We start from the raw sequence: 72089 nt of genomic DNA on the forward strand, positions 1-72089 counted from the left end.
GGAATATCAATAACTGTGGCGCTTCTCTTCCTGACGAACTTAACGTATTCTATGCAAGATTCGAACAGAAGAGGAGCGTCCTGCTCCATCCGGATGAACCGGACCTGGTGGCATCGAGATTCATCGTCACTGAGGAGGACGTTAGAAGGGCCTTCCTGAAGATAAATCCAAGGAAGGCGACGGGCCCAGATGGCGTCCCAGGACGGGTTCTCTGAGCCTGTGCAAGCGAGCTAGCTGCAGTGTTTGCTGACATCTTCAACTGCTACTTGCTTCAGTCTAAGGTCCCTTCATGTTTTAAGAAGGCAACGATAATCCCAGTGCCGAAGAAGAGCAAGGTGGCATACCTGAATGACTATCGACCTGTGGCTCTGACATCAATTGCTATGAAGTGTTTCGAGAGATTGATTATGGCACACATCAGCCACAGCCTACTGGTCAACCTCGATGCTTTGCAATTTGCCTACCGAAGCAACAGGTCAACGGCATCTCTCTGGCCCTACATTCCTCCTTAGAACACCTGGAGAATAAAGACGCATACGTAAGGCTCCTTTTCATTGACTACAGCTGTGCCTTTAATACCTTCATTCCAAATAAACTGAATCGTAAGTTCTGGAACCTGGGCCTTAGCACTCAGATCTGCAGCTGGATCTTCAACTTCCTCACAGACAGGACCCAGGCTGTAAAAAGAGGGGACAAGCTCTCCTCTACAATCACTCTGAGCACCGGTGCCCCACAAGGCTGTGTACTCAGCCCCCTGCTGTACTCACTGTACACCCATGATTGTGTAGCTAAGTTTCCATCAAACTCAATATATAAGTTTGCTGATGACACAACAATTGTCGGCCGTAGCTCAGGTAATGATGAGTTAGAGTACAGAGAGGAAATTAAGAACTGGTGGCATGGTGCGAAGACATTAACCTATCCTTCAACATCAGTAAGACGAAGGAATTGGTTGTTGACTTCAGAAGGCATAGCGAACCGCACGACCCAATTTACATTGGTGGTGCACAAGTGGAACAGGTCAAAAGCTTTAAGTTCCTCGGGGTCAATATCACAAATGCCCTGACTTGGTCCAACCAAGCAGAGTTCACTGTCAAGAAGGCCCACCAGCGCCTTTACTTCCTGAGAAAACTAAAGAAATTTGGCCTGTCCCCTAAAACCCTCACTAATTTTTATAGATGCACTGTAGAAAGCATTCTTCTAGGGTGCATCATAACCTGGAATGGAAGTTGTCCTGTCCAAGACCGAAAGAAGCTGCAGAAGATCGTGAACACGGTACAGCACATCACACAAACCAATCTTCCGTCCTTGGACTCACTTTACACCGCACGCTGTCGGAGCAGTGCTGCCAGGATAATCAAGGACACGACCCACCAGCCAACACACTTTTCGTCCCTCTTCCCTCCAGGAGAAGGCTCAGGAGCTTGAAGACTCGTACGGCCAGATTTGGGAACAGCTTCTTTCCAACTGTGATAAGACTGCTGAATGGATCCTGACCCGAATCTGGGCCGTACCCTCCAAACATCCAGACCTGCCTCTTGGTTTTTTTTTGCACTACCTTACTTTCCATTTTTCTATTTTCTATTTATGATTTATAATTTAAATTTTAATATTTACTAATTTTTACTATTTTTAATGTTTTTAATATCTTTAATATTTAATATTTGTAATCCAGGGAGTGGGAAGCGCAGAATCAAATATCGCTGTGATGATTGTACATTCTAGTATCAATTGTTTGGCGACAATAAAGTATAAAGTATAAAGTATTTATATCTACATATTGAGATGCATTCTATATTGTTGGTGTTTATAGCTAAGCAGAAAGAAGTGCTTTGTATTTAATACTTCTGTAATATTTAAGTAATATCATAAAAATATCATTTGATTAAGCATTCTTTGCATATATAATTAATTACGGGTAATATGTAAAAGTATGTGAATGGCATACGTTATCACGCCACCCCATCGATCGTGCGTGTTTTGCTAGAAGTAAGACTAAGAACATACATGATTTATCTGGATCCATGTTTTTCTTTCATTTTGTTTTATGTTTTGGAGTTACAAAGCATAAGAAAGGTGATTGGGCTTGATTGGCACTTTAGATGAAATTCAGTTTCACCTGTGCAGTGCATGATCCAACCAGATTCCTGAAGGACCTTTAAGAGGTGGCAGAGTGTTAAATTTTAACCTACAATATACGTTTGTAATTATAAGGTGATATCACTGCCTTAATCTAGGAAAAGAAAACATGTTTCCACAAACACCATTGAAATGACCAGGACTAAATTTTGGACAGGACATCTGGTAGTTCTGATGCAGGGGTTTGAACCTTCAACAATTTGTTCCAGCTGACAGAAATCTCTGCAAATGGAAGAGGTGAATTTGTCACAGGGTTGAAGGTTTAACATTTCATCCAAAGGTGGGCGGCTTTACTCGTGTAGTATTTGCTCAGACCTGCATCAAGAGATGTGGGAAATGAGTCAGAAATCAGTCGCCCATGGAGTGGCTGAATGCTGGCTGGTCAGAGGATTGTTTTGAAGCAGGAGTACTCATGAATGACTTGGAATATAAAAAATATTTCTCCAAAGTAGGGAAGTATTCACACCACAGCACATGGCACAGCTATTCAAATTTACAGTTAGACTTGTTGTAGATGGAATATTTGCAAGCCTGTAGTGTGATTGCATGGTACTCACTAGATGAACACATATACACACACACACACACACACACACACACACACACACACACACACACACACATGCACAGACACACACACAGATGTGGAGAACAACATGTCGATCCTTAAGTTGGTTTCACATTGACACTGGAGGGTGTTGCACACAGTTGTTTATTGATTCTATTGTGTTACTTGGATTTTCTGTGTATGCCTGCAAGAAAATGAATCTCATGTTTGTAAATGACCAAATACATTTGCAACATTCTATGATACTTTGTCTCTAATGTCAACATCAGGGAGCTATTGTTGTCATAAACAGGCAGCAGAAATGAGTAACAACTTCAGTAATCGAGGCTGGTCCTAATAGTAGTTTCTGGAATGTTCTGTTCATTCAAGCCAGAAATTTGATTTTCTCAACATATTCTGTGGAACAAGAATTTAGACCATAAGACCATAAGGCAAAGGAGCTGAATTAGGCCATCTGGCCAATCAAGTCTGCTCTGCCATTCAATCATGGCTGATCCTTTTTTCTACCTCCTCCTCAACCCCAGTTCCCAGCCTTCTCCATGTAACCTTTGACGCCATGTCCAATCAAGAACCTATCAATCTCTGCCTTAAGTACACCCAGTGCTTCTCCGTGGATTGTCACCTTGTCGTGGTGGTGAAGCTTGTGTGGTCCTGTGATCCTGAGAGCAATGCCATCTGGAGCTATGCTCCTGGTAGGGTCACCCATGGGGTAAGGTCGAGGGTGAGGTACCTGACAAAGAACAATCCAACCAAGACCTCAACGGTGGAACAGGTGGACGAAGTTACTTCAAACTCAACGGCTGTGAAGGTGGGTGAAGGCTGTAACAAATCCATCAGCTCCAATCATCGTGGTTTCCATGCCATTGGAATCAGTTGGTTGATTTGTGAAGTATCGTGTGCTTCTTGGAGTGCAACATCAAGTACACGTTAAACAAATACACGCACAGGCGTCTTCACTCTGTGGGCCACTTCTTCAGAACGATGACCATCATCCTTGCCCTCGAGGGTAGCCACGACAACAACGACGACGACGGCACCCAATGACCTGGCCTCCACAGCTGAATATGGCAACAAATTCAACAAATTTACCACCCTTTGGCTAAAGAAATTTCTTTGCATGTCTGTTTTGAAAGGGCGCCCCTCTATGCTGAGGCTGTGCCCCCTTGTCCTAGACTCTACACCATGAGAAACATTCTTTCCAAATCTGGCCCAATGAGTCTCATTGCAGAGGTTACTTTAGTAAAATATGGTAGGTGTTATGGGAGGAGGAATTTCACCTGCCTCATTTGTCAGCTGGTCAGATTTATCAACTAAAACAGAGCACAGGAAAGGTATGAGGCAGCCAAATCCTTACCCATCTTTCATTCTTCAGTCCTGACTAAGGGTTCCGGCCAGAAACATCGACTCATCGTTTCTAACTGATGCTGCCCGACCTGCTGAGTTCATCTAGCGTACTGAAAATGTTGCTTTGATCACAGCATCTGCAGATTATTTTGTGTTTAAGGTATGAGGCAGTGTGGGTCTTTTCAACTGTGAAATAAATTACTCTGGTGCAACTGGTCGAGCAGCTCCCTCCCAGATCCAGATCCAGTGACCCGACTTCCATCTTAACTTTGGGTGTTATCTGTCTGGAGTTTGCATGTTCTGTCTGACCGTATGGCTTTCCTCCAGGTCTCTGGTTTCCCTTCACGTGTTGCTTTTGGGATACTTGGTCACTGTAACTTGCTCCTAGAGTCAGTGAGAGACTGGAGAATCATATGAGCTGATGGGAATTATTTGGGGGAATTTGACCAACAGGATAATGCTGGGAGCCAGCATAGAGTTAATGGGACCAAACGTCTCCTCCCAAGTTCTCAGAAAATTTGAAAAAATAATGGCTGCAGTAGACTCAGAGGAAAAGGCTGCCCTCCGTCTCCCAACTGACATGACCCCAACCCTTCCTTCAGGGATCTTGGACCCTGTCAGGATTTCCTGGTGCATCTACATTATTGAATATTAGAGCTCTAAGCTATGATTGCAAGTTCAAATGGGACACTGTTGTAAACAAGTTAATGGGCCAGCTTGATGCGTGCCAAGCCTTTCACAACATAAGATCTGACAGCTCACTGCCAGATTTCCCATTTCATGTTGGTGCTCAAAATGGAAGTGTTATGAACATCACTGAAGCAGCCGTTCTAACAACGCACAATATTTCGGATCCGTAAGTGAAAGCAAGTTAATAAGGATGGAGAGAAAGCATCTTCCTTTTTTTTAAACTTAAAAGAGCTAATGGACAAACAATCACGAGGTAGAGTGCTTGGCTGGGTAGGGTCACTGAAGTTCATTGGTACTGCCGAGGCTCTGGGGACCTGGATGTCTTTAATTTAGAGGATCATATTCATGGAGTCATGCACAGGCTGGTTGCAGATCAGAACTCATCCTGTTTCCCTGCATTTGGACAATATCCCTCTCAGGGCAGCACAGTAGCTGGTTAGCACAACGCTTTACCGTACCAGCAATCTGGGTTCAACTCCCAGCGCTGCCAGTAAGCGTTCTGTACGTTCTCCCCATGGTTGCGTAGGATTTCTCTGCGAGCTCTGCTTTCTTCCCGAAGTCATACCAGCTGGGAGGTTAATTGGTCATTGTAAATTGTCCGGTGATTAGGCTGGGGTTAAACCAGGGATATTGCTGGGCAGTGCAGTTGGAAGGGCCGGAAGAGCCTATTCCGCTCTGTATCTCAACGATTTCTCACAAATGCTGAAATCAAACCCACATCCAACACCTTTTATCTAACACTCTCTCCATTCCCTGAGTGAAGACTTTCCCACTCATGTTTCCCTTAAACAATTCACCTTTCACCCCTGATATGACCTCTATTTCTATTCACACCTACAGCCTGCTTGAAAAACTCGATCTATATGCTCCTCATAATTTTGTATAACTCTATCAAACCTCCCCTCATTCTCCTACGCTCTAGAAAATAACATCCTAACCTATTCGACCTTTCCAAACACTCACGTCCTGAAGTCCCAGCAACATTAACATAGAAACATAGAAAGCCTACAGCATAATATTGACCTTTCAGCCCACAATGCCGTACTGAACATGTATTTACTTTAGAAATTACCTGGGATTACCCATAGCCTTCTATTTTTCGAAGCTTCACGTACCTATCCAGGAGTCTCTTAAAAGACCCTATTGTTTCCACCTCCACCACTATCGGCGACAGCCCATTCCACGCACTGACCACTCTTTGCGTAAAAAACTTACCCTTGACATCTCCTCGGTACCAACTTCCAAGCACCTTAAAACTGTGCCCTCTCATGTTAGCCATTTCAGCCCTGGGAAAAAGCCTTTGATTATCCACATGATCAATGCCTCTCATCATCTTACACACCTCTATCAGATCACCTCTCATCCTCCAAGAAGAAAAGTCGGAGTTCATTCAACCTATTCTCATAAGGCATGCTCCCTAATCCAGGCAACATCCTTGTAATTCTCCTCAGCACCCTTTTTATGGTTTCCACATCCTTCCTGTAGTGAGTCGACCAGAACTGAGCACAGTACTCCACGTGGGGCCTGACTAGGGTCCTATATAACCGTAACATTACCTCTTGGCTCTAACATGGACTTGGACACTGCCAAGAGTCTTACCATTAATGCTATATTCTGCCATCATATTTGACCTACCAGAATGAACCACTTCACACTTATCTGGGTTGAACTCCAACTGCCACTTCTCAGCCTAGTTTTGTATCCTATCAATGTCTGCTGTAACTTCTGACAACTCTCCACACTGTCCACAACATCTCTAACCTTTGAGTCATCAGCAAATTTATTAACCCATCCCTCCACTCCCTCATCTAGGTCATTCATAAAAATCACAAAGAGTAAGGATCTCAGAACAGATCCCTGAGGCACACCACTGGTCGCCGACCTCCATGCAGAATATGACCTCACATCCTCAATTCAGTCAGGCTTGTAAGGCACGACCTGCCTTTGACAAAGCCATGCTGATTATTCCTAATCATGTTATGCTTCTCCAAATGTTCATAAATCCTGCCTCTCAGGATCTTCTCCATCAACTTACCAACCACTGAAGTAAGACTCACTGGTCTATCATTCTTGTAAATTTTCTTTGTAATCTTTCGACCTTATTTATATCTTTCTCCCAACTGAGGTAACCTCAACCCTTCCTTCAGGGATCTTGGACCCTGTCAGGATTTCCTGGTGCATCTACATTATTGAATATTAGAGCTCTAAGCTGTGATTGCAAGTTCAAATGGGACACTGTTGTAAACAAGTTAATGGGCCATCTTGATGCGTGCCAAGCCTTTCACAACATAAGATCTGACAGCTCACTGCCAGATTTCCCATTTCATGTTGATGTTCAAAATGGAAGTGTTATGAACATCACTGAAGCAGCCGTTCTAACAACGCACAATATTTCAGATCCATAAATGAAAGCAAGTTAATAAGGATGGAGAGAAGGCACCTTCCTTTTTTTTAACTTAAAAAAGCTAATGGACAAACAATCACGAGGTAGAGTGCTTGGCTGGGTAGGGTCACTAAAGTTCATTGGTACTGCCGCAGCTATGGGGACCCGGATGTCTTTAATTTAGAGGATATTCATGGAGTCATGCACAGGCTGGTTGCAGATCAGAACTCGTCCCATTTCCCTGCATTTGGACAATATCCCTCTCAGGGCAGCACAGTAGCTGGTTAGCACTATGCTTCACCGTACCAGCAATCTGGGTTCAATTCCCAGCGCTGCCAGTAAGCATTCTGTACGTTCTCCCCGTGGCTGCGTGGGATTTCTCTGCGAGCTCTGCTTTCTTCCCACAGTCCAAAGTCATACCAGCTGGGAGGTTAATTGGTCATTGTAAATTGTCCTGTGATTAGGCTGGGGTTAAACCAGGGGGATTGCTGGGCAGTGCAGTTCAATGGGGGGGGGGGGGGGAGAGCCTATTCCGCTCTGTATCTCAACAAATAAATAAATAAATAAATAAATCTTTCCTATCCCTGTATGTGTTCAAATTTCTTTTGAACATTGTAACTGGATACTTACTTTGGCAGTTTGTTGCACACATCCACCATTCTCTCTGAAAAAAGATACCCCACAGTGCCCCTTTAATTCTTTCCCCTCTCACAAATCTATGTCGTCTAGTTTTAGAATCTCCCCTCAAGTCTCAATTATTGTTGTCATCATGGCTATCTCTTGAGATCGAGGATGATGGTCTTCATTCTGTTGACCTACTTATGGGTTCACAAGTGGCTTATGAGTCCAATCTTGGCTTTGAAAGTTCTTCCGCATTCAGGACAGGTAGTTCCAGATGGCAGATCCGGCTTTGGTTGTTGCAGCCTCTCTTTCCATTTTCTTCTCTTTTCTTCTAATTCTGCACATCTGTTGGCTTCGAAAGTTGCTGTTCCTTCTCGGATGATGGCTTGCCAGAGTTTCCTGTCCTTGGCATTGGTTTCCCAATTGTTGATGTCGATATTTCATTTCTTCAATTATCAACCAGAGGTTTGAACATACAATCGAGAGATGGTCCTATGAAGTACCGAGAGGTTGCTGCACTCTCAGAGATTCTAGTTTCAAATGAGGTTAAGCCAAAGTTCTGGCAATCTCTTCAGCTGCCCCAGACTCCAGCAGCCTAGATTCATAGTCATAGAGCAGGTCCTTAAGCCCATGTAGACTTACTGAACTACTAATCTGCCTAGACCTATCAATCAGCAACCGGACCACAGCTCTCCTTACTCCCCCCATCTACGTACCTATCCAATTTCTCTCAAACGTTCAAATCAAACCCACATCCACCACCCTTGGTCTAACACTCTCTCCACCCTCTGAGTGAATAAGTTTCCCCTTATGTTTCCCTTAAACATTTCACTTTTCACTTTTGACCCATGACCTCTATTTCCACTCACACCTAACAGCCTGCCTGCATATACCCTATCTATATGCTCTTCATGATTTTGTATACCACTATCAAATCTCCCCTCATTCTCTTTTTTTTAAAAAAAATTTTAAAAACGCTCTAGGGAATAACATCCTAACCTATTCAACCTTTCCAAAAGGGTGGCTGGTGGCGCAATGGGATCAGTGCCAGACTCCGGAGCGAAGGTTCCTGAGTTCGAATCCAAATCGGGACATCTCCCGTGCACGCTTTCCATCCGTGCCGGGTTGAGCATTGAGCTAGCCACCCGTCCTTGTAAAAAATACAAGGGTCAAGTCAGGAATGCTCATATCGTGACCTGGTTAACCTGAAAGGAGACCAATCCTGACACCACGTGCCAGACAAGAATGGCTGACTGACTGGTGTGACACACTTAAAAAAAACCTTTCCAAAAACTCAGGTCCTGAAGTCCCAGCAGCATTCTTGTAAATTTTCTCCGCACTCTTTCAATCTTATTTATATCTTTCTTGTGGGTAGTTGACCAGACCTGCACACAATACTCCAAATTAGGCCTCACGAGTATCTTATACAACTTCGATATAACATCCCAACTCCTGTACTCAGTACTTTGATTTATGAAGGCCAATATGTCAAAAGCTCTCTCTATGACCTTACCTACCTGTGATGCCACTGCCATGGAATTATGGATTTGTATACCCAGATCCCTCTGTTCTGCTGCATTCCTCAGTGCCCTACCATTCACCATATAAGCCCCACCCTGGTTGGTCCTTCCAAAGTGCAACACCTCACACTTGTCTGCATTACATTCCATCTGTTATTTTTCAGCCCAGTTTTTCAGATGGTCCGGATCCTTCTGCAAGCTCTGATACTCCTCCTTGCTGTCCACTACACTCCCATCTTGGTGCCATCTGCAAATTTGTTGTTCCATTCGACCACATTATCATCCATATCATTGATATAGATGACAAACAACAATGGGACCCAGCACCGATCCTTGTGGCACGCCATTAGCCGCCGGCCTCCAGTCATAGAGGCAACCATCTACTACCACTCTGTGGGTTCTCCCACAAATCCAATATCTAATCCAATTTACTTCCTCATTTTGTATGCCAAGTGACTGAAACTTCTTGACCAAACTCCCATATGGGACCTTGTGAAAGCCCTTGCTAAAGTCCATGTAGACAACATCCACTGCCTTGCCTTCATTAACTTTCCTAGTAACATCCTCAAAAATCTCTGTAAGATTGGTTAGATGCGACCTACCATATGCTAAGCCATGTTGACTATCCCTAATCAGTCCCTGTTTATCCAAATACTTATATATATGGTTCCTTAGAATGCCTTCCAATGAACTTACCCACTACTGATTCCAGGCTCACTGGCCTATATTTACCCAGGTTATTGTTAGAACCCTTCTTAAACAACTGAATAACATTAGTATCCTCCAGTCCTACGGCACCTCACCCATGGCTAAGGACTTTTTAAATACCTCTGCTGAGTCCCTGCAATGTCTGTACTAGCCTCCCAGAAGGCTTGAGGGAATACCTTGTCAGATCCTAAGGATTTATCCACCCTACCAATCCTGATCGTGGTGTCTGTGTCTAGTTTGCATGTTCTTCCTGTGTCATGCTACTCGAATGCTTAACTCACGTATCCCCAAACAGGTCCTTTACTCCCAGTCGAAGGAAGGTCAGCGAGCCCCTAATGGACAAAGGAAACTCTTCAAAGATAACGTCAAGATCGGCCTGAAGAAATTCAACATTACATCTAAAATCTGGGAAGAAGTTGCAGACAATAAGTGCAGCAGGAGGAAATCTGTTCAAGAGGGAGCTGCGTTACATGACAACACCCTTCATTGTGCTGCAGAGACCAAGTAGCAGCTGCAGGAGGAGAGGCTGAACCACTCACTACAGTCACCCCTTACTCGTGTCCACACTGCACCAGAACATGTGGATCCCGGAACGGCCACTACAGTCACCCGAGAACCCAGCAATAGACAATCTCTTAGGAGAACATCATTGAGTGATTGCACTATATGTATCTTCCTGTGACCATGTGGGTGTCTACCCGGTGCTCCAGTTTGTCCCCATATCCGAATGACAGTGGATAGATTAATTCCTTCCTGTTAATTAACCGGTTGTTAACACCACCAGCCGGTGGTTTAGTAGCAGCGGACTTCGAGGTGAATCGTCCTGAGTTCGAATCCGGCTGGTTCCATTTGTGCTAGCAACTTGGCCTTGTAAAAAGTAGTCAAATGCTACGGCAACAGCAAAAATGCCACTTGATGAACCACAAGGCATAAAAAGGAATAGCAACAACAATTACCTCTTAGTATTTATGAGTGGCAAAGAAAATCAAACATGTTGCTGGGTTGTGAGAGGGAACGAGTAGCCAGGATAGGAAATGGGGAAAGGGGCTGTTGGGGTTGCTCAGGTGGGAACAAGAGTGAACCTGAAGTAGTAAATGATCTCCTCTGTTGTAACGGAAGTGTTTTAGTGGCTTATAATATTATGAGAGGCACAAATACAGGAGACAGTCAATTTCTATTATCCAGGATCGAAATAGCTAATACCAGAGGGCTTGCATTTAATGTAAGAGTGTTAATTTCCATGCAGATGAACAAGACAAGTTTTCTTTATGCAGAGAGTGGTGCCCAGAACGTACTGCCAGCAGTGGTAGCGGAGGCAAATTGATAGAAGTGTTTAAGAGATTCTTAGTTAGGCACATGAATGTGAAGAGAATGGAGAGATAGGGGCATTGTATATTGTATAGGCAGAGGGGATTAGTTTAGTTAGGCACTTCATTACTAGTTTAATTAGTTGGCACAACTTTGTGGGCCAAAAGGCCTGTTCGTCCACTGTACTGTTCAATGTTCAGACTACCATGGCAGTGGGGCATCGTTGCCCTCTTACCTCCTGTTTGTATCATCAGTTCAGAATTGCTGATCCTGTGTCTGACCAATTTATTGTAAATGCTTGACATCCCTGGACCAGGAGGTCAACACAGCACAGATTTCTGACTCAGCATTTATAACTGGAAAGTGGAAGTCCTTCTGAAAGATGGTGTGACGCCGGTCCCAGGACACGAGAAAGAATGCCTGCCTGCTTCATGAGTTACCCACCAGTGCTTATAGAATCACACAATGATGCAGCACACAGCAAAGAGGAGCAAAACAACCATTAACTTGGTGATGCTGCTGATCTTACCCTGTAGTTCTGCAACTTTTTAAAAGTGACACAAATGCATTTCTACCATCCAGATAAGCAACATACTTTAGATCATAACCACCAACACTTTAAAAATCATCATTTCCTTTCTATTCTCTTGCCAGTTATTATAAATCTGGTTTCCAACTCTCCTGCCATTAGGAACACCTTCTCCTGTTTTACTTCATCATATTCCACACAATTCTGAATATTGTTGATGAACTTTCCTCTAATTTTAATTCTCTGGCCTGCCCACGTACATAGTGCCCTCCATATTGATTGTCTAGTTTGGCGCCTACTCCAGGGACCCAAACCCTTATCTCTAACTCGTATTCAGCACAGCCAGGCACTGATACCTGCTCCCACCCCTCCCCAGCTCCTTCAGCCTCTAAGCTGCCCTTCAAGCAGATTATAGAACGCCAGGATCTCCACACTGGGGACTTTGTACCTCTGATGTCGGGACCATACTCTCCACTGCTATGGGACAAAGAGTACTTCAGGGAGGAACCTGTGGCATCAGAACCAGGCTTGAGCAACTGGCGTGTGCAGAGAGGATGTGTCTCAGTTTGTCCAGCAAGAGTAGATTTTTGTTTTATCATTCACAGCTGCACAAACTATTTGCTTTAGTCTGGACACACTTGAAGGGTAAGGGAGAGGCAGGCCTCTGAAGGCCAGGGTCAGGGTACAGACTGAGTGTTCATCAATAAAGTATAATGATATTATTGTTTTTTAGAAACAGATAGCCTGTGTGTTAGAAGACAAGACATTAGATTATCTAAAGCTATAAAATCAGTAAATATTAATTGCTAGTACAGTACTTCAGTTATGCCACAGAGCAGAGATGGGACAATACAGTGATGTAGCACTCTCACACTCCACCAGCCCAGGTTCAATCCTGACATTGGGTACTGTCTGTGTGGAGTTTGCAAACTCCCCCTGGGACTGCGTGGACTTTTCCAGTGTGTTAGTCTCCTCCTGTCTCCTAAAGACAGGCAGGTCAGTGGTCTAATTAGCTGCTGTTAATCAATAGATACAGTTAATGTCAGAGAAATGTATACAATATACATCCTGAAATTCTTTTTCTTTGCAAACATCCACAAAAACAGGGGAGTGCCCCAAAGAATGACCCTGGTGTGTTCATGAGGGATAGAAACTGGGAGGAATTAATGGGAATGTGGGGAGAGCAAGTCTCAGGGGAGTAATTGGGGGTAGGGACTGATAAGGAAGCTCTGAGGGCCAGCATAGACTCAAAGAGACGAATGGCCTTCTGTGCTGTGTGAAAATACGAAACAGTGAGAAGTTCCAAAGTGTTCTCAGTAATTGAATCAGACGACATTTGGTGGTAAACAATATAAGGAGATTTCAGGGCTCATCATGAGAGTCATCAGCTGAAAGGGCAGAAGTGGAAAGGTGGAAACTTCAAAACAGAGAGAGCAAATATGGAGATTAAGTTCAACATTATTCCTCCACATGGTTGGTGGCCGGGTGACAAAATCCAGCTGTGGTTGACGTATGAATCCTTTCTAAATGTCAAAGGTTCTTGGAACTGAAATTCTGTTTGAAAAGGCCTTAAACATCAGGGCCTGAGAACTATTGTAACTTTCACAACCTGCTCTCGTGGCTTTCCTTACACTGGTTTGTGTCCGATGAAACGCAATTTCTGCAGTTAGCCTGCACTTCCTTTTGGGAGTCTGCAGTGTCTAATACTTGGAACATCTTACATACGGTAATTCTCAACCAGGCCTCAGGTGGTGGATACTAAAGCCTGCTTCCAAACTAGTTTACTGCCGCCTAAAGTCTTTGAATTACTTCATTGCCTCTGGCAAGCAAGGAAAGTAAATCTGAAAAGTAAACACTGTTTTAAAATTATTTTTAACGCAAGGAGTGTTGTGAACAAAGCGGATGAGCTTAGAGCGTGGATCAGTACTTGGAGATATGATGTTGTGGCAATTGCAGAGACTTGGATGGCTCAGGGACAGGAATGGTTACTTCAAGTGTTGGGTTTTAGATGTTTCAAAAAGGACAGGGAGGGAGGCAAAAGAGGTGGGGGTGTGGCACTGTTGATCAAAGGTAATGTCACGGCTGCAGGAAAAGGTGGACACCATGGAGGGATTGTCCACTGAGTCTCTGTGGGTAGACGTTAGGAACAGGAAGGGGTCAATAACTTTACTGGGTGTTTTTTATAGGCCGCCCAATAGTAACAGGGATATCGAGAAGCAGATAAGGAAACAGATCCTGGAAAGGTGCAATAATAACAGAGTTGTCGTGGTGGGAGATTTTAATTTTCCAAATATCGATTGGCATCTCCCTAGAGCAAGGGGTTTAGATGGGATGGAGTTTGTTAGGTGTGTTCAGGAAGGTTTCTTGACATAATTTGTGGATAAGCCTACAAGAGGTGAGACTATATTTGATTTGGAATTGGGAAGTGAACCTGGTCAGGTGTCAGATCTCTCAGTGGGAGAGCATTTTGGAGATAGTGATCATAATTCTATCTCCTTTACAATAGCATTGGAGAGAGTTAGGAACAGACAAGTTAGAAAAGCGTTTAATTGGAGTAAGGGAAATTATGAGGCTATCAGGCAGGAAATTGAAAGTTTAAATTGGAAACAGATGTTCTCAGGGAAAAGTACGGAAGAAATGTGGCAAATGTTCAGAGGATATTTCTGTGGAATTCTGCATAGGTACGTTCCAAGGAGACAGGGAAGTTATGGTAGGGTACAGGAACTGTGGGGTACAAAGGCTGTAATAAATCTAGTCAAGAGGAAAAGAAAAGCTTACAAAGGTTCAGAAGGCTAGGTAATGATAGAGATCTAGAAGATGATAAGGCTAACAGGAAGGAGCTAGAGAAGGAAATTAGGAGAGCTAGAAGGGGCCATGAGAAGTCCTTGGTGGGCAGGATTAAGGAAAACCCCAAGGCATTCTACAAGTATTTGAAGAGCAAGAGGATAAGATCTGAAAGAATAGGACCTATCAAGTGTGACAGTGGGAAAGTGTGTATGGAACCGGAGGAAATAGCAGAGGTACTTAATGAATATAGGCATCCGTTAGTCTTGTGAGACCATGGATTTGCGCCATGGAAGGTTTCCAGGGCGCAGGTCTGGGCAAGGTTGTATGGAAGACCGGCAGTTGCCCATGCTGCAAGTCTCCGCTTTCCACGCCACCGATGCTGTCCAAGGGAAGGGCACTAGGGCCAATACAACTTGGCACCGGTGTTGACGCTGAGCAACGTGTGGTTAAATGCCTTGCTCAAGGACACAACACGCTGCCTCAGCTAAGGCTTGAACTAGCGACCTTCAGAACACAAAGCCGACGCCTCAACCACTTGGCCACGCACTAACACTTAATGAATACTTTACTTCAGTATTCACTATGGAACAGGATCTTGGTGATTGTAGTGATGACTTGCAACAGACTGAAAAGCTTGAGCATGTAGATATTAAGAAAGAGGATGTGCTGGAGCTTTTGGAAAGCATCAAATTGGATAAGTGGCCAGGACCTGATGAGATGTACCCCAGGCTACTGTGGGAGGTGAGGGAGGAGATTGTTGAGCCTCTGGCAATGATCTTTGCATCATCAATTGGGACAGGAGAGGTTCCAGAGGATTGGAGGGTTGCGAATGTTGTTCCTTTATCAAGAAAGGGAGCAGAAGTAGCCCAGGAAATTATAGACCAGTGAGTCTTACCTCAATGGTTGGTAAGTTGATGGAGAAGATCCTGAGAGGCAGGACTTATGAACAATTGGAGAGGTATAATATGATTAGGAATAGTCCGCATGCCTTTGTCAAGGGCAGGTCATGCCTTACGAGCCTGATTGAATTTTTTGAGGATGTGACTAAATACATTGATGAAGGAAGAGTAGTAGATGTAGTGTATATGGATTTCAGCAAGGCATTTGATAAGGTACCCCATGCAAGGCTTATTGAGAAAGTAAGGAGGCATGGGGTCCAAGGGAACATTACTTTGTGGATCCAGAATTGGCTTGCCCACAGAAGGCAAAGAGTGGTTGTAGACGGGTCATATTCTGCATGGAGGTCGGTGACCAGTGGTGTGCCTCAGGGATCTGTTCTCGGACCCTTACTCTTCGTGATTTTTATAAATGACCTAGATGAGGAAGTGGAGGGAGTAAGTTTGCTGACGACACAAAGGTTGGAGGTGTTGTGGATAGTGTGGAGGGCTGTCAGAGGTTACAGCGGGACATTGACAGGATGCAAAACAGGGCTGAGAAGTGGCAGATGGAGTTCAACCCAGATAAGTGTGAAGTGGTTCATTTTGGTAGGTCAAATATGATGGCAGAATATAGTATTAATGGTAAGACTCTTGGCAGTGTCGAGGATCAGAGGGATCTTGGAGTTCGAGTCCACAGGACGCTCAAAGCAGCTGTGTAGCTTGAGTCTGTGGTTAAGAAGGCGTACGGTGTATTGGCCCTCATCAACTGTGGAATTGAAATTAGGAGCAAAGAGGTAATGTTGTAGCTATATAGGACCCTGGTCAGACCCCACTTGTAATACTGTGCTCATTTCTGGTTGCCTCACTACAGGAAGGACGTGGAAACCATAGAAAGGGTGCAAAGGAGATTTACAAGGATGTTGCCTGGATTGGGGCGCATGCCTTATGAGAATAGGTTGAGTGAACTCAGCTTTTTCTCCTTGGAGCAACGGAGGATGAGAGGTAACATGACAGAGGTGTATAAGATGGTGAGAGGCATTGATCGTGTGGATAGTCAAAGGCTTTTTCCCAGGGCTGAAATGGTTGCCACAAGAGGACACAGGTTTAAGGTGCTGGGGAGTAGGTACAGAGGAGATATCAGGGCTACGTTTTTTACTCAGAGAGTGGTGAGTGTGTGGAATGGGCTGCCAGCAGCAGTAGTGGAGGTAGATACAATCGAGTCTTTTAAGAGACTTTTGGATAGGTACATTGAACTTAGAAGGATAGAGGGCTATGGGAAAGCCTAGTAATTTCTAAGGTAGGGACATGTTCAGCACAACATTGTGGGCTGAAGGGCCTGTATTGTGCTGTAGGTTTTCTATATTCTAAAATATATTAAAAATAACGGAAAAAACAACTTCAAGTATCAGAGACGCGGGAGACTGTAGATACAGTAATCTGGAACAAAAGTAAAACTGACAGAGGAACTGAATGGTTCAAGCAGTATCAGTGGAGGGAAATGGACATTCAACAAGACTCTTCCTTTGTGCTGGATGATAAAGGATCAGAAATTAACTTAAAACTTAGGATAGTACAAAATTAAGAAGGACAAACCACTTGCAATACAAGACAGAATAGTTAATTTAAATCCACCACTTTTTGATCTAGCACATGGATTGTGGAGAGTTCCAGAGGTATTACATATGGGATCTGGGTTTAATCCTGCTCCCAGCCACTGTCTGTGTGGAGTTTGCATGCTCACCCTGCGATTGAGTTGGTTTGCCCCGCGTGCTCCTGTTTGCTCCCACATTCGCAATATGTTGGGGTGGCTGGGTGAAATGCCTTCTGCAAGTTACATCGTTACATCTAGTGTGTGAGTGAGGAGTAGACTCTAGGAGCAATAGATAAGAGTGTGGGGAGAATAGTAGACGGGGATTAATGGGTGACTGACAGTCAGCATAGGCTCAGTCAGCTGAAGGGCTTGTTTATACATCACGCCATCCCTCTATCACTCTATAAGTGAATTTGTTCACTTGTTCAGGGGCCAGGAAAGGGCTAACCTTCTTGTGGATTTAGGCCTGGACACCTATGAAATGCCAACGAAATAACTGTCGCTCCACAGAACTATCCACGTCCTATTTAATCATCCGATTGAGATGGGACGGATCCTCTTTAATCCTGCACCCTTATGGAAGTTATAAATTAGGCAAGTGATTGGAGAATTAATCAGTGCTTACGTTATTGAATTAACAAAGTTATTGAACCGCTTGAATTGGTTTTCGCTGTGCCCTGCCAGACTGATTAATGTCGCTTTGTTGATGGACATTATCAGGTCAAGCTTTGAAAACAGGGTGCAGGCTCATTTTGAGAACTCAGACATTAGAGTGAACACCATGAAAGTAGGAGTAGAGAGCCTGTGGGAGCTTTGTTCAGTGAGGATATTGTGTACCAGCCAATGGCTGTGAAAGGCAGGGATCTTTACCATCGGCCACAGAGCATCAGTCTGCTAAAACAAGCCATCCATAATGTTGGAGCAGCAGCTCGGTGACCTGATTCAAGGGATCTGCAGAGTCCTGACGGTGAAGCAGATGAAGGAGACTGCATTGTAAATGAGATCTACACTATGGGAAGCGTGGGAGAAGAAGCAATGATTTCAAGGACACAGTCAAGGGCAGCACACTCTCACAGGAGTTCTGTCTGGAGGGAGTTTCTTAGCCAGGGAGAGGGAGGTGGTAATAGGCACAGCCAAACTGTAACCCATAAACACCTTCTCACGACACGGCAGGCACAACCTCTGAAAAGAAATGTTGAAGGAACAGGAATACCAGAGGCAAGGCAGGCAAAGATCGGATGCAGTCCTTGAAGACACTGCAGGCGAAGAGAAGGGAAAATCAGTGAAAGTAAAGTGGAAGGTTTATAAACTCAGGAACACAATTCTGCCTGACCTGTGTTCTACACAAGCTTGGGAAGTGATGAGGTGTGGCAGAAACAGACGAGCCAAAGGCAGAAAGACAGGAGCAGCAGAGAGGGCTTTCAAGAAACCAGTCATGCTGTGTGTGAGGGGGATGATATATACACTGTGACATCTTTGCTTAGAACCATGGAATTCCCCCTGCGATAAACATCTCAATTGCTCCAGAGCTGTGAAAGGAGTGGTTCATTCCTTTAGCTTAAATAGCCATCAAGTTTCCAGTAGTTTCCAGCTGAGATCATTCTGGCCTTGCCTCTGTGCCAAGTTGGTGTCCTTGTTAATGATTTAGTTAAAACAAAGTAGCACAGCCACTGCCCAAGAAGAGCTTGAGCAATGGATTGAAATGTACTGACTGTCCACAGCAATAACTATCCACTACAACTCCTCCATGGCCAGGGCACTCCCAAGTTCCCAAATATTGTAACATAGGCTCAGAGACAACCTGGGGCACCTGATCTCTGGCACTGCCCCTGGGCATGTTGCTCAGTCCGTGATGAGGGACTGAATACACTTCACATATGCCCCCTCTGATTTAGACTGACCACAGCTGGCATTCAGTGGTCAGTGCAGACAGGAAGGATGATGGTGGGGGTGCTGAACTAGTTCACACAAACCTCAGGAACTGCAGTCTACCGTGGCTCATGACTGGCTGATGAAAGGTCATTGGTCTGAAGATTATCATTCCTGTCTCCACACTTCTCTGCTTTTACTGCAGGTTTCCAGCATCTGCAGCCTTTTGCTTTTGAATGGCTCAAATACTGGTTCTGGATTGAATTACATACCATGGAGGAAATCAATAAACAGTGGACGCAGGTCAGAATATGCAAAGAAAGCTCATACTAACCTGCATATTCTACATTAGAAACATAGAAACATAGAAACATAGAAAATAGGTGCAGGAGTAGGCCATTCGGCCCTTCGAGCCTGCACCGCCATTTATTATGATCATGGCTGATCATCCAACTCAGAACCCAGCCTTCCCTCCATACCCCGTGACCCCTGTAGCCACAAGGGCCATATCTAACTTCCTTTTAAACATAGCTAATGAACTGGCCTCAACAGTTTGCTGTGGCAGAGAATTCCACAGATTCACCACTCTCTGTGTGAAGAAGTTTTTCCTAACCTCGGTCCTAAAAGGCTTCCCCTCTATCCTCAAACTGTGACCCCTCGTTCTAGACCTCCCCAACATCGGGAACAATCTTCCCGCATCTAGCCTGTCCAATCCCTTTAGGATCTTATACGTTTCAATCAGATCCCCCCTCAATCTTCTAAATTCCAACGAGTACAAGCCCAGTTCATCCAGTCTTTCTTCATATGAAAGACCTGCCATCCCAGGAATCAATCTGGTGAACCTTCTTTGTACTCCCTCTATGGCAAGGATGTCTTTCCTCAGATTAGGGGACCAAAACTGCACACAATACTCCAGGTGTGGTCTCACCAAGGCCTTGTACAACTGCAGTAGTACCTCCCTGCTCCTGTACTCGAATCCTCTCGCTATAAATGCCAGCATACCGTTCGCCTTTTTCACCGCCTGCTGTACCTGCATGCCCACTTTCAATGACTGGTGTATAATGACACCCAGGTCTCGTTGCACCTCCCCTTTTCCTAATCGGCCACCATTCAGATAATAATCTGTTTTCCTATTTTTGCCACCAAAGTGGATAACTTCACATTTATCCACATTAAATTGCATCTGCCATGAGTTTGCCCACTCACCCAACCTATCCAAGTCACCCTGCATCCTCTTAGCATCCTCCTCACTGCCACCCAGCTTCGTGTCATCCGCAAACTTGGAGATGCTGCATTTAATTCCCTCATCCAAGTCATTAATATATATTGTAAACAACTGGGGTCCCAGCACTGAGCCTTGCGGTACCCCACTAGTCACCGCCTGCCATTCTGAAAAGGTCCCGTTTATTCCCACTCTTTGCTTCCTGTCTGCTAACCAATTCTCCACCCACACCAATACCTTACCCCCAATACCATGTGCTTTAAGTTTGCACACTAATCTCCTGTGTGGGACCTTGTCAAAAGCCTTTTGAAAATCCAAATATACCACATCCACTGGTTCTCCCCTATCCACTCTACTAGTTACATCCTCAAAAAATTCTATGAGATTCGTCAGACATGATTTTCCTTTCACAAATCCATGCTGACTTTGTCCGATCATTTCACCGCTTTCCAAATGTGCTGTTATCACATCCTTGATAACTGACTCCAGCAGTTTCCCCACCACCGACGTTAGGCTAACCGGCCTATAATTCCCCGGTTTCTCTCTCCCTCCTTTTTTAAAAAGTGGGGTTACATTAGCCACCCTCCAATCCTCAGGAACTAGTCCAGAATCTAACGAGTTTTGAAAAATTATCACTAATGCATCCACTATTTCTTGGGCCACTTCCTTAAGCACTCTGGGATGCAGACCATCTGGCCCTGGGGATTTATCTGCCTTCAATCCCTTCAATTTACCTAACACCACTTCCCTACTAACATGTATTTCGCTCAGTTCCTCCATCTCACTGGACCCTCTGTCCCTTTCTATTTCTGGAAGATTATTTATGTCCTCCTTAGTGAAGACAGAACCAAAGTAATTATTCAATTGGTCTGCCATGTCCTTGCTCCCCATAATCAATTCACCTGTTTCTGTTTCCAGGGGACCTACATTTGTCTTTATCAGTCTTTTCCTTTTTACATATCTATAAAAGCTTTTACAGTCCGTTTTTATGTTCTCTGCCAGTTTTCTCTCATAATCTTTTTTCCCCTTCCTAATTAAGCCCTTTGTCCTCCTCTGCTGAACTCTGAATTTCTCGCAGTCCTCAGGTGAGCCACTTTCTCTGGCTAATTTGTATGCTACTTCTTTGGAATTGATACTATCCCTAATTTCTCTTGTCAGCCACGGGTGCACTACCTTCCTTGATTTATTCTTTTGCCAAACTGGGATGAACAATTGTTGTAGTTCATCCATGCAACCTTTAAATGCCTGCCATTGCATATCCACCGTCAATCCTTGAAGTGTCATTTGCCAGTCTATCTTAGCTAATTCATGTCTCATACCTTCAAAGTTACCCCTCTTTAAGTTCAGAACCTTTGTTTCTGAATTAACTACGTCACTCTCCATGTTAATGAAGAATTCCACCATATTATGGTCACTCTTACCCAAGGGGCCTCTCACGACAAGATCGCTAATTAACCCTTCCTCATTGCTCAAAACCCAGTCCAGAATAGCCTGCTCTCTAGTCGGTTCCTCGACATGTTGGTTCAAAAAACCATCCCGCATACATTCCAAGAAATCCTCTTCCTCAGCACCTTTACCAATTTGGTTCACCCAGTCTACATGTAGATTGAAGTCACCCATTATAACTGCTGTTCCTTTATTGCACACATTTCTAATTTCCTGTTTAATACCATCTCCGACCTCACTACTACTGTTAGGTGGCCTGTACACAACTCCCAGCAGCGTCTTCTGCCCCTTAGTGTTACGCAGCTCTACCCATATCGATTCCACATCTTCCCGGCTTATGTCCTTCCTTTCTATTGCGTTAATCTCTTTTTTAACCAGCAACGCCACCCCACCTCCCCTTCCTTCGTGTCTATCCCTCCTGAATATTGAATATCCCTGAACGTTGAGCTCCCATCCCTGGTCACCCTGGAGCCATGTCTCTGTGATCCCAACTATATCATAATCATTAATAACAATCTGCACTTTCAATTCATCCACCTTATTACGATTGCTCTCTGTTTTACCATGATAGACATAATTAGAGATTTAACAATACCACCTATTCTCCCACTCACTCAGATTTCAGGACAGATTGGCATGACTCATTTGACCACTTTGAAATTGGCCAGAATTTCCCTTTGGCTCTGCCCTCCTTCTTGTTACACCTCCTGGGGCAGGGCTCTGCTCCTTTGCTGGATGACTATGGCGAGAGAGATGGAAGCTGGGGATGGCATCCGCTGTGGATAAGTTGGGATGGACAATGAGGACGGTGAACCATCATCACAGTCACAGCTGACATGTTTGGTGTCTGTGATAGTGGCCAGAGATCAGATGTGGCGAGCTTGATTCAGTGGAGTTAGTGAATAGGAGGCTGTAGTTGGAGCAGTGGCTTGCAGGGACTGAACGGCAAGGGCGGATTATTTCAGGAGAGGGGTCATCGCATCACACAGCAGAGGAACATATCTGTTGGCCTACGAAATCCGTGCTGACCATCAACCACCTACTTACACTAATCCCATTTCATTCTCCCTACGTTCCATCAAACCTCCCCTAGCATGCCAAGTAACCTACCGACCTGCACATCTTTGGAACGTGGAAGGAAACCAGACCCAGAAGATCCAGGGGGACAGAAGGAGAATGTGCACACTCCACACGGGGGAACTACTGATACCATACATCACCAAGGACTCCGAGAAAAGGGGCAGGTGGTCTACATTTTAATGGCAGAGCGATCACAGAGCAGCGAATGGTTGCTGCACTAGAAAGTGAGTCTCCTGAGAGAGTCTCAAAATGGGGAAGCTGAGGCAACATGCAGAAGCTAAAAGAGGAAGCAAGTGTGTGCTTGAGCTGTGCTAAGATTACTGACCCAAACTGTCTAACACGCATGAAGTAACATCCCGGATATGGCTGTGAAATCATGCAGCTTCATGAGGGGGCAACCCTTCCTCCTGAAGCTCAACACCTGAGGCATTGATGAAATCCGACAACATAGAGGCATTGACCTCATTTAAGCCTGCAGGCTCAGGTCCTGAAAATGGTTCAGACGACTGGGGAAGATGGACGAACTGGGATAGTTCCCTCCGTGGCGTTGAAGGTTGAGAGGTGACCCAGCAGAAGTATACGAGAGGCATAGGTAGGGTAGATAGTAGGAAGTTTTTACCATGGATGGAAATAGCAAGTACTAGTAAGCAAAGAATGTGAGAGGGGGAAGGTTTAAAAAAGAACCACAAGGCATGTTTTGTCACACTGAGTGGTAGGCGTCAGGAATGCAGTGTGGGGGAGAAGATAAGACATCAACTTTCAAGAGACATGCAGACAGATACATGAACAGGCAGGGAATAGAGGCATACAGATGTTGTCCAATCTGCTGAAATTCCCCGAGCAATTTCTTTTTGGCTGGGCATTGGCTTCTATTGGCACCATGGTCAACGTGGACATGGTGAGCAAATGGCCTGTTCCTGTGTACTGCTGTTTCCCTCTTTCTATGAAAAGCTCCTACTGGGCACTGAGTCACAGAGATGCGAGTGTGGGACTTCCACTGGGGAGGAGAAGGGTAAGGAGGATAAAGTGGTTGTGGCTTCCAATAGGAAAGCGGTAGAGGCGGAAGGAAACATGGGGTTTCCAGCAGAGAGAGGGAGAAGGGATTGAATCCACCAGCATCTGCACCCATTAGCCCTTCCACTATTGACCGTAACCTGCTCTTCCTTACACACAGACCAGCCTGTGACATCAAATGGCTAGGGATTTAGTTGTGGTGTAACAGCACTTTGCTTTCACCATGGTTGGCAGAATCAGTGGCAGTCAGTGTGAGTGAGGAAGCAGTGGCCATGTGCAATGCAAGAGCTGGATCAACCAGAGGTAGCCACTCACTGTATAACACGTAGCTGAAAGAGTAGGCCATTCAGTTCCTCAAGACTTCTGCACCACTCAATGGCTGATCTTTAACTCCCCCACCAAAGGAAATATCCTCTCCACACCCATTCTGTCTAGGCCTTGTAACGTTTGATAGGTTTCAGTGAGATCTCCTCTCATTCTTCTAAATTCCAGTGAGTACAGGACAAGAGCCATCAAACACTCCTCATATGATGACCCTTTCATTTCCAGAATCATTCTCTTGAACCTCCTCTGAACCCTCTTCAATGTCAACACATCCTTTCTCAGAAAACTGCTCAAAATACTCCAAGTGAGGCCTCACCAGGGCTGTTTAAAGCCTCAATATTACATCCTTGCTTTTACATTCGAGTCCTCTCGAAGTGAATGCTAACATTGCATTTGCCTTCTTCACCACCAATTCAACCTGCAAGTTAACCTTCAGGGAATCCTGTATGGCTCCTAAGTCCCTTTGCTCCTCAGATTTTTGGATTATCTCCCCATTTAGAAAATAATCTGTCCCTTTATTCCTTCTACCAAAGTGCATTGATGCTATTGGTTAGTTTACCTTCATGTTTCATCTTATCCCTCCTTAGGACTTTTTAGTTGCCTTCCTCTGGTTTTCTAAAGTTTCCAGTGCTCTAACTTCCCACTAATTTCTGCTCTATTGCATGCCCCCTCTTTTGTCTTTGAAACCCCTTGTCAGCCACGGTTGCATCATCCTCCTTGTAGAACAGTGGTCCCCAACGTCTGAGCCGCGAAGCGTGCGGGGGTGCAGCGATAGCCAGAGTGCAGCCAGCACATTTTTAAGAATCAATTGCCTCTGATCTGGGGTGACATTTACGTGCCGGGCGGCACCTAATTAATTAGCTTGTTTATTTCAGCTTTTTTCTTAAAGATGTGCTGGGTGCGCTCCGGCTACCGCTGCACCCCTGCCCGCTTCGTGGCCCAGTATCAGTCCGCAGCCCGGGGGTTGGGGACTACTGCTATAGAATACTTCTTCTTCTTTGGGACATATCTATGCTGCGCCTTCCAAATTGCTCCCAGAAACTTCAGCTTTTTTGTTCTGCTGTGCTCCTCACTGGCGTCCCCTTGCATCCTAATGCCATGGGTCAAACTGAAATCGACTTGGCAACCCTGCATAGTAATGCACTGCCTGCATTGCACATCCGCAGGAACCTCTTCTGTCTTGGACGACTGAAACTTTGGAGTGCTTGGCCTGCTGTTTCCAATCAGGTGCTCAGTTGATCTCCATCAACCACCAATGTCATCCAGACTTTGTACCTTGCGACCAACGAGTTCAGTTGTAATGGACGTCATACCAGTGGGGCATCACAGAGTTACCAGCTTGTCACTGGTAAATGCAAGCAACAAGGCATATTTCCTGCTTAGTCCAGCACAGGCCCACAAAACCAACGTATTCATGCACTTCACCTGTGAGTCTGTCAGGTCATCTGCTGTATCTGGTTCTCCTGGTGTGGCCTCCTGTATATTGGTGAGACCTGACGTAGATTGGGAGACTGCTTCACCGAGCACCTGCACTCTGTTCACCAGAAAAAGCCGAATCTCCCGGTAGCCACCCATTTCAATTCCACTTCCCATTCCCATTCCGACATGCCAGACCACAGCCTCCTCTATTGCCACGATGAGGCCACATCCAGGTTGGAGGAGCAACACCTTATATTCCGTCTAGGTAGCCTCCAACTGATGGCATAAACATCAATTTCTCGGACTTCCAATAATTGGCACCCACCCCCTCACCATTCTCCATTCCTATTTCCCTCTGTCAACTTATCTCCTTCCCTGTCCATCACTTCCCTCTGATGCTCCTCCCACTTCCCTTTCTTCCACGCTCTTCTGTCCTCTCTTGCCAGATTCCCCCTTCTCTAGTCCTTTATCTCATTCATCAACCAATCTCCCAGCTCTTTATTTTACCCCCTCCTCTCTCCCAGTTTCACCTATCACCAACCTCTTTGTACTTCTTCCTCTCCTCCCCTCCCCGGAATAAGAAGTCTTATTCTGACTTCTCCCTTTCTTTTCCAGTCCTGTTGAAGGGTCTCAGCCCAAAAAGTCGATTGTTTACTGTTTTCCACAGATGCTGCCTGGCCTGCTGAGTTCCCCAGCATTCTGTGTGTGTTGCTTTGGATTTCCAGCAGCTACAGGTTTTCTCATGTTTGTGATGCTACTACTTCTCCTGAGAAGTCTCTTCGAGGGATGCCTGCCCTGAAGAAGATTAAATCTTCCCTTTGATGGGAGTTCAGTGAAACCCTCTCTCACTGCTCCCCCCCTGTGATCTCTGTTACCCTCTGACTCTTTGACCACGTACCTACCCAGACCTACTACTATAGCCAGGTAGCCTTCCTGGGAACATGTCTTCATCACCATCTTGTACGACTTAGTTTCCAAATCCATTGTCAGGGACTCAGTTCAGACCGACTGAACACCCTATGTGCTCACATTCAATTGATTGCTTCTCCTGCCGCATTCTAAGGGCCACACCTTCTGCCACGAGGAGATACCTGGTGGTCTTGTCCCAGTCGCTTCACTTCCACAGCACCAGGATTCTCTCTCCTCCACCTGCAATGGACTTGTCAGATTCTTTATCCTCCACTGGACCTGTGCTTTCATTCACCATTTCTTCGCCTTTCTCGTGTCCAGCAAGGATCAAAAGATTGCCCGTCTGCACAGACCGCAGAACCCATCATCTCCAAAGCCAGCGGCCATGGATGTCCCCAGACCATAATCCCTGCTGCTGACTTCGATACAAATGGATGCCCCCAGATTATGAATCCCTCCGAATCGATCCCTGGCCCAGATGACTCTGGACATCCTCATAGCGATGACATCAACAACACCGGCTCCAGCGATCTCGAGTGGATTCAGAACCCCATTTCTACTCCAACTACCCCAGACACCTTCAGACTGGCTTTTGAGCAACCTCTAACTCTGACTCCAGCCTAGACCTTGACCGACAACATGCCCTGGCCAAGACTTTAGGCTCTGCCGCTGGAACTCCCTGTCTTGCCTTCCCCTATCACTACACTGTGCCTTGTCTCTCAGGCCCCACCTTCAGCTGTTGGGTCTCTGGAGCCTCCATCTTCCTCCCAGTCCACCTTCCCTGAACACCCCAACCCTCCCCTCTCCTCAAACACTAACAGCCCTCTTCCCCCCTCTGATCCCAACTCCCATCCATGCTGGATCTTCACAATTCCCTCCGACCTTGCCTCTCTGAGGCAGAGCATTCTGTCCTCAAAGCTTCAAAGGTCCAATTTAATGTCAGAGAAATGTATACAATATAGATCCTGAAATGCTTTTACTTCACAGACATCCACGACAACAGAGGAGTGTCCCAAAGAACGAACCACAGTTAAATGTCAGAACCCCAAAGTCTCCCCCAACTCCCGTCCCTCCCGCACATAAGCGGCAGCAAACTACGATCACCCTCCCCCCACTGGCAAAAAAAGCATCAACACCGGCCACCGGGCGCTCAAGTGTGAGCAAAACAATAGCAAAGACACAGACTTGCAATTACCTCAAAGACTTCACGTTTCACTCGGTATTCAACACTGCACAGGCTCTCTCCCTCCCTAATAAAGGAAAAGGATGTGTCTCAGTAAGGGAATGGTCTGTCCACAGTCCCTCACGCCCATCACAATGCCGAGCTCTCCTTCCATTGCCTCCATCTCCAAGCCCACTTCTTCGGCAAGGACTCTCCACCCGGCACCAATGACCCCCTCTCCCATCTTCAACCCTCCTTCTCTTCTTGGGCACCCCGTTCTGGTCTTCTGCCTGCTCTGGATCTTTTTATTGCTAACTGCCGATGAAACACCGACTGTCTCAACTTCATCACTCCTCTCTCTAAGTCCAACCTCACTCCTTCCGAATGCACTGCTCTCCACTCCCACCGCACTAATCCCAACCTCACCAACAAACCCGTAGATATGGGGGATGCTGTAGGAGTCTGGTGGACTGAATTCTGCCTTGCTGGGACTGGTAACTACCGTCAGACACCCCCTCATACTTCCCCTTGAACAGGACCCCACCTAGGAGCACCTGGCCAATGTCTCCTGTATCATCACCAACCTTATTAGCCCTGGGATCTCCTACCCACTGCCACCAACTTCATAGTTTCCTCACCCCACATCTCTCATTTCTCTGGGAGATCTGGGACCTCCTACCCGTGATCCACAAACAGGTAGGCCCATTGTTTCAGCTTGTTCCTGCCCCACTGAACTCATATTGGCATTCCTCAACTCAGTTTTATCCTCCCTGGTTCAGTCCCTTCCCACCTACATCCGTGACACTTCACACACTCTTCATCTTTTCAATGACTTTCAGTTCCTTGGCCCTGATCATTTCATCTTCACTATGGACATCCAGTCCCTATACACCTCTATCCCCCATTAGTGGGGCCTTAAATCTCTCCACTTCTTTCTGGATAACAAGTTTCCCTCCACCACCACTCTCCTACGTCTGGCGAACCTGGTCCTCACTCTCAATAATTTCTCCTTCGGCTCTTCCCATTTCCTTCAAACAAAAGATGTAGAAGTTTATCTACTGATATCTTTTATAATCCCACAGATTCTTAAAGCTATCTGTACTATACTTCTTCCCACTGTCACTTGTAAAAATACCATCCCTTTCTCTCAGTTCTTTCATCTCCTCCACATCTGCTCTCAGGATGAGGTTCATTCCAGAACAACTGAGATGTCCTCCTTCTTCAAAGAAAAGGGTTCACTTCCTCGAGGATCAATGCTGCCCTCAACCACATCTCTTCCATTTCACGCACGCCTGCTCTTACCTCATTCTCCTGCCACCCCACCAGGGATAGAGTTCCACTTGTCCTCACCTACCACCTTACTAGTCTCCGCATCCAGCACATAATCCTCCGTGACTTCCACCATCTCCAATGAGATTCCACTACCAAGCATATCTTTCCCTCCCCCCCCCCCCCACTTCCTGCTTTCTGCAGGGAACACTCCCTGTGCAACTCCCTTGTCCACTCATCCCTCCCCACTGATCTCCCTCCCGGCACTTATCCTTGCAAGTGGAACAAGTGCTACACCTCCTCCCTCACTATCATTCAAGGCCCCATGTAGTCCTTCCAGGTGAGGCGACACTTCACCTATGAGTTTGCTGGGGTCAACATAGATTGGGAGACCATTTTGCTGAGCACCTACAAGAAAAAGCAGGGTCTTCTAGTGGCCACCGGTTTTAACTCCACTTCACATTTCCTTTCTGACATGTTAGCCCATGGCCTCTTCTACTGTCGTGATGAAGCCACACTCAGGTGGGAAAAGCCACATCTTATGTTCCGTCTGGGTAGTGTTACGTACCCCGTAACTGGGTTGCCAAACCAGCAGAAATGGATCACTCAGTTGGAGTCTGGAGTACTAGAACTAAGAAAGTTTTATTAAAGAAACGAGCAACACAGTAATCGAAAGGATAATAAATGCAACAGTTCAACAATGATAACCACACATGTGCACAGAATTAAGATAACAGCATCAATCAAGCTCTATCGTTGTCTAGGGGTAAATGACCAAATTTCAAAATGACTCAAAGTTCAGTCCAGTTCAGTTCGCAGTAATCGTTGCCATGGCGATGGACAACGTGGGGGAAGAGAGAGATAGAATAGGAACAACTGATCATTCAGAACACTGCTTCACTCACAGACCAGCGAGATGGCTCACAGACCAGCGAGATGGCTCACAAACAGCTTTTGGGCGGGTCCTTGGTGATGTCACCTGAGGTCACCGACTGTGACCCCTCCTCCAGATGCGGTCGATCCTCTGCAGTGAACCCGGCACCCAGGCAAGGGCGGACACACACCGGGTTCCCGCTGATCGTACCTTTCCACCCTTGTCGTTGTCTGGCACTTCTCACCCACTCGTGAGAGGCGCACCGCTTCCAGAGTCTCGTTACCTCGGGTGGCGTGTGTCCTGTCTTAGCGAACCTGTCCCTTTTTATCCCCCTGCTGGGGTATCGCCTGTCCATCACTTCAAACAGTTCAGGGTTCAAAGGGGGGAGCCGCTCCAGACAGCTCTCTCTCCCACATCCCTTCATTACACATCTCCAGACGCTGCTCCATTGTTCCTTATCTCTCCTTCCCCTGAGGGCAGGTGGCAGACCAACTGCTGATGCCACTGATGCTAGCCCAGGCCAGCAAACATCTTAATTTTATGTGTATTCTCGTCACAGTAGCTTCTAACCTGATGGCATGAACATCGATTTCACGAACTCCTGGTAACTCCCCCACCCCCGCACTTCACCATTCCCCTTTCCCATTTCCCTCTCTCACCTTATCTTCTTACCTGCCCATCACCTCCCTCTGGTGCTCTAACGCTTTCTCTATTTTTCCAAGGTCTTCTACCGTCTCCTATCAGATTCCCCCTCCTCCAGCCCTTTACCGCTTTCACCAATCAACTTCCCACCTCTTTACTTCAGCCCTCTCCTTCTCCCAGTTTCACCTTCACCCACCACCTTCTACTTCTTCCTCCCCTCCCTCACCTTCTTACTTTGACTTTTCTTCTGTTCCAGTCCTGATGAAGGGCTTCAGCCCAAAATGTCGACCATCTACTCCTTCCTATAGATGCTGCCTGGCCTGCTGAGTTCCTCCAGCATTTTGTGTGCGTTGCTTTGGATTTCCAGCATCTGCAGATTGTCTCGTGTTTGTGATCAGGCCTTAACTGTCACTCAGAAACACTAGGCTTCAGTTTCCAACTGTTTGAATCTCAGGAAGAAATACAACTCAGTGTAAATCAAGGCACTGGAGCAAAGCATCGTGACAATAACGACGCAGAGCATCGTCAGGCAGAGCAGACAGGCTCCTTCAGGCTGCAGGCTTCCTTTCATTTCAGAAATATATTTTGTTCATGAAAATATGTTCAGAATATACAAGAAATACATTTCTCTTTACACTCACTATGTCATCAAATCAACATATTCTTTGAAATGGAGTCATAGAGTATAGGAAAGTACGGCACCAAAATAGGCCCTTTGACCCATCTAGTCCATGCCTGCAGTCATACAGTTTAACACGTGGTAAGGAGTTGGTGTGGGAGGGAGGAGGTTTTTGGATCATTGGGCTCTCTTACAGGGAAGAGTCAGTTTGCATCCGGACTGGAGGGGTTTAATATCCTGGCATAAAGGTTTGCTAGTGCTGCACGGGGTGGTTTAAACCAGAGTTGCAGGGGATGGGAACCAGAGTGCCAGAACAGATGGTGGAGAGTCCATGGAGACAAACGTTGTTAAGACATCAGACAAAGTCAGGAATCATAGTGCAACTAATGTCCTGAGTTGTGCATCTTTCAATGTAAGGAGTATCGGAAGAAAGGCAGATGAGCTCAGGTCACGGATCAACACATGAAACTATGATATTGTAGCTGATAGTGAAACTGGCTGCAGGAGGGGCAGGACTGGCAGCTGAATATTCTGGGTTTCTGTTGTTTTAGATGTGACAGAAAGGGAGGGATTAAAGGGGGAGGGATGGCTACTCGTCAGGGGAAATGTCACAACAGTGCTCCATCAGGACAGACTGGAGAGCTCATCTAGTGAGGTTTCATAGGAATAAGAGATGTATGACCACATTAGTGGAGCTATATTATCGGCAACCCAATAGTCTGCGGGATTTAGAGGAACAAATCTGTAGGGAGATTGCAGACTGTTGTAAGAAACATATGGTTTTGATAAGAAGTGATTTTAACTTTCTACATATTGACTGGGACTCCCAAATTGTAAAAGAACTAGATGGGATAGAGTTTGTCAAATGTGTTCAGGAAAGTTTCCTTAATCAGTACATCAAAGTCCCAATGATAGAGTGTGTAATACTTGATCTGCTTTTAGCGAATGAGCCAGGGCAGGTGACGGAAGTTTATTTCGGGGAACACTTGCATGTAGTGATCACAATGCCATTAGTTTCAAAGTAAATATGGAAAAAGACAGGTCTAGTCCATGGGTTGAGATTCTAAACTGGAGAAAGGCCAATTACATGATATCAGAAATGATCTGGCAAGTGTAGATTGGGACAGGCTGTTCTATGGCAAAGTTTATATAGTAAGTGGGAGGCCATTAAAAGTGAAGCTTTGAGAGTACAAAGCTCGTATGTGATTCTCAGAATAAAGGGCAAAGATAACAGGTTTATGGAACCTTGTTTTTGAGGGATATTGAGGCCGTTAAGAAATAAAGGAGGTGTATAGCAGGTTCAAGCAGGTAGAAAAAACGGAGGTACTTATAGAGTATAAGAAATGCAAGAGGACAGTTAAGAAAGAAATCAGGAGGGCTAAAAGAAGGCAATTTTTTGTGGATTCATCCCCAGGGCCTGGCAAGGTGTTCCCTCAGACCCAGTTGGAGGCAAGTGTAGAAATTGCCCAGGTCCTGGCAGAGATCATTATTCACAGGTGAAGTACTGGAGGATTGGAGATTAGTTAATAATGTCCTGTTCTATAAGAAAGGTTTATATAGTCCATGCCAAACCATTTAAGTTGCCTACTACCATCAACCTTCACCCAGACTATAGCCCTCCATACCCCTACCATCCATGTACCTATCCAAACTTTTCTTAAACATTGAAATTGAGCCTGCATGCACCACTTGTTCTGGCAGCTCATTCTTCATACTCTCATGATCCTCTGAGTTAAGAAGTTTCTCCTCATGTTCCCCTTAAACTTTTCACCTTTCACCCTTAACCCATGACCTCTAGTTGTAGTCCCACCCAAACTCAGTGGAAAAAGCTTGCTTGAATTTACCCCTATCTATATATACCCCTCATAATTTTGTACACCTCTATCAAATTTCCTGTCAATCTTCTCCGTTCCAAGGAATAAAGTCCTAACCTATTTAAGCTTGCCTTATAACTCAGATCCTCTGGTCCTGGCAACATCCTTGTAAATTTTCTTTGTACATCCTCAGCCTTATTTACATCTTTACTCTAGGTTGGTGACCAAAACTGCACACATTACTCCAAATTAGGCCCCATCAATGTCTTATACAACTTCAACATAACATCCCACCTTCTGTACTCAGTACTTTTATTTATAAAGCCAATATACCAAGAGCTTTCTTTATGACCCTATCTACCTGTGCTACCACTTTCAATGAACTATGGATGTGTGTTTCCAGATCCCTTTATTGTACTGCACTCCTCAGTATTCTGCCATTCACTGTGTAAGATATACCCTGGTTTATCCCATCGAAGTGCAACAACTTGGACTTGTCTGCATTAACTTCCATCTGCCATTTTTCAGCCCTTTTTTCCAGCTGGTCCAGATCCTACTGAAAGCTCTGATAGTCTTTCTCGCTGTTCACTATATTCCCAATCTTGGTGTCATCAGCAAATTTGCTGATCTAGTTAACAACATCATCATCCAGATGAGTGAACTAGGTGACAAATAATGATAGAACCAGCACTGATCTCTGATGCACTCCATTTGTTATAGGCCTCCAGTCAGAGAGGCAACCATCTAGTACCACTCTGGATTCTCCCACAAAACTAAAGTCTTAACCAATTTACTACCTCATCTAGAATGCCAAGCATCTGAACCTTCTTGACCAACCTCCCATGCAGGATCTTGTCAAAAGTCCATGTAGAGAACGTCCACTGTCTAGCCTTCATCAACTTTCCCGGTAACTTACTTGAAAAACTCTGTAAGCTTGGTCAACCCGTGGGCCAGACCAATCTTTTTCCATATTTACTTTGAAACTAATGGCATTGTAGTCACTGGATGCAAAGTGTTCCACTACTTAAGCTTCTGTCACCTACTCTGTCTCGTTCTGTATTAGCAGATCAAGTATCGTACACTGTCTTGTTGGGACTTCTATGTACTGATTAAGGAAACTTCCTTGAACACATTTGACAAACTCTATCCCATCTATTTCTTTTACAGTATGGGAGTCCCAGTTAATATGTGAAAAGTTAAAATCACCTGCTATAACAACCTTATGTTTCGTACACAGTCTGTGATCTCTCTACAGATTTGTTTCTCTAAATCTCGCCGACTGTTGGGTTGTCTATAATATAGTCTTATTAATGTGGTTATACTTTTCTTATTTTCAATTCTACCCATGAAGTCTCACTAGACGAGTTCTCCAGTCTGTTCTGACTGAGCACTACTGTGATATTTTCCCTGACTAGTGATGCCACCCCACCCCATTTAATCCCTCCTGCTCTGTTGCATGAGGTAGCCGAAAAGTTTGTGGAGCACTAGTAATGACCTTTCACGGATCATTAGATTCTGGTTTGGTTCAGGAGGACTGGGAAATTGCAAGGAAGGGGTGAAGGCAGAAGAAAGGAAATTATAGGCCAGTTAGTCTGACTTGAGTGGTAGGGAAGATGTTGGAGTCCATTATTATGATTATGATTATGAGGACAAGCAGTCCCCTTTTATTGTCATTTAGTAATGCATGCATTAAGAAATGATAAAATGTTTTTCCAGAATGATAACACGAAAACACATGACAAACCGACTTAAAAACTAACAAAAACCACATAATTATAACATATAGTTACAACAGTGTAAAGCAATACCGTAATTTGATAAGAACAGACCATGGCACAGTAAAAGTCTCAAAGTCTCTTGAAAATCCCATCATCTCACGCAGACGGTAAACCTCCAGCGCTGCCAACTTGCCAATGCAGCATCCCAGAAGCATCCTACCACCGTCCGACTCTGAGTCCGTCCAAAAATCTCTGAGCCTCCGACCCACCTCTTTGACACTGAGCACCGAGCACCATCTCTGCCAATCACTTCAACCCTGGCCCCGGCAACAGGCGATACGCAAGGCCGAAGACTTGGAGCCTTCGTCTCCGGAGATTCTCGATCGCACAGTAGCAGCGGCAGCGAAGCAGGCATTTCAGAAGTTACTCCTGATGATCCTTTGTGCTTCTCACAGCTGTCTCCATCAAATCTGGATTGTGCATGGCCCCTAGTTACACATACGATATTCATTCGGAACATCCGTTCGCGCTGCATCACGTCACTATCTTTTCCTCCCTCCTTCATCCTTAAGGATGAGGTTTCAAGGTACGTGGAGGCACAAGATAAAGTAAGCCAAAGGCAGCATTGTTTCCTTAAGGGGAAATCTTGCCTGAGAAATATTTTGGGATTCTTTGAGGAAATAATAAGCACGATAGACAAAGAATTAGTGGATGTTATGTACTTGGCTTTTCAGAAGGCCTTTGACAAGGTGTCGCGCATGAGACTGCTTAACAAGAAGAATCCATGCTATTACAGGAAAGGTACTAATATGAATAGAAGATTGGCTGACTGGCAGGAGGCAAAAAGTCAGAATAAAGGGGGCCTAATCTGGTTGACTGCCAGTGACTAGAGATATTCCACATGGGTCAGTATTGAGACCACTTCTTTTCACATTATATGTCAATGATTTGGATGATAGAATTGATAGCTTTGTGGCAAAGTTTGTCGACCATACTAATATAGGTGGAGGGGCAGGTAGTGTTGAGGAAGCAGGGGGTCTGAAGAAGGATTTGGACAGATTGGGAGAAGGGGATATGGTGACAGGTAGAATGTGGTATAGAGAAGTGTATGTTCATGCACTTCTGTAGAGGAATCAAGGCAGAGACTATTTTCTAAATGGGGAGAAAATTCAAAAGTTCCGTGGTGCAAAAGGATTTGAGAGTCCTGGTGCAAGATTCTCTAAACGTTAACTTGCAGGTTGAGTCAATGGTAAAGAAGTCAAATGCAATGTTAACATTCATTTTGAGAGAACTAGAATATTATAGGAAGGATGTTATGCTGAGGGTTTATCAGGCATTGGTCAGACCAAACTTGGAGTATTGTGAGCAGTTTTGGGCTGCTTATCTACGAACAGTTGTGCTGGCATTGAAGAAGGTCCAGGAGAAGTTCACGAGAATGATTATGGAATGAAAGGGTTAATGTCTAGGGAGTGTTTGATGGAGTTAGAAGAAGATCTCATTGAAACCTGTCGAATATTGAAAGTCTAAGGTAGAGTGGATGTGGAGAAGATGTTTCCTAAAGTGTGTAAGTTTAAGACCAGAGGACACAGCCGCAGAATAGAGGGATGTTCATTTAGCATGGAGATGAGGAGGAATTTCCCTAGCCAGAAATGTGGTGAATCTGGGGAATTCATTGCCACAGATGGCTGTGGAGGCCTTTCATTGAGTATATTTAAAACAGAGGTTGAAAGGTTCTTGGTTAGTCAGGGCGTCAAAGGTTATGGGGAGAAGGCAAGAAAATGAGGTTGAGAGGAATAATGAATCAGCCATGATAGAACGGCAGAGCATGCTTGATGGGCCGGGTGGACTAATTCTGCTCCTATGTCTTATGACCTTCACCTCATGTCACAGAATTATACAACAAAGGGAACAGGCTCTTGACTCATCCAGTCCACACTGTTCAAGAATCATCCATTTACAACAGTCCCATTTTACTCTCCCAAGTTCCCCCTGCTCCTGCCAGATTAGCCCTCTCATCAACACACTGGGCAGTTTTACAGTGGCCATTTCATTTACCAACTCACAAGTCTTTGGAAAGTGCTGGTGCGGTGGCGTGGGCGGGGCAGGTGGAGTCAAAGGATACTCACATGGTCACATAGTGTGCGGACTCCACACAGCATTCAAAGTTAGGATTCAAGGTTGATGGATGTGGGAAGTGACAGCTCAAGTTTTAATATTAAAGCTTGGATAGTGCAAGTAGGACTTAAATTGGCACATTGTTTAAGGAAAGAGAAATGGTGTAATTCTTAACCAACACGTGACAGCTCAAATACAACTGGGCCATAAATATTGGCTTTGCCAGCATGCGAACAAAGAGATATTCTGATCAGGTAGTTATCTCCCAGTTAATATCAAAACCATATTACCTGGTGAATCATCAGTACTATCTTTATTAGTGGGAGCTGGGCAGGGCTCTCCGAGGGGAATAGAACCATATAAGTGTACACACAAGGCAAAGTGAGTTCAAAAGGAAGCAAAAAAAAGGTCTCAGCCCTACTCAGACTATGTCATATTATTTGTTATAGGTGGAGTCACCAGTACTAATCCTTTCACTTAGTCAGAGTTTAAAGGATCACATTTGGTGATGTCCTTTCACAGAGCAGCACTCCCTCTTTTCTGCTTCCCACAGTACAACACCCAGAGAATCAAAGGACATATATCATGGACACAGACCCTCAGCCTAACTCACACGTTCCACCCAAGACTCTCATTTATCCCACATTTGGTCAATATCACTCTAAAACTTTCCTTTCCATGGATTGTTTTAAATATCAGTAATGCAGCAGCTCAACCACTTCCTGACTGCTCACTCCGCATATTGACCACCTCTGGCTGAACGCATTGTCCCTCATGTCCCTATTAAATCTCTCCCCTCGTACCTTAAACCTAGGCCTTCTAGTTCTTGATTTGATCATCTCTGGGGAAATGACTGTGCACAAGACTATGCCCCTCATGATTTTATACACTTCTATAAGATCATCCCTCAAGTTCAGTGAAAAAGTCCAATTTGTTTACTCTTTCTCCTTAACTCAGTCCCCTCAGTTCCGGCAACAAACTTACAGATCTCTCTCACATTCTTCCTGGCTTAAAGGCAACTTTCCTAGAGCAGAGTGTTCAAAACTGAACACAATATTTCAATTGCAGCCTCACCATGATTTATACAACTGCAACATAACATCCTAACGTTTATACTCAGTGCACTGACTGATGAAAGCCATCATCCTGACTACCTGCACTGCCAGCGTCAGGAATCATGCACTTGGTCTCTCGTTGAACAGCACTCCCCAGAGCCTTACCCTTCAAGCTCAAGTTTATTGTCATTCAACCATATAAGTGTATACTTCCTGACCAAGGCCCACATATAACTCACAGAGAACACATAAAGAAAAATAATCACAAATAAATTAACAAATAATAATGTATATTGCAGAATATCGACATTCTGCATACAGTTAATTTATGACACATGTCAAAAGGTAAACAGTGTGACGCTACTGGTGCTTCATAGATGAGACCTGGGGGGTGGCAAGCAGTTCAGTAGACTCGAGGCCAAGGGAAGAAGTTGTTCCCCATTTTAACAGCCCTTGTCCTGACCTCCAGTCGGCAGCCGCATGGAGAAGTCGCAGAGAATGAGCGCTCAGTCCTGTTTTCTATCTCCACACTCCTTCTTCATCCTTCTCCCATACCAAACTGTTAGACTTTTTGCTCTTCGACTGCCTGCGACTACGATCACTTCACAATGACTTCAAAGAGTACTAAACCTGGGAAAAAAGACGATTCAGCGCCTGGCCTGACAGTAGAAGCTATTTCTACGCTGCTAGACCGACACCGTGCGGCATTAGCGGCCGAATTTAAATCCTCTTTCAGTCTGCTGGAAATGAAACTCGACCAAATCCAGTGCAAAGTGGAGGAGCATGGCCAACATTTATTCTCTCTCGATCTCGCTATGGATGACCTGAGCCAACGCGTCAGTGAGCTGGAAAATATCTGCTCCAGCTTACATGAAAACAATATCAAGCCAATGACTAAAGTTACTGACTTGGAGGGCCGGAGCAGACGGCAGAACCTACGCATCCTGGGCCTGCTAGAATCTATTGAAGGTGGGCGTCCTATTGAACTTTTTTCCAGTCTGCTTTGTGAGATCTTTGGGAAGGAGACGCTCCCATCCCTGCCGGAGGTTGATAGAGCCCACCGTTCACTAGCAGCTAAACCAGCCCCAGGACAGAGACCGTGCCCAGTCATTCTTTGCCTGCACCACTACCAGATTAAAGATCTCTTGTTTAGAGAGGCCCAGCAGAGCTGGAAGCTAGAATACAGTGGCCAGCAGATTCGGGTTGTGGAGGATTTCTCTCCCGAAGTTTTGAGCCTGCGAGCAGAGTACAGAGAAGTAATGATGGAGCTCTACAGCCAAGGACTCAGGCCTTCTCTACTATACCCTGAACAGCTCCGTATCACACTTCCCAGCAGTGACAAAAAGTGGCTACGTTTGGTAGACGAAGCACGGAAATGCATTGATAGCCTCTCCACTATATCGAACTCTTCATAAAATACTTTTCTCTCATACCCTCTGCAGGTAACGTTAGTAGTGCTTGGATAGCGAGGTCTGGTCTGACTTGGCTGGGTTAGGTACTGACTACCACAATAGGTGGAATAATATTCACTCAGACTGCTCTCCCGCGAGAATTTTTTCTTTTACCTCCAATTCAATTAACTCTACAACCTTTTGTGGGAAGCGTCTGCTTATTTTTTATTTTTTACTTTTTTTCAAATATAATTTTATATTTCTGTTTTATGGTTCATTTTTCAGAACCATGTTTAACAAACCTTGGGGGAATTGTTTTTCTCTCACTAAGTAGAATGTCAGTTTAGGAGTGTTAAATGTTTACTGTTTCCTTTAAATAACAATAACGGAGTTGAGGATGATGTACCATTGACAGGAAATTGCAAGTGTTGGATGACTATTGTTCTTAAGAGCTTGCTGCTATGCTGTCTGGCAGCTGTCTTGTTGTGGATTGGGGGAATGGGGGGAGGGTACTCCAATGCCGGTACTGTTTTAAGAACCCTTAGAAGTTCTTGTTATACAGGATCTATTTCTGCCCTGTTTCTCTTTGTTTTACACTTTTGCCCCAGAGCTGATGCCCAAAATCTTGACACCGCCTATGCCTATCAATCTGTATCTTTTTTAAAGAAGAATGGCTAGTCCGTTAAATTGTGTAAACTGGAATGTCAAGGGGCTGAATCACCCTGTTAAAAGAAGGAAGGTGTTCTCACATCCCAAACAGTTTAATACAGGAATTGCATTTCTACAAGAAACACACGTTCACAGTTCTGATAATTCCCGTCTTATGTCACGATGGGTGGGGCAGTACTTCCACTCCACTTTTCAAGCTAAAGCCGGGGGGGGGGGGGTCTCAATGCTCATAAACCAAAACTTTCCCTTTGAGCTCCACAACACAATATCAGACACACACAGCTGTTTTGTCATTGTCTCAGGGAAATTAAACAGCTGGTCTGGCCAAACAAGGGGCTTGGACCTGGTGGGAAAGTGTTGAACAACGACATCTATCTTGCAATGTTTTGTGGCAGAGGGAACTGCTCCGCATTTCTTTTCTATGCAGAGCAATGTATGATTTGCTCCCAACTCCTGCCAACCTCAGCACCTGGTATGAAGATAAGACAGACAGGTGTGCTGCTTGTGGCGAGAAGGGAACACTTCTACATATTTTGAGTGTATGCAGAGTCAATCTTTCCAGCGGCATGTACACTTGGAGATATAACAACGTTCTCAAAGTTGTAACAGAAGCGGTTGAGCAGAGAGTACACAGCACAACTTATCTCATGCCCCATGCTGCACAGAACATTGCATATCATTTGTGAAAGAAGGCTCCAAGTCAAGGGTGTACAGCACAGGCTCACGATCAAGCATACTTTCTTCAGCCAATGATTGGTGTGTCAAGGCTGACCTGGACGGGAAAGGCAGTTTCCCGGAGCGAATAGCTTTCACCACATTGCGTCCAGATATAATCATATGGTCTGATACCAGTAGAGAAGTGGTTATTGGTGAACTCACAGTCCCCTGGGAAGACAACACCGATGAAGCCCATGAGCGCAAGTTAACCAAGTATGCAGAGTTAAGATCAGAGTGCAGAGACAGAGGGTGGAAGGTCTCATGCTATCCATTCAAAGTAGGCTGCCGTGGGTTTATTGCGTTCACTTTCCAGAAGTAGCTGCGTGACCTTGACTTCACTAGAAGAGAGATCAAGTCAACCAGCAGGGCTGTAGCTGAGGCAGCAGAGACAGGATCAGCATGGGCGTGGACCAAGTATGTCCAGAGGGGCAGATAGTCAGACAGTGTATACATATCTTGCAAACCCTTCAGTAGTTGCATAGACACCTGAATAGTAGACTATCTGTTGGGTGGAAGTGACCAACAACTCTGATAGAGGCAGATGCCAAGTTTTTAAGCTCACCAGTGGGAGGTGGTGCTTTAGCACTGCTGGCCCACCACCTCAAGGGAGTCTTGATCATAAGCGGACCAAAACTCCTGAAGACAGATGGCAGATCAACTGATGATCCCACTGGTGATAGCACAGGACAGTTAATATCTTAGTGCACGTGTATTTTTTAACTCTATAATACATCGGTAGTATTGGCAAACATATATGCTCCTAACTTGGATGATGTGGGCTTCTTTGAACGTTTTTTTTCTGCGCTGCCTGATTTCAGTTCATACTCTCTCATACTGGGTGGAGACTTCAACTGTTGGTTAGATCCAGTGCTGGATCGATCGTCTCCTATTCCCAGAGTACTAAGCAAATCTGCCTCATTAGCTCAGTCCTTCCTCTCCAACTGTGGTATCTCCGATGTATGGTGTCTTCTCCACCCAAATAAGAGAGAATATTCTTTCTTCTCACACATCCATCACACCTTTTCTAGAATTGACTTCTTTTTAATCGATAATCAGCTGATTCCATTGGTCCGTTCCTGTGTTTATCAGAGCATAGTGATATCAGACCACGCTCCAGTTGTCCTGTCTATAATTCTTCCTGGCCTTCCTCAAATAAGTAAGCATTGGCGTTTTAATTCGAACTTACTGTCAGATAATGATTTTGTAAAATTTATGGAGGACCACATAATTTTTTTCCTTAATACCAATACAACACCTGAAACCTCAAGCCTAGTTGTTTGGGACGCTATGAAAGCATACCTCAGGGGTCAAATAATTTCCTACACTGCGAATATGAAAAGAAAGACCCATAAAGAATGACTAGATCTGGCCAATCAAATTAAAGAAATAGACCCGCAATATGCTCAAATTAAAAATCCACAGCTGTACAAAAAACGATTGGAACTCCAAATTAAATTTGATCTTATTTCCACTCACCCAATTGAACGCCAACTTTTGAAGAGCAAAAGCTGGTTTTATATCCATGGTGACATATCTGGCAAATTCTTAGCCAAGCAATTAAGGGGTCTCAAAGCCAAACAACACATCACAAAAACTTGAATGGAAAATGGAAGCTTCACCTGGAATTATTCTGAAATCAACAACACATTCAGGAATTTTTACTCCCAACTTTACACTTCTGAATCCCCAAGTGATAACAATTCGTTTGAGAATTTTTTAAACAGCTTAAATATCTCCATGCTCTCTCCTGATCTCAAAATGAGACTGAATGAGCCAATATCATTAGAGGAAATATCCTCAGCCATCTCGTTACAGCAGACTGGTAAATCTCCAGGTCCCGATGGGTTCCCTGTTGAATTCTTTAAATCATTTTAGTCACTGCTCTTACCTCAACTAGCCTTGGTTCTATCTGATTCGTTTAAACAAGGCAAACTTCCAGCATCATTTAATGAGGCATGCATCATTCTTTTAGCAAACAGAGGCAAAGATCCAAACAGAGTGCTTCTCATACAGACCAATGTCTCTGTTAAATGTCAATGTCAAAATTTTAGCTGAAGTTTTGGCCCGTAGACTGGAGAACATCCTACCCTCAATTATTTCTGAAGATCAAACCGGCTTTGTCAAAAACTGCCTCCACTTTTTTAACATACGCCACCTCTTAAATATTTTATACTCACCTTCAGTTGGGCTCTCTGAATGTGTCATTTCTCTAGATGCAGAGAAAACATTCGACTGTGTGGAATGAAATTACCTCTTTGCTGTTTTAGAAAAATTTGATTTTGGACCAAGTTTTATCACGTGGATTAAACTGTTATATTCACGTCCCACAGCCTCTGTTTTGACCAATTCTCAGCAATCCCAACTTTTCAACCTCAACCCAGAACCCTCCAAGAGTGCCCTTTAAGCCCTTTACTTTTCAATCTGGCCATAGAGCCACTGGCGATTGCGTTCCGCAGTTGTGCGGACCTGACGGGAATTTGGACGGAGGGAGTTGAGCACAAAGTCTCCCTTTATGCTGACGATCTTTTACTTTTTATATCAAACCCGATCACCTTCTTACCCCCCATGTTCTCACTCCTTAACAAATTTAGCCGGTTTTCAGGATACAAACTTAACTTACACAAGAGCAAACTTTTTCCATTAAATGGAGAAGCACAAGCATCAGAGTTCCATAACCTCCCTTTTAAGGTACTGAATAACCAATTTACTTACCTTGGCGTCACAGTAACAAGGAAATATAAGTGTCTTTTTGGAGAAATTTCACTAATTTGCTAAATCATACAAAACAGAGCCTTGCACAGTGGTCACTCCATCCATATCCTTGATGGGCTGAATCAATGTTGTCAAAATGAACATCCTTCCTAAATTCTTATACCTTTTTCAATCCATACCAATTTTCATTCCTAAAGCCTTCTTTGACTCATTAGACTCAGTCATATCGTCCTACTTATGGAAGGACAAGCGTCCCCGACTGAATAAAGCCCATCTTCAAAAATCTAAAAGAGATGGGGCATGGCTCTGCCCAATTTCCACTTATATTACTGGGCAGCTAACATGCGCTGTCTCATCTTTTGGTCTCATTTTCACAACCAATCTGACTGCCCAATATGGGTGACAATGGAGTTGAACTCTATTAAGAATGTCTCCATCTCCGCACTTCTTGGATCCGCACTCCCTTTTCTTATGTCTAAACCAACTGTTAATCCTGTTATCAGGCACACCCTGAGAGTATGGGCTCAGTTCAGAAAGCATAGTGGTCTCCATGGTGTCTCTCTTTCAAGTCCTATTCTATATAATCATCTCTTCCAGCCTTCTGTACATGATTCAACATTTCAAAACTGGTATTGAAAGGGCATCAGGCACTTTAAAGATTTTTTTATAGACAACTGCTTTGCATCTTTTGAACAACTGTCTGCAAAGTTTAACCCACCCAACACTCATTTCTTTGGATATTTGCAAATTAGACATTTTATCAGCCCTCTGATACCAAACTTCCCTGAGACACCTGACACAAATGTCATTGATATGTTTCTCTGCATGAATCCATTGCGCAAAGGTCTAATATCTACTATTTGCAACAAGCTAGTGGTCCTGAGGCGAGCCCCCCTTGACAAAATTAAAGCTGCCTGGGAGCAAGATTTAAATTCCTCACTGTCAGATGAGGTATGGGATGCAATTCTCAAGTTAGTTAACTCAACCTCTTTATGTGCCCGCCACCGCCTGTTACAGTTCAAAGTCGTACACAGGGCCAATATGTCTAAAACTAAATTACCTCGCATTTACCCAGAAGTTAATCCCTTTTGCAACAAATGCAAAAGGTGCAAGGCTTCCCTTATTCACATGTACTGGACATGCCCTAGCTTGGAAAAATACTGGAAAGATATTTTCCAAACTCTATCCCAAATACTTAATTATAATTTGGAACCTAACAATTTGATTGCTCTTTTCGGAACCTCCGGAGAGGGGAACACGCACCTAAGTCTGACCAAACGTTGCACATTGTCTTTTGGCCAGGCGCGCAGTCTTGCTCAGGTGGAGGGATGCTGCCCCGCCCACCCATGCTCAGTGGCTCAGGGCCATCATGTCCAGTCTAAACCTTGAGAAGATCCGTTATTCAATTCTCAACTCAGACACAAAGTTCCAAAAGGTGTGGAGACCCTTTCTTGAATATTTCAGAATTCCCAGCCAGACTAAAGGTCCATCCTTTCTTCCTTTCCTCAGTACATAAATCCCTGTCCTCCAACATTTTCCGGTAAATTTCTACGGACTCAGACTTGTAAACATACAACAGTCTATGTATTAAGAAAATACACCTTCTCTATACCAATGCAGCTCTGTGGGGACAAAGGTTCTGTTTAACTCTATTTGCCAATGCAGTGATGGCTTGGAGTTGGAGACTGGGAGGAGTGAGGAGATAATCAAAGCATGATTGTACTATGGGTGAATCTCTTTCATAAAGGTGAATTGTACATTTGATACATTTGTTATGCACTGCACAAATCTCTTGTATACTATGCTCCCTTTATTTAAAAAAAACAATAAACATATTGTCAAGAAACAGTCCTTGTCCTTGTGGTATGATACCTCCTGCCTGATGCTAAGAGTCAAAAAGATTGAGGGACGGATGAGAGGATCCTTGACAATTGTAATGACCCTGCACGTGCAGTGCTCCTGATAATTATCTCGTCTGGGTGGAAGAGGGACCCTGATGATCCTTGCAATCCTTTGTAAGGTCTTATGATCAGATGCCTTGCAATTCCTTGAACTGACCTTTGGTCAAGACACTATCAATAGTACTCTTATAAAAAATTGGTTAGAATGGTGGAGGGGTGGGGAGCCTCACTCACCTCAATCTCATCAAGAAGTGGAGATGCTGCTGTGCTTTCTTAACTAAAGAGGTAGTGTTGAAGGACCAGGTGAGATTGTCCGTTATGTGCGTTCCCAGAAACTTGGTGCAGAGTCAGGAAGCTTCACTGTGAAAGGCATAATCTTACTAGTCTTCCCAAAATGCAACATCTCACAAGTATCTAAATTAACCTCCATTTGACATTGCTCAACCGATCAAGATCCCTCTGTAAATCCTAACAACCATCTTCATTGACATCGCCACCTATTTCAGTGTCATCTGTAGACTGACCAACTATGCTTTGTAAATTTCCACCCAAATCATTGATATAGATGACGATAGCAATAAGCCAAGCACTAACCCTTGGAGAACACCACTACTCATGGACCTGCAGTCAGAAAAGCAATCTTGCACCATCACCCACTGCTTCCCTTCATCAAGCCAATTATGTATCCTGTTAGCTGGCTGTCCCTGGATTTCATGCAATCTAACTTTCCAGTAGAAACCATCCTTGTGGAACCATATCAACAGCCTTACTGACTGTTCAGATTACAACTACCACCCTGCCCTCATCGAACTTCTTGATAGCATTTTCAAAATATCTTAATCAATTCATAATCTCCCTTGCACAGTCATGCTGTCACTAATTAACCCCTGTCGTTCCACGTACTTGCATATAATGCTCTCAGCATCCCTCCAGTAACCTTCCTATCATAGATGTTAGGCCTACCAAAAGACCATAAGATATAGAAGCAAAGTTAGGCCATTTGGCCCATTGAGTCTGCTCCTCAATTTCATCATGGCTGATCCATTTTCGTTCTCAGCCCCCATCTCCTGTCTTCTCCCCATATCCTTTCATACCTTGACTAATCGAGAATCTATCAACCTCTACTTTAAATATATCCAATGACTTGGCCTCCACAATTGTCTGAGGCAATGAATTCCACAGATTTACCACTCTCTGGCGAAAGAAATTTCTCCTCATCTTCGTTCTAAATGGAACTCTCTATTCTGTGTCTTCTGGTCTTAGACTCCTCCACCACAGGAACATTCAATAAGTTTCAATTAGGTTTCCCCTCATTCTTCTGAATTCCAGCGAGTACAGGCTCAGAGCCATCAAATGTTCTTTATATAACAAGCCTTTCAATTCTGGAATCATTTTGCGAACATCCTTTGAATGCTCTCCAATGTCAGCACATCCTTTCTAAGACAATGGGTCCAAGACTGCCACAATATCACCAAGTGAGGCCTCACCATGTCTCCAGTGTTTTTTGAAGCCTTTACATTACATCCTTGCTTCCATATTCTAATCTTTACAAAATGACATTGCATTTGCCTTCTTCATCACTGATTCAACTTGCAAATTAACCTTTAAGGAATCCTGCACAAAGACTCCCTAGTCCCTTTGCATCTCAAATTTTTCAATTTTCTCTCCATTCAGAAAACAGTCCATCCTTTTTTCTTCTACCAACATGCATGACCATACACTTCCCACACTATATTCCATCTGCCACTTCTTTGCCCATTCTCCAAATCTGTCTAAGTCCTTCTGTATCTTCTCTACTTCCACAAAACTGCCTGCCCCTCCACCTATTTTCATATCATTTGCAAACTTGGTCACAAAGTCAACAATTCTGTCATCCAAGTCATTGACATAGAACGTAAAAAGAAGTGGTCCCAACAAAGACCTCTGTGGAACACCACTAGTCACTGGCAGCCAACCAGAGAAGGCTCCCTTTATTCCCTCTCTTTGCCTCCTGCCAAAAAGCCCCTGGTTTATCCATGTTAGTACCTTTTCTGTAATACCAGAGCTCTTAATTTGTCGAACAGCTCATGAGTGGTACCTTGTCAAAGGCCTTCTGAAAATATGAATAAACAACATCCATCGATTCTGCTTTGTCTATCCTACCTGTTACTTCTTCAAAGAATGCTAACAGACTTATCAGGCAGGATTTCCCTCAAGCAGACTATGCTGACTGTGGCCTCATGTGCCTCCAAGAGCCCCAAAACCACATCTTTAATAATCGACTCCAACATCTTTCTAATCACTGAGGTCAGTACTAAATGACCTATAATTTCCTTTCTTCTGCCTCTCTCCCTTCTTGAACAGTGGAGTGTTATTTGCAATTTTCCATTCCTCCAGAACCATGCCAGAATCAACTGAGTTTTGAAAGATCATTACTAATGCCTCCACAATCTCGTCAGCCACCTCTTTCAGAACACTGGAGCCACCTGGTCCGGGTGACTCACTGATCCATAATTCCCAGAATTTTCCTTGCAACCTTCTTAAATAACATTGGCCACCTTCCAATCTTCTTGCACTTCATCCTTTGCTAATAATGATGTATATATCAGGGATCTGCAATTTCTTCTCTTGCTTTCCAAAGTGATCTTAGATGCACCTGATCAAGCCCTGGAGATGTATCTACCTTCATATGTTCTAAGATATCCAGTACCTCCTCACCTGTAAGAAGACTATCTTACAAGGCAACCCCATGAACTATTTCAAGTTCTTGTTAGTACCTCCAGTTGAACTTTGTCTTTTTGTGTGTTTTCCCCCAAACTGTCAGTCTGTGGTTTTATATTGCCATGTGCTCTTGTTTGTTTTCATGCCCCATGTGCTCCTGACCCCACTCCTGCTCTACTCCGGCCCCTGTATTACTGATTACTCCGCCTCTCACCTGTTTCTCATTATTACCTGTTTTGCTGCCACCTGCGTCTCATTGTGCTCCACCTATCATCTGCCTCTCTGTTTTATTGCTCTGTGTATGTCAGTCCTGTGTTTTCACCTCTTTGTTGCCAGATTCTGTCAGTGAGTTTTCCTGACCCTTTCCAGCATTTGTATCTGTACTCTGTCCTTCTGAATATCAACTCTGCCTGTTTCCCAGTTCTGGTTTTTGGATTTCTCTGGATGTTTTGATCTCTGCCTGAACTTTGACGCTGACTTTGTTTGTACCTCGGGATTTGTTAATCAATTAATATCACTGTGTGCACAGTACTGGGTCTGCGATTGGATCCCTGTTCCAATGCCCTGACAGTTCTGAAGTCTTCATGTCCTTCTCCATGTTGAAAACAGAGAAGTAATCATTCAGGACTTCACCCATCTCTTGTAGCTCAACAAAAAGATGTCCCTCTGACACTGCAATGCTCCTCAGTACTGTCCTTCCTACAGTGCAATGCTCCATCAGTACCAATCTCTAACAGTACAGCACTCAGCAATATACCTCTCACTATGCAGCTCTGCTTTACTGCTGCCCCTCTGATAGTACAGGCCTCTCTCAGGTTCTTGACCCAAAATACCGACAGTGCTTTCGCCTCCATGGCCCAAAACATCGACTGTACTCTTATCCATAGATGCTGCCTGGCCTGCTGAGTTCCTCCAGCATTTTTGTGTGTGTGCTTGGATTTCCAGCATCTGCAAATATTCTCTTGTTTGTCACTGAGTTCTTCCATCAATTTGTTTTTTGGCCTCTTGGTGACCTAGACAAGCTGACAGATAGGCATTACCTCCTGCATAGCTGGTGGGATGTGCCCACATTGCCCGAGTTGGAGCTGGGGTGATCTTTGGGCACCTGTGGTGTGGTATATAAAGTGCCAGCATTAGCCAAGGGGTGAGTCCTGTACCCTTGCTACCTTTAGGAGGCGAGAGCAAGCCAGTTTTACCCTGTGATGCAGGTTGTGGAGGTGGTGAAGGAAGAAGTAGTGGCAAATATAGCTGGGATAGAACGATGCCTGAAAACCAGGAACTGCTTGTTTGCCTGCCCGATGATTGTGTTCCTGGTGAGGGTCTGTTACTAATAAGATCATCTCCTCAGTTTGCTTCCAGAAGAACACATTTGCACTCTGTGTGAATGGTCTCCTTCATGATTCAGTGACCAACGTTTATGCCTTTTATGCCTGTCTCAGTTCTGAATGACAGGGTAAGATTGCTGCATTCACTGAGAGCAGGAATCACAGTGCGATGCCAGCCTCATCATTGTCAAAGAGTCAGCCATTTATACAGCATGGAAACAGGTCCGTCACCCAACTTACCAATGCTGACAGAGTTGTCCATCCAAACTAGTTGCATTTGCCCACAAAGTTCATACATCTTTCCTAAGACCGTGTGGTTTTCCTCCTCGAATTCAGCTTCCTCCCACTTTCTCCAGACTCAAGATATAGCCGTGAGCACCCGCATGGACCCCAGTTCTCCCTGCCTTTTCACTGGCGAAGGGGAACAATCCCACACTAATGATGTTTCTCAGCTCCTTTCTCTGCTACATTAATGACTACTTCCGGCACCCATGCTGCGCTCATCGATTTCATCAACTTTACATCCAACCTTCACTGCTACCAAATTGACTTAATAATTGACATTACTTTCTTGTTGTTTGACAGTGTATTGACTGGGTTGTAAAACCCACATTGTGGACAGAACATTCCTGGGCAATTATCCAACACTGGCAGGAAGATGCCTGTGCTGTGAAAAACTGGAAGAACTTAATCACAGGGACAAGCAGCTTTCTGGGGGGCGGTCTTCAATGCTACAGCTTTGTAAGTGCGTGACAGAAAAGAACATGAAGTAATGTGGATGACTTGAAAAGTTTACAATAAAAACAGAAAACAGAGCAGGAAGTGGGCCTCTGGGACCTCAGGCCTTCATTCACCATTCCATATGACAAGGCCAATCTGCCCCAAGCCTCATCTCCTTTATCTCTATAGAGATACAGAGCAGAATACAGCTTTCTGGTCCTTTGAACCACAGCCCTTGACTTAACCCTAACCTAATCACGGAATAATTTACAATGACCAATTAACTGGTATGTCTTTGGACCATGGGAAGAAGCCAGACAACTTGCAGAAAAGCCACATACTCCTTGTGGAGAAGGTAAGACTCCTTCCAGAGGACTCCAGAATTGAACTTCAAACTCTGGCACCCTGAGCTGTAATAGTGTCAGACTAACCACGATGCCCAGGTGGTGTCCTCTTCTGTGTTAGTTTCCCATAGCTCTCAATCCCCTGATTGCTCAAAACTTTATTGACCTTCTCTTCAGGCACATCCAATGATCCAATCTCCACAGTAGAGAATGCAGAGATTTCTCATACTCTGCAAGAGTGGCAGAGATTTACCACCTCACTCTATAGTTACCATCCGTATCTTGTATTATGCCCCGTTGTTCCAGGCTCTCCGAATAGAAGAAACATCTCACCATTCGCTTTGATAAGCCCTTTGGGGATCTTACATGTTTCAATCAGTCCATTCTTAATTCTTCTCCAAAGCGGAGAAATCCATCTTCTTTAGCAGCTAGTGATAGGACAACCATCTGAAACCAGGAATTAGCCTAATGAATGTCACTTAAGCTATAGAAGTAGACATTACAGAGGAGTGTAAACACAGGCTATGAAATAAAAAAGAAAGTGTTGGGAATGTGGGGTAGCTCGGGGATCATTATTGTAGAGTAAAACAGGATTAATGTCCCAGGCTGATAATAATTCCGCTGAAAGCTCATCAAGTGGACCGTTAAGTCCACTTGCCATAGAGTCATAGAGAAGTACAGCCCAGAAATAGGCCCTTCAGCCCATCTAGTCCATGCCAAAACCATTTAAACTGCCTGCTCCCATTGACTTGCACTGGGACCATAGTCCTCCATATCCCTTCTATCCATGTAACTATCCAAACTTCTCTTGAAAGTTGAAATTGAGCTTGCATGTACCACTTGTGCCAACGGCATATTCAACTCTGTCATGACTTTGTGAGTGAAGGAGTTTCACTTGATGTTCCCTTGACCCATTACCTCTGGCTGTAGTTCCCCACAACCCCAGTAGGAAATGCCTGCTTGCATTTACCCAATCTTTGCCCTTATAATGTCTCAGCACAGACTCTGCCAGACCTGCTAATCATTTTCATAAGATAATAAGACATAGAAGCAGAAATAGGTCATTTGGCCCATTGAGTCTGCTCCACCATTCAATAATTACTGATCTTCTTTTCCCCTTCTCAGCCTCAATCCTCGGCCTTCTCCCCATAACCTTTGATGCTGTGGCCAATCAATAACCTATCAATCTCTACCTCAAATACATCCCACGACCTGGCTGGTGGTAACAAATTCCACAAATTCACCACCTTCTGGCTAAAGAAATTTCTCTGCTTCTCTGTTTTATTTGGATGCCCCTGTATCCTGAGGCTGTGCCCTCTTGTTCTAGACTCCCCCACCATGGGAAACATCCTTTCCACATCTACTCTGTCTAGGCCTTTCAACATTCAAAAGGTTTCAATGGTATCCCCCTCATCCTAAATTCCAGCAAGTACAGGCCCAGAGCCACCAAATGTTCCTCATCTGATAACCCTTTCATTCCTGGAATAATCTTTGTGAACCTCCTCTGAACCCTTTCCAATGCCAGCACATCTTTTCTTATATAAGGAGCTCAAAACTGTTCACAATACTCAAGGTAAGGCCTCACCATGCCTTGTAGATCCTAGCAACACATTCTTGTACTTATATTCTAGATCTCTTGAAATTAATGCTTCATTGCATTTGCCTTCCTCACCACCAACTGAACCTGCAAGTTAACCTTTAGAGTGTTCTGCACAAGGACTCCCAAGTCCCTTTGTATTTCAGATTTTTGGATTTTTTTCCCCATTTAGAATATAGTCTGTACATTTATTTCTTCCACCATGCATTTTCCAACATTGTATTTCATTTGCCACTTTCTTGCCCATTCTCCTAATCTGTCTAAGTCCTTCTGCAACTGACCTGATCCCTCAACACTACCTGCCCCTCTATCAATCTTCATATCATCTGCAAAGTTGGCAACAAAACCACCTATTCCATCATCTAAACCATTGATACACAACATAAAAAGGAACAGTCCCAACACTGACACCCATGGAATACCAATAGTCACAGGCAGCCAAACAGAAAAGTCTCCTTTTATTCCCACTCACTGCCTCCTACCAATCAGCCAATACTCTAACCATGCCAGCAACTTTCCTGTAATACCATTTTCCTCCATTCTCTGTTTCTATTTTTTAGTTTTTGCTTTTCAATACAGGCCTATTGGAGTGAATGGTCTTTGTGCTGGTAATGGTATGTAATGTGACATATGTCATAAAACCAACCCTTCTATGTATGGACTCTCCCTTGACCCACCTATAACCCCCTTCTGTGTCACACCCTGAGATTCTCTACACCTCCACCTGTTTCCTTGCAAATCCTCCATTTCCATCATTGTTCAGTTTATAAGCTCCAGCATTTCTTCCCACATATCTCCAGTTTTCCCAACCCTCTCTATTATTTGTAAAGACCTTCTTTAAACTCTGTCCTTAACTCAACAATGTGATCTTCCAGATATGCAGCATCCTCTGCATGAAAGGCATTCTTCGTCATTTGTCAAAGAAGTTGAAGTCTGTGCATCAATGGTCAGGCAGCATCTCTGGAAAAGAGCAAACAGTCAAATTTGCAGGCTGAGACGCTTCATCAGGACATATGAGTCCTGATGATGGGTCTCGGCCTGAAGTGTCAACTGTTCACTCTTTTCCATAGATGCTGCCTGACCTGCTGAGTTCCTCCAGCATTTTATGTGTGTTGCTTGGATTTCCAGCATCTGCAGATTGTCTCTTCTCTGTGCACCGATCTTGGCTAAGTTCATCCCCTGCACCCTCCCCCCAATGCTTTGTGGCCCACCCCAGTTCACACTGTTTCATGTTTGGCCGAGCTCTTGCTGGGCTCTACATTATCTGAAACAACATCCACCACTGGCTTTTTTGTTTTCCAAGTCAATAAATTTTCTCAAAACAGATTTCAAAAGGTAACATATTAATACGTTTCTCATGTAAATACATATTTCCCCTGAGTTGTGATGGCTGATCAAATCAGAGAGTCGTTGTGAAACTTGCAGTTCCTCATATCTAATTCAGCTGAACAGGTGGAATGCAGATTTTATCAGTAGAAGTTACAAAACTATTCTGCCACTGTTAAGACCCGTGTTGGCTGGTAAACAAAGCCGCTCATGTAACATAATAGGAATAAGTTGTATCGCAGAGTAGTGTCATTGATGTTCCTTCAGCTTTGTCCATCCTTGATGCCAAGCCAATGGCCAATTTCACAGGATCAAAATTCCATTTCATACCCTTTGCTTGATATGTACCCCAACAGTCTAAGTGACTCTGATGTTAAGATATATCACACCACACCCACCCTCCTTCCGCTCTGTACCCTTATGAAGAAAGCATTGGCAGCTATACTCAGTGACTTCATGTAATCTTGAATCTGTAGGCAGCAGTTAGCAGAGCCACTGCCCTACAGTTTTAAGAACCCCAGTTCTACCTTGACCTCTCGTGTTGTTTGTGCAGACTTTATAATCATGTCTGAACTGTGGGTCAGTGACACTGCTACAAATAGTGTTTTACTTTATTCCTGTACCTCAATATACTTGTGTATATGACTTGATTCCCTGTGACTGTGGCCAGAAAAGAAGTTAAAATCAAGGCTACTTTTCAATCTTAATCCGGTCTGCAGTCTTCATTTATTTTTTTTTAGGATCATCTGTGTTGCTTGTGTTATGACAAGAAATTGGATAGGCTGGGACTCTTAGACCCTGGAGTGTAATTGCTGTGGGATGACCTTATTCAAAGATCCTAAGTACATTTATTGTCAAAGTGATTGCGCAGTATACAGTCCTGAGATCCATCTTCCCACGGAGAGTCACGAAACAAAGAAACACCATAGAACCCGTTCTAAGGAAACATCAAACTCCCAAAGCTCAAAAAAACAAATCGAGCAAATGGTAAAAAATGAGTGAAAAGCACAGAGTATCAAATCACAAATTTACTGAAAGAGTCTAGAAATGTACAGTTTAGTTCAGTTCAGTTCAACTTAGCACTAGGTCGTTTGTTGACTTCAGGCTGCAAAGTCAGTCTGCCCTGATCAAAATCACACAAAATAGCAACAAAAAAGGAGTAATCAGAATCCAGAAACACATCATAACATAAACTAGAGAGTCCAATCCACAAACCATGTCAATTAAACCTTGCCTACGATCAAAAACTCAGGCACCTTCCTCTGGGACACCAACATCTTGACAACCATTGAGGTCAGACCAGCTGGCCTATAATTTATTTTCTTCTGCCTCTCTCCCTTCTTGAAGAGTGGAGTGACATTTACAATTTTCCAGTCTTCTGGAACCATTCCAGAATCTACTGATTCTTGTAAGATTATTACTAATGCCTCCACAATATCTTCAGCCACTTATTTCAGAGCTCAGGGGTATACACCATCTGCTCCAGGTGACTTATCTACCTTCAGACCTTTCAGTTTCCCAAGACCCTTCTCCCTTGTAATGTTAACTTCACACACTTCATGACCCCTGACACCTGGAACTTCCACAGTGAAGCCAAATGCAAAATACATGTTCAGTTCATCTGCCATTTCCTTGTCCCCATTACTACCTCTCCAGCATCATTTTCCAGTGGTCCAATACCTACACTCACCTCATGTCCACATTTCATATATCTGAAGAAACTTTTGGTGTCCTCTTCAATATTATTGGTTAGCTTACCTTTGTATTACATCTTTTCCTTCTTTATGACTTTTTTAGTTGCTTTCTGTTGGTTTTTAAAAGCTTCCCAATCCTCTAACTTCCAACTAATTTTTGTTCTATTATATGCCCTCTCTTAGACTTTTATGGTGGCTTTAACTTCTCTTGTCAGCCAGTGATGTGTCATCCTGCCTTTAGAATACCTCTTCCTCTTTATGATGTATATATCCTGTGACTTCCAAATTGCTCCCAGAAATTCCAGCCATTGCTGCTCTGCCATCATCCCTGCCAGTGTTCTTTACCAGTCAATTTTGGCCAGCAACTCTCTCATGCCTCTGTAATTCCCTTTATTCCACTACAATGCTGATACATCTGACTTCAGCTTCTCGTTCTTAAGTTTCAGGGTGAATTCTATCATATTATAATCACTTTCCCCTAAGGCCTCCCTTAACTTAAGAACTCTAATCAATGGGTACAGGTATAATGTTTAAGAAAAATTTGGAAAGGAAAGGTTCTTGGGTTCCCAACCTGAGGTCCACAGACCCCCTGGTTAATGGTAACGCTCCATGGCATGAAAAAGTTTGGGAATCCCTGGTCTAGAGGGATTATAGGCCAAATACACTCAGTGGTCTCTTTGTTAGGTTACACCTGTACACTTACCAATCATGTGGCAACAAGCCAATGCATTAAAACATGCAGACATGGTCAAGAGATTTAATATCATTCAGACCAATCATCAGAATGGGGAAGAAATGTGACCTAACTGACTTTGAGCATGGAATAATTTTTGGTGCCAGATAGGGTGGTTTGAGTATCTCAGAAACTGCTGATCTCCTGGGATTTTCACGCACAATGGTCCCTCAAGTTTACCGAGAATAGTGTGGAAAACAGAAAACATCCAGTGAGTGGCTGTTCTGTGAACAAAAATGCCTTGTTAATGAGAGAGGTCAGAGGAGAATGGCCAGATTGGTTCAAGCTGACAGGAAGGCAACAGTAAATCAAATACCCATGCTTTACAACAGTGGTGTGCAGAAGAGCATCTCTGAATGCATAAGACATTAAACCTTGAAGTGGCACACATCAAAGTTGCTGGTGAACGCAGCAGGCCAGGCAGCATCTCTAAGAAGAGGTACAGTCGACATTGCCCCATCTCCCCCTCGTACCCCATCCGTTATTTATTTTTATACACACATTCTTTCTCTCACTCTCCTTTTTATCCCTCTGTCCCTCTGGCTATACCTCTTGCCCATCCTCTGGGTTCCCTCCCCCCCTTATCTTTCTTCCCAGACATCCTGTCCCATGATCCTCTCGTATCCCCTTTTGCCAATCACCTGTCCAGCTCTTGGCTCCATCCCTCCCCCTCCTGTCTTCTCCTATCATTTTGGATCCCCATCCCCCTCCCACTTTCAAATCTCTTACTTACTCTTCCTTCAGTTAATCCTGACGAAGGGGCTCGGCCTGAAACGTCGACTGTACCTCTTCCTAGAGATGGTGCCTGGCCTGCTGCATTCACCAGCAACTTTGATGTGTGTTGCTTGAATTTCCAGCATCTGCAGAATTCCTGTTGTTTGCGTTTTTAAACCTTGAAGTGGAGCAGCTACAGCAGCAGAAGGCCATGAACGTACACTCAGTGGCCATTTTATTAGGTAAGGAGGTACCTAATAAAGTGGCCACTGAACATACAGGCAAATGGTACAATCTGATGAAGACACTTTGGTTGGTTTGGATAAATTGGGATGAAGGGTCTGTTTCCATGTTCTATGACCTTCTCACTCTATGATCTCTGAGGCACAATTCACATTAGCAGCCCAAACTGATATGCAGTGTATTTTTGTTGTAACAATGATGAATTTCATACTTTGACTAATAGATTCATACTTAGATGAAATTCATTTTTGACTAACAGATGCTGCCTTGCGAGGACTATCCTGACCATTTCAACCAATGACCTTACTCAACCAATTCTTCCACAGTGTACTGACAGTGAGAGGCAACATGATCATCCATTGTAGAAGAGCTAGCACAAAATATAGATGCTGGAAGTCTAAAATAAAACATAAAATGCTCAAAATGCTCATCAGGTCCATCTGCAGCTGTGGGATGAAAATCAGAGGTTTTGCTTCAGGTTGAATGCCTATTATCAGAAAGATGAGAAAATCTGCAGAAGCTGGAAATCTAAGCAACACATACAACTGCTGGAGGAACTCAGCAGGCCTTGCAGCATCTATGGAAAAGAGTAAACAGTTGACATTTTGGGCTGAGACCCTTCATCAGGACGTGGAAAGATGATGAGAAGTTAGATCAAGAAAGTGGGAAGAAGGGAGGAAGAAGTGAAAGGTGGAAGGTGATAAGTGAAACTGAGAGAGGGGGAGGGTTTAAAGGTTCATTTATTATCAAAGTATACAATTCTGAAATTATTCAATTCTCCAGGCAGTCATGATCCAAGAAAGAAAACAAAAGAAAGGCAGCACAATTACCAACCACAAATCCCACCTCCCTGCAAAAAAAGAACGAAAATGGAACAAGCACATCAGCCCCCAAATCCCCCCTCCTGCACAAAAAAATGAACAGAAGGGATCAGGCACAATGACCCACAAATCTCCCTCCCTGCAGAAAAATACAAGAAAATTGGGCGAAATAACACAGAATATAAAAAAATACAGAACTGAAAAATAGAGTCTATAGTCCAAAGTCCAGATGCAAAATGCAGAAAAAAACCTGGGTATGTTCATCTGGACCAAGATGCAGCAGCAGGCTCTCCCCTCTGCAGTGCAGAGCAACCAATCAAAAATCAGGCAGCCAGTGCTCACCCGCTGCACTCGCTTCGATGCTTCAATCTCCCTCGTCAATTTAATTAGCAAAAATGGGAGCTTTAATCGGTGAAATGGAACAATATATCGGCCCTGCAGCCTGCCCGCTATGAGATTCATGCACGCTGACTCCTGGAATCCTCTCGGAGACTGCAGAGAGCTGAAACACTCAAACAATCTCCCACATTTGCCTTGATATTTCAATTGTCCTTGTCACTTTAATTGGTGAACAATGGAAGCTGTAATCGGCAAAATGCGGTCAAACGTTGGCTCGCACGTCATAACCATAGAAACCATAGAAACTACAGCACAGAAACAGGCCTTTTGGCCCTTCTTGGCTGTGCCAAACCATTTTCTGCCTAGTCCCACTGACCTGCACACGGACCATATCCCTCCATACACCTACCATCCATGTATCTGTCCAATTTATTCTTAAATGTTAAAAAAGAACCCTCATTTACCACCTCGTCTGGCAGCTCATTCCATACTCCCACCACTCTGGGTGTGAAGAAGCCCCCCCTAATGTTCCCTTTAAACTTTTCCCCCCTCACCCTAAACCAATGTCCTCTGATTTTTTTCTCCCCTTGCCTCAGTGGAAAAAGCCTGCTTGCATTCACTCTATCTATACCCATCATAATTTTATATACCTCTATCAAATCTCCCCTCATTCTTCTATGCTCCAGGGAATAAAGTCCCAACCTATTCAACCTTTCTCTGTAACTGAGATTCTCAAGTCCCGGCAACATCCTTGTAAACCTTCTCTGCACTCTTTCAACCTTATTTATATCCTTCCTGTAATTTGGTGACCAAAACTGAACACAATACTCCAGATTCGGCCTCACCAATGCCTTATACAACCTCATCATAACATTCCAGCTCTTATACTCAATACTTTGATTAATAAAGGCCAATGTACCAAAAGCTCTCTTTACGACCCTATCTGCCTGTGACGACACTTTTAGGGAATTTTGTATCTGTATTCCCAGATCCCTCTGTTCCACTGCACTCCTCAGTGCCTTACCATTAATCCTGTATGTTCTACGTTGGTTTGTCCTTCCAACGTGCAATACCTCACACTTGTCAGTATTAAACTCCATCTGCCATTTTTCAGCCCATTTTTCCAGCTGGTCCAAGTCCCTCTGCAGGCTCTGAAAACCTTCCTCACTGTCTACTACACCTCCAATCTTTGTATCATCAGCAAACTTGCTGATCTAATTTACCACATTATCATCCAGATCATTGATATAGATGACAAATAACAATGGACCCAGCACTGATCCCTGTGGCACACCACTAGTCACAGGCCTCCACTCAGAGTAGCAATTCTCTACCACCACTCTCTGGCTTCTTCCATCGAGCCAATGTCTAATCCAATTTACCACCTCTCCATGTATACCTAGCGACTGAATTTTCCTAACTAACCTCCCATGCGGGACCTTGTCAAAGGCCTTACTGAAGTCCATGTAGACAACATCCACTGCCTTCCCTTCATCCACTTTCCTGGTAACCTCCTCGAGAAACTCCAATAGATTGGTCAAACATGACCTACCACGCGCAAAGCCATGTTGACTCTCCCTAATAAATCCCAGTCTATCCAAATGCTTGTAGATTCTGTCTCTTAGTACTCCCTCCAATAACTTACCTACTACCGACGTTAAACTTACTGGCCTATAATTTCCAGGATTACTTTTCGATCCTTTTTTAAACAACGGAACAACATGAGCCACTCTCCAATCCTCCGGCACCTCACCTGTGGACAGCGACATTTTAAATATTTCAGCCAGGGCCCCTGCAATTTCAACACTAGTCTCCTTCAAGGTCCGAGGAAACACCCTGTCAGGTCCCGGGGATTTATCCACTTTAATTTTCCTCAAGACAGCAAGGACCTCTTCCTTTTCGATCTGTACAGTTTCCATGATCTCACTACTTGTTTCCCTCAATTCCATAGATTTCATGCCAGTTTCCTTAGTAAATACAGACGCAAAAAACCTATTTAAGATCTCCCCCATTTCCTTTGGTTCTGCACAGAGCCGACCACTCTGATCTTCAAGAGGACCAATTTTATCCCTTACAATCCTTTTGCTCTTAATATACCTGTAAAAGCTCTTTGGATTATCCTTCACTTTGACTGCCAAGGCAACCTCATGTCTTCTTTTAGCCCTCCTGGTTTCTTTCTTAAGTATTTTATTGCACTTCTTATACTCCTCAAGCACTTTATTTACTCCCTGCTTCCTATACATGTCATACAACTCCCTCTTCTTCTTTATCAGAGTTGCAATATCCCTTGAGAACCAAGGTTCCTTATTCCTATTCACCTTGCCTTTAATCCTGACAGGAACATACAAATTCTGCACTCTCAAAATTTCTGCTTTGAAGGCTTCCCACCTACCAATCACATCTTTGCCAGAGAACAACCTGTCCCAATCCACGCTTTTTAGATCTTTTCTTATTTCTTCAAATTTGGCCTTCTTCCAGTTAAGAACCTCAACCCTTGGACCAGATCTATCCTTGTCCATGATCAAGTTGAAACTAATGGTGTTATGATCACTGGAACCAAAGTGCTCCCCTACACAGACTTCTGTCACTTGTCCTAACTCATTTCCTAACATGAGATCCAATATTGCATCCCCTCTAATTGGTCCCTCTATATATTGATCTAGAAAACTTTCCTGAACACATTTTACAAACTCTAAACCATCTAGACCCCTAACAGTATGGGAGACCCAATCAATATATGGAAAATTAAAATCCCCTACCACCACAACTTTATGTTTCCTGCAGTTGCCTGCTATCTCTCTGCAGATATGCACTTCCAATTCTCTTTGACTATTGGGTGGTCTGTAATACAATCCCACTAATGTGGCCATACCTTTCCTGTTTCTCAGCTCCACCCATAAGGACTCAGTAGACAAGCCCTCTAATCTGTCCTGCCTGAGCACTGCTGTAATATTTTCCCTAACAAGCAATGCCACTCCCCCACCTTTCATTCCTCTGCCTCGATCACATCTGAAACATCGGAACCCCGGAATATTAAGCTGCCAGTCCTGCCCCTCCTGTAGCCAAGTTTCACTAATTGCTACAACGTCATAATTCCACGTTGTCAATCCATGCCCTCAACTCATCCGCCTTCCCCGCTATACTCCTGGCGTTGAACTATATACACCTCAGAAGATTTTTACCACCACTCGCAACCTTTCTATCAGTGGATTTGCTTGAACTTTTAACATCATCCTGCAGCTTTCTTGCCACGAGGTTCACCCACGCTGCCTCTGTGTCCCAGAATCCTCTAGGAGAATGCAAAGCGCTGAAGCACCCAAACAATCTCCGAACAGCAAAGCACGAGCCCCAACAGTTCTAGAATTACATTGAAGATGAAAATCTAATGTAAAAGACATAAAAGTGAAAAAGATGATTTCATGATCTATCCAGAAGATGTATCCAGGGGAGCGTTGTACACAGGCGCCATCTTGATTGTGGGGTGAAGTAAAGTGCTGGGAGGCTGAGAGGTGAAAGAGATAAAGGACTGAGGAAGGGGGAATCTGATAGGAAAGGATAAAAGTCCATGGGAGAAAAGGAAGGGGAGGAGAACCAGAGGGAGGTGTTGTACAAGTAAGGAGATAAGGTGAGAGAATGAAACGGGAGTGGGAATGGTGAAGGGGGGAGATGAAATTACCGGAAGTTTGAGAAATTGATATTCACTCGGAAGTGGAGGGTGGGTGGAGTCAAAAGAAACTCATTAAACTGGTAGGAGGGTGGGACAAAGGGGGTGTCTCCGACAGATAAAATGTAAAGAAAGTTATCTGATCGCTGAATGAATAGGAGCTACCACAAACTGAGGATGCTGACAAAACCACCTCGTCACTGCAAAATGCGAAGCAGGAGGAGACGCAGGCCGGACGTTTCTGAAATACATCTTATGGAAATGTTTGTTAAATGATGAACTTCATTAAAAAATAAATTACAGAAGTAAAGGAAAAGGAGTAAAACTAAACAAGCTAAACTAACACAAGAGGTGGACAACAACTGATACAGAGTGACGCATTTGCCTGTAGCTGCAGAATTCTATATTGAGTCCATTAAATCTGCAACAAGCATAGATGGAAGCTAAGCTGCTACTCCTCATACTCGCATTAGGCCCTAATGTAACAGGATATCTCTTTAATAGTTTGCTCGTAGCAGAATGGTTAAATTACTGGACAAGCAGCCAGTGGAATGATGAGTTTAACTTCAAGTAATTAAATAAACCTGGAATTTAAAAATAAACTCATCTCCATGGCAGTAACCACAAATCACATTTTTAAAATGTATTCATTATTCTTCCTCAACAAGGAACTGCTTGGGAAGAATGATTATCCCGTGGCTGGACCTTCGGTGGGTGGGCCGCAAGCTTTCAGAATTCTCAAAAGTCAAAATAAGACAGCTGGATATTGTGATAAAAAATAGCTCCAATGCAAGGGATCCCTGAAAGCCACTCACATTGATTAGCTTCACACCCTGGAGCTTTCACAATGCCAACTGTTCCTTCTTTAGAGTTCTGTAATGTGAAATTATGTATATTGAGGGCTAGACATTCCTCTGACAATAAATGTACCTTTGAAGGGATAGCAGCATGATAATGGCAAATGATGAGAAAGTAATTTAAAGGAAAAGTTCAAGAATTCAATGTTCATTCCAAAAGGTTGCAAAGAGTCCAGAAGGAAAATAAAATGATATTCCTTTGGTTTATATGAGGCTTTGCTTTTGCAGTGCAGGGATTATTTATAACAATATCACAAGTAGCAATACAGAATACTTGCATTCCAATGGAGGGCTTTGTGCAGAGACATAGAACCATAGAACACTACTGCACAGAAAACAGGCCATTCGGCCCTTCTAGACTGTGCCAAAACTTTATTCTGTTAGTCCCATTGACCTGCACCCAGTCCATAACCCTCCAGGCCTCTCCCATCCACGTATCTATCCAATTTATTCTTAAAACTTAAGAGTGAGCCCGCATTTACCATGTCAGATGGCAGCTCATTCCACACTCCCACCACTCTCTGAGTGAAGAAGTTCCCCTTAATGTTCCCCCAAACCTTTCCCCTTTCACCCTAAAGCCATGTCCTCTCGTATTTCTCTCTCCTAATCTAAGTGGAAAGAGCCTATTCACATTTACTCTGTCTATACCCCTCATAATTTTGTAAACCTCTATCAAATCTCCCCTCATTCTTCTATGCTCCAAGGAATAAAGTCCAAACCTGTTCAACCTTTCCCTGTAACTTCACTCCAAAAGACCCAGCAAAGTCCTAGTAAATCTTCTCTGCACTCTTTCACTCTTACTGATATCTTTCCTATAGTTAGGTGATCAGAACTGCACACAATATTCCAAATTTGCCCTCACCAATGTCTTATACAACCTCACCATAACATCCCAACTCCTATACTCAATACTTTGATTTATGAATGCCAAGATGCCAAATCCTTCTTTACAACCCTGTCTACCTGTGATGCCACTTTAAGGGAATTATGTATCTGAACTCCCAGATCCCTTTGTTCCTCCACACTCTTCAGTGTCCCTACCATTTACTGTGTATGTCCTACCTTGACTTATCCTTCCAAAATGTAACACCTCACACTTGTCTGCGTTAAATTCCATCTGCCATTTTCTGGACCATTTTTCCAGTTGGTCCAGATCCCTCTGTATGCTTTGAAAGCCTTCCTCGCTGTCCACAAGGCCTCCAATCTTAGTGTCATCAGCAAACTTGCTGACCTAGTTTACCACATTATTATCTAGATCATTGATATAGACAACAAACAACAATGGTCCCAGCACAGATCCCTGAGACACACCACTCGTCACAGGCCTCCAGTCCGAGAAGCAGTCATCTACTACCACTCTCCGTCTTCTCCCACGCAGCCAACGTCAAATCGAGTTTACAACCTCTCCATGGATACCTAGTGTCTGAACCTTCTGAACTAACCTCCCATGTGGGACCTTGTCAAAGGCCTTACTAAAGTCCATGTAGACAACATCCACAGCCTTTCCTTCATCTACTTTCTTGGTAACCTCCTCGAAAAACTCTACAAGATTCGTTAAACACAATCTACCATGCACAAAGCCGTGCTGACTATCCTTAATCAGCCCTTGGCTGTCCAAATACTTGAATATCCGATCTCTCAGAACACCTTCCAGTAATTTAACTCGATTTCTCTCTCCACGGATGCCGCTTGACATGATGAGTGTTTCCAGAATCTGTGTGGTTTTTTTTTAGTTCTATATTTAACAAATTAGCCATCAGCCCACCTTGGAAAAGCAGTATGATCAGTAAAAGAGACAAGATTTCAGTCTGAGCATGTCTCACAGGACTCGCTGGGGTTGTCAGCCAAGGTGTAGAATCAGCTAAGGAACTCAGTAACTTGTGTTAATTGGTTGAAGGCTGAACTTGGTGGCTCAGCTGAGACTCGAGCCAGAAGCAACACTAAAATCACAGTCAGCTTTAATATCACGATATCACGGGCATGTCATGAAATCTGTTGGTATGCAGCAGCAGTACAAAGCAATACATAACAATAAAACTGTAGATTCCTGTAAGTATATTATGTATTGCAATGTACTGCTGCATAATGACCTTTCCCCTTACTGGTTTTTCACCTGGAACCTACCAGCCTTCTCCTTCCCACCATACCCACACCTTTTTTATAGGGCCAAGCAACACACATCAAAGTTGCTGGTGAACGCAGCAGGCCAGGCAGCATCTCTAGGAAGAGGTACAGTCGACGTTTCAGGCCGAGACCCTTCGTCAGGACTAACTGAAGGAAGAGTGAGTAAGGGATTTGAAAGTGGGAGGGGGAGGGGGAGGTCTGAAATGATAGGAGAAGACAGGAGGGGGAGGGATGGAGCCAAGAGCTGGACAGGTGATTGGCAAAAGGGATATGAGAGGATCATGGGACAGGAGGCCTAGGGAGAAAGAAAAGGGGGAGGGGGGAAGCCCAGAGGATGGGCAAGGGGTGTAGTGAGAGGGACAGAGGGAGAAAAAGGAGAGAGAAAAGAAAGAGAGAAAAAGAATGTGTGTGTATATAAATAAATAAATAAATAACGGATGGGGTACGAGGGGGAGGTGGGGCATTAGCAGAAATTTGAGAAGTCAATGTTCATACCATCAGGTTGGAGGCTACCCAGACGGAATATAAAGTGTTGTTCCTCCAACCTGAGTGTGGCTTCATCTTTACAGTAGAGGAGGCTGTGGATAGGCATATCAGAATGGGAATGGGATGTGGAATTAAAATGTGTGGCCACTGCGAGATCCTGCTTTCTCTGGTGGACAGAGCATAGGTGTTCAGCGAAATGATCTCCCAATCTGCGTCAGGTCTCGCCAATATATAGAAGGCTGCATCGGGAGCACCGGACGCAGTATATCACCCCAGCTGATTCACAGGTGAAGTGTTGCCTCACCTGGAAGGACTGTCTGGGGCCCTGAATGGTAGTGATCGCAAGATCTTACATCTGCAGACCCCAGAGCCTGCTGGTCCTGATGCGAGCAGCCATGAACTTCAGATTGTGGCTCCTGCCATTGATCTCACTGGCTCCAACACCCCAGGGCATATTCAAAACCCGGACTTGTAAGCGGAACAAGTGCTACACATGCCCTTACACTTCCTCCCTCACTACCATTCAGGGCCCCAGACAGTCCTTCCAGGTGAGGCAAAACTTCACCTGTGAGTCTCTTGAAGATGTGGAAACTCATAAACAGTGCAGTGGACAGCAGAATTGATGCAGGGTGCATCAAACTCACCCAGGGAAGTGAAGCCGGTCAGATATGGAGTTCACCTCCTTTAGGTAGACTCAGATCAAACAAACTGTTGAGGTAATTGATGGTCATCAATGGGCAGGATGGACATGGTACTGTTGCTGTGTAGTATGACTCTATAAAGCTCCTGCATGTTGCTTAATGTGACACTGTGGTGGTAATACACCAGTACACTAGGTAAATATTCAGTATTCTGATTGCTGTATGTCAGGAAGCAGGTTATAATTGGTCCCCTTACAATTCACCTGGACCCCCTACAATTCGCCTACCAACACAACCGATTGTCAGACGACACAATAGCTACAGCTCTACATACTGTCCTTACACATCTGGAGAAGAAGGATGGTTATGTGAGAATGCTGTTCTTGGACTACAATTCAGCATTCAACACCATTGTTCCATCCAGTCTCGACAAGAAGCTCAGAGACCTCGGCCTTCACCCTGCCTTGTGCAGCTGGATCCTGGACTTCCAGTCAGATCACCACCAGGTTGTAAGAGTGGGCTCCCTCACCTCCAACCCTCTGACTCTCAAAACAGGAGCCCCTCAGGACTGTGTACTGAGTCCCCTCCTTTACTTCCTGTATACCTGTGACTGTGTCACCACCCACAGCTCCAATCTGCTGATTAAATTTGCCGATGACACTACATTGATTGGTTTTATCTCAAACAATAACGAGGTGGCCTAAAGGGAAGAAGTCATCTCTCTGACACAGTGGTGTCAAGAAAACAACCTCTCCCTGAATGTCACAAAAACAAAGGAGACTGTTGTGGATTAGAGGAGGAATGGAGATGGGCTAACCCCTATTGACATCAATTGGTCTGGGGTTGAGAGGGTAAACAGCTTCAAGTTTCTCGGCATCCACGTCACTGAGAACCTCACGTGGTCTGTACACACCAGCTCTGTGGTGAAACAGGCACAACAGCACCTCTTTCACCTCAGACAGTTGAGGAAGTTTCGTACGGGCCCCCAGATGTTAAGAACTTTCTACAGAGGCACAATAGAGAGCATTCTGATTGGCTACATCACTGCCTGGTATGGGAACTGTACCTCTCTTAATTGCAGGACTCTGCAGAGAGTGGTGTGGACAGCCCAGCGCATCTGTAGTTGTGAACTTCCCATGATTCAAGACATTTGCAAGGACAGGTATATAAAAAGGGCCCGTAAAAAGGATCATTGAGGACTCAAGCCATCCCAACCACAATCTATTCCAGCTGCTACCATCCAGGAAGCGGTACTGCAGCACAAAAGCCAGGACCAACAGGCTCTGGGACAGCTTCTTCCACCAGGCCATCAGACTGATTAACTCACGCTGCTTTGAGTGTATTTCTATGTTACATTGACTGTTCTATTTATTATAAATTATTATATATTACTATGATTGCACATTGCACATTTAGATGGAGACGTAACGTAAAGAGATTTTTACTCCTCATGTATGTGAAGGATGAAAGAAATAAAGTCAATTCAATTCAATTTTGAAATTCAAAATGGTAAAAGTTATCTATGTTACAGATAATGAGAAGGATCAATGCGGACCAGCAGCACAGAGGGCAAGGAAGGGGCAGATGCAGTTTAATGCATATAGTGTTAGTATGGTGAGTGAGTGAGTTAGTATGGTAGCATGGATAAGCTACGTAACGGCATGAGATGGAAATGTGAGACCAGATACCCACAAGTACTTACAAGTGGCAGCAGATATTTATAAAGCAAGTTCAAAACTGCACGGATGTGTGACTTAGGGTTGCAAATTTTTAGATTAAAGTAAGTCAATAGTGCAACTCAAAATCTTGGCTGCAGGTCAAAGGTCGTACATACTTCTGGGCTTTTATAATTTTGAAATAGAGTAGAGTAGATACCCCAGAATGACACTGTAGATGAGTGTGTCCCAGTAACCAGAGGTAACGGCTAACAGCAATTCTCCTCAGCAGGACAGTGGGACTTGAAGGCCTGAGAGAGGTGCTCAATATTAAGAGAAATTTTGAAAGTGTAGGAACAGAGGAACAAATTTCTCTGGGCAGCAGTAAAGTTGTGTGCTGTAAATGATTAGCAGAGGATATCAATAGACATTTTTTTGTGAAGTTGATCCACCATCAAAATGCATGGTTGAATCAGACTCAGGGGGACCCTTTCACAGGAATTGGACCCAATCATTTGCGGAGAAAGGTGGTTTGTGGGATTAACCTGGATGGGTGTTTCAAAATTCTGACATAGTTGCCAAGACAAAAGGCCGAGGAGATCTTTATTTACACAGAAGGTGGTGAACCTCTGGAACAACTATTGTTGGCAGAATTCAGATGGTGGCAGGGAGGTGTACAGGAGCAAGAGAGATTAGCTGGTTGAGTGCTGTCACAGTAATAACCCTGTACTCAGTGCTGGTAAGACCAAGGGACTGATTGTGGACCAGGATGGAGAAGTCGAGGGAACACACTCCAGTCCTCATCAAGGGATCAGGAGTAGAAAAGGTGAGCAGTTTTAAGTTCCTGGATGTTAACATCTCTGAAGGTCTAACCTGGGCCCGACACATCGATGCAATTACAAAGAAGGCACGACAGTGACTACATTTCATTAGGAGTTTGGAATATGTCAACAAAGGGTCTCTCAAATTTCTACAGATGTACCACAGAGAGCATTCTAACTGGCTGCATCACTGTCTGGCGTGGGGAGCCACTGCACAGGATCGGAAAAAGCTGTGGTAAGTTATAAACTCAGCCAGCTCTAACATGGACACCAGCCTCCCCAGCTGCGAGGACATCTTCAAAAGGCAATGTCTCAAAAAGGGGTCATCCATCATTAGGACTCCCATCGCCCAGGACATGTCCTCACCTCGCTGTTATCATCGAGGAGGGGATGCAGGAGCATGAAAGATCTATCACTGTACCCAGAATAGGGAGTATACACCTAGAACTAACCCAATCAGTCTCTGCACATTATTTTTCCCAATGAAATGAGCCAGAAATGGATGGGAGATTCCAATCAGCAGAATTCTCAGGAGCTATCAATATCACAATATTGTCATTGTGGTAGGATATTCTCCAGAAATATCACTTTGCTCATGGTCAGAGATAGGCAAGATGTGACTCAAATTTTAAAAAAAAACAACCCTACCTCTCAGCCACGCCACTTGCTGAGCACAGAGGCAAGACAGCGAGCAAAGACTTGGGCACATGTCCAAGGAATGGAATGTTCTGATCTGCGCCGGAGGAATTCCATTCAAAGCTGAAGTTCACCGGGATCAGAATTGACCCCATGTTCTGTGCAGCATGTTCAGAAGAAAGGTCTACTGTACCTTGTATTAATTCACAAACCGTGTCGAGTGTGGTGGGTGCGATCGGATCACGGAAACATTCTCTGTCTTCTTTCGGTGTCAGTGAATTGCATCAAGCTTTCTGCAGCTGCGTTTCTCTGTAGCTCTGCAAAGACAGGAAGAGTGCTGAGATTTAGTTAGAGGTGCTGTGCTTTCATTGTGTTGCAGTGCTTGCAGTGATATGGAAACGTTCCTACACCTTCCAGCTATCCATTCTCCTTTATAAATAGGCTTCCAACAACACACAAAGGCTTATGGGAGTGGTCAATTACCCTGTCTGATTGCTCCTACTACTGACTCACTTCTCCTCTCTGCTAACCAATCGGAGTCCAAGACAATACTCACCAGGCCTTCTTTAAACAGGGATCCATTGACTCTACTTCACAACCAGCCTCAGCTCAGTCATTGAACTGCTGAAGAATTTACCTTCCATCAAGTTTAGATGGAGACTGGGGAGGTGCTGTGGTGATGAAGATAGTGATGATGATGAAGATAGTGCAGGTGATGCAACCTGCCTCACCTGAATGTGTAAGCCCAATTTGAAGCTTTTCTCCTGTAAGTACTACGCATTGCAAGCTACAGTACTCCTAATTTAGCACTCCAGGTGTAAAAACAGGTTCAGAGAGGCCTTGAGAAGGAACTGGAAATTGAACACTGCTCTTGCAGGCATGGATCTGAAGTATAGAGTCTTAGAGTCATACCACATGGGAACAGAACGCTCAGCCAATGCCAACCAACTGCCCAGCTACACTATTCCCATATACTTCTAAAATTCTCCTATCCATGTACCTGTCCAATTGCCTCTTAAATACTGTTCTTAAAAGTACAGTAGTAGAGGGGTAAATAGATGTCCTTGCTCTGTCTAATCTGTGCCCTGAGAGCATGTGGCAGAACAGTACAGATGGAGTTTTGCTCTGTGTCTAACCCAATGAGTGCAAGACAAAAGCTTTACCCTATAACTATCTGCGCTGGGATGTGTGATATGTGCTGTCCCTTCACTGGGAATGTGTGACCGGACAATGTAGAGGAAGCTTCATTCTGTGCCTAACCCACTACCTGGAAGTCTTTGACAGGACTGTGTAGAGAGAGCTTCGCTCTATTTAGTCTGTGCAGCCCTGTCCTGCGAGTATGTGTTGGGACCATGAATCACAACCTGCACTGCTTCTGTTCTGGGATTGTATGATGGGGCAGGATGAGGAGAAACTCTGCTTTCTATTTAATCCGTGTTGCACCTTTTCAGCAAATGTTTAACGGGCCAGTGTAGAGGAATCCTTGCTTCTTACCAATGCAAATTTAAGGGGCAGTGTGAGGAATTATCACAGTGTGAGAATTATCTGTGTACCTGTTCTGTGAGGGGCAGTGTGGCAGAGCCTTTACACCAAGTCTGTAATTTGTGCTGTGGGACTTCAACTTGCAGCTGCTCGGGAGAGAATAGCTCACACATTCACAAAAATAAACTAGATCAGAATGGGTTAATCTAAACCTTGGTGACAGAAAAACAAGCAGAATACCACTTGCAATGTAATTAACAGAGAATTTCACACTTAGTCAGGGATCTTGGCTGCAAAATTTCCCTCTCCAACTCACCAGAAACACACAGCAAAGGTCAGCAACCCCTTAGTTCCTTTGAGAGAACATCATCTCTCACCAGCACTGACTGTCATATAGAGCTGCGCCACACACTATGATCTAGTCAGTCAGGAAGACTGGAGCCTGTCAGCACAGGAAAGGCATGATTTGGAGCAGCCATGCTTCCAATTGGGTTAGCACCTTGATGTCCAGCTTTACAGAGGCAAAGCAGCTTTCCCAACGCCTTTCTCTTCTTCAGTTTCATGGTCCTTAACACTGTGTCAGAGGAGTAGGGGAGGGGGGCAAGTTGGAGGAATCTCTGGGCAAAATCCTGGGACAGGTCAAGGCCAATTTTATATTACTTCAGAAATAGTCTTCGTAAATAAAATAGAAACACAAAATAAAATACAATGCTGCATGTTTCTCTTTATATTCGCAGAATCATCAAGTTAATATTTTCTATTGACAAAGCACCGATGCCATTCCTATGGCTTCTGTAAGCAACGTAACCTGCCCGGTTTTCAGGGTTATTACACAGGACCAGATCCTCAGCATTCCGTGGTGGCAACAGCTTAGACTTCAGTCATTCCCAACAAAAACTCTGCAATGGCTTCATTGCATCCCTCTGCACACGTTCCTGCAGCTTGGAAGGTGCCAGTCAGCGGCTTTCTCTTGCGGGCATCTCATTGCACCGGAAGACCAACAAGTTTTGGACAGAACAAAGTTTGAGATGATGATCTTTCTGCAGCAGTTGACATCTGTCTTGGTTTGCATCCCTGGGAACAGTCCATAGACCAGAGAGTCTGTGTTATGTACCTCAACAGAATCCCTTGCATCCTTTTCCTGACCTTCTTGCCAAATGCACAGCCCCACAAAGATGTGGTGGTCATCGCATTCACTTTATAGTCATCTTCAGAGCAATAAGTGTTCGGAGCGAGACTCGGCCTGTGCAGGAAGGATCTGACAGGAAGGGCTTCCTTGTCTCAGGATATGGGAGTGGCTCTAACTGTTTCCCTCTCTGCTTTGGCCTCGTTCCAGGGGCTATAACTTCGAGCATTCGGTGACTGAGAGCATGCTGACACCTCCGGAATGGAACAGAGAACAATGAACACTACAGCACAGTACAGCCCCTTTGTAACATTGTGCAGATCTTTTAACCAACTCTAAGATCAATCTAACCCTTCTCCCCTTTCATTTTTCTATTATCCATTTGCCTGTTTCTTATGCATCTGCTTGTACCACCACCCTGGCAGGGTGTTTCATCTATCCACCATGCTTTGTGTCAAAAACATTTACCTCTGACATCCCTCCTATACTTTTCTCCAATCACCTTAAAGTTATGCCTCCTGATATTAGCCATTTCCGCCCTGGGAAAAAAGTTTCTGGTTATTCACTCGATCTATGCCTCTTATCATCTTCTTGTACACCTCCATTAAGTTACCTCTCATCCTCCTGCTCTTCAAAGGGAAAAGCTCTCACTCACTCACCCTATGGACTGGGTCACTGTGGATGACAAGATCCTACGGTTAGTTTCTTTCACTATTATTAAATACAGAGAGGCTTCAATTTCAGGCTCTCCCAGAATTTGTAATTGCTCCTCTGGGACAGACCATTTGCCCAGAGCCTATATTTGGCTTGTTGCTTGAGATGTGAGGAGACCTCAAACATCAAATCCAGTCAAATACCGCCTCCATTGACATGTATCCGTGGTGAACTCTGACCTTGGGCCATAGAGAGGATGTGTGGCCATGAGGGAAAATGGCAAAGTAAGGTTTTGCTCGCTGGTTTAGGGGCGCTGGGGGAGGTGGAAAGGAGGAAAAGGAAGGGACATCCATAAGGTTAGATGGCAATGACAATTGATT

Source organism: Mobula hypostoma, chromosome 10 (genome assembly GCF_963921235.1).
Source record: "Mobula hypostoma chromosome 10, sMobHyp1.1, whole genome shotgun sequence".
Classification (NCBI taxonomy): Eukaryota; Metazoa; Chordata; class Chondrichthyes; order Myliobatiformes; family Myliobatidae; genus Mobula; species Mobula hypostoma.